Below are 72089 nucleotides of genomic sequence, written 5' to 3' on the forward strand. Positions count from 1 at the left end.
AAATATATCTCTCTCTCTATATAGATATATAGAGATATATATCTACATATAAGGAGGAGGAGGGGACCAGGAAGAAAGATATGAGGAGGTCAGGAGGAGGAGAAAGGCGAGAGGAAGGGAAAGGAAAGATTGGTGGGAGGAGAGCAGGAAACAGAGGAGGGGAAGTGTCCGGAGGACAGTTAGGAAACCAAGGGAACGAGTCGACGCTTCAGGAAGCCAGAGGGAGCTGACATCATGGAGGTGTAACGCGGGCTGTGTGGGACCCTTAGACATTTTACCGGACCGGGCATTGGACAGGACGTCTCAGGCGCAGCAGCTCCAGGTTACTGTCATGGTGGTAATACAGCTTGCCTGATTGCTTTAATCTTAATGCCCCACTGGTGCATTAACTATTACATCACTATATAGTACTGCGCTAACTAATCGCACAGCCACTAACTAGCTGCGGCCCCCTCTGTATTCTGTATTTATCTGCGTTACCGGTACACCTGTCATATGGTTCGGCGCCCGAAACTGCGTATTAACTATTTGCAGTGTTACTAACAGGCTGTAAAATGATCACTTATGCCATTGTTTTTGGAATAAAAGTTATATTTTTAGCATTTTTTAATATATATATATATATATATATATATATATATATATATATATATATATATATATATAATCTCATAGTGGAATCACCCTTAAATAAATGGCTATATTTGTGGTTTGGTTTTAGAGACGTCTGTACAAATATTCTCTGTTCGTAGTGAGTGTTTTATTATTTGCATACGGTTCTAACTGGCGCACTAAGTTACCCTGATGGCTTTCATGAACATAAAGTGCTACCAAATATTTTTGCTAGGGCACTGCTTTTTGTGTTGCTGGTTGCATAATATGCTAATCAAACATATAAATATCGATATAAGAGCAGGCTCCCACTTTAAACCCTAGTATCCCCATATCTACTGAGAATCGAGGGTGAGATTTACTGATTGCATCTTCCGCCCATTCACTTACTCTGATTTGATGGGTGCGCTTTGATTGTTTTGCATCATTTCTTTTACCGGGTCTTTTAACCCCTTAAGGACAATAGGGGTTTTTACTCGTAGTATATTGTGGGACAATGGCTCTTTTAACGTTTTTCAGTGTTATTGTTTAGCTGTGATTTTCTTCTCTCTCATTTCATGCTCCCACACATATTATATATTGTTTTTTTTCAGGACAAACAGGGCTTTCTTTAGATACCATTCATTTTATCATATCATCTAATTTACTATAAAAAAAATGATAAAATATGGGGATTTTTTGTTAAAAAATTACTTTTTCTCACTTTTTAAACAGAAAACTTTTACTCATCTGCAAAAACTAATGAAAAAACCTACTAAATAGATTCTACTATTTGTCCTGAGTTTAGAAATACCCAATGTTTTTATGTTTTTTTTGCTTTTTTCTGCACGTTATGGGGCAATAAGTACAGGTAGCGTTTTGCCATTTCAAAACCTTTTTTTCCAAATCTGGTAATTCTTCGCCCCATGTGCCATTTCGGGTATCTTTGAAGCCGGCCAATGCAATTTACCCCATCAAATCATATATTTTTAAAAACTAGACACCCCAAGGTATTTGAAATGCTGGTATTTTAACCCTTTTAATGCACTAATTTTACCACTAGCCTTTGTGAAACTTTATGGTAGTAATTCTTTTTGTATTTTTTTCACACATGTTGTACTTCAGGTATAAATTTATCGCTCCTGGTATATGTCCGTGTCACACAACACCCCAATATGTGTTCAGTAACATCTCCTGAGCGCAGCGATACCCCCCATGCATGGGTTTGTAGGGTTATTTGGGAGGTAAAAGGCCGCCTTTGTGAGGTGTGTATTTTTTTGCCATTTAGACATCTGCCCCATGTCCCATATTTGGGACATCTTTGAACCCGGCCAATTCAATTTACCCCATCAAATCATATATTTTTTAATACTAGACACCCTATGGGCATTTGTAATGCCAATATTTTAACTCTTTCCATAATGGAATTTTTGTAAAGATAAAAAATTTTAGGACTTGCTTATTAAAAACTTTTTTTTTTTTTTGGTGACAGTGGGGATTTTTACATGTTACCATATTTTTGACATTTTTTTAATTTTTTTTTTAATTTTTTTTTTACTAGTCACTCTCATTAGTGAGCTGGGCTCCATTGACCTTGCATGGTTGGATGCAGTACCTGCATTCAACCTGCAGGAGGAGCTCGAGAGTTCTCAAGAGGGTCTGGATTGACCCTCTGTGAACTCAAATCTCTTGTTAATGCCATCCTGTGAATGACGGCAACGTCATTCACAGGATGGCACTTGTGGTTGCTCCTCGGAGCAATCACAAGGCGATCGGGGTAGGGGGGTGGTGTTGCTGACATGCCTCGATACTGAGGCATGTCAGTAACACCGTTTATGCTTAGGAAGCGATTCCGATCGCTTCCTAAGCAGTTTTAGCCGGGCGCCGCCGCGATCTTTGATGATCGGTGCGGCGGCGGCCATTTTTCCTCCGGGGAGGGCTGCCGAGGGCTGCCCTCCCCGGATCCACGGTCAGCCTCACTTGTGAGGCTTCCGTGGATGCTGCAAAGCCGCCGATCGCGGCGATGCAGCTATTTAACGGCATTGTCGTTAACCCGTTGCACGGCAACCCCGTACATGTACGGGGATTGTCGTTAAGGGGTTAAGGAAGGAGATTATATGTGTTTAGCCAGGAAGAATACATTGAGATTACTCTATTTTCAAGTATGTCCTGGAACTATATATATATATATATATATATATATATATATATATATATATATATATATATATATATATATACAATCCAATGATAGTTACCTCCGATTTTCTGGTCAACGTTTCAGTCTATTTTATTGTAGACTTTCATCATATATATATATTATATTATATTATAGTCTTAGTATTAATATGTATTTTTTCCCAGTTAGGAGGAAGAAAAACAATGATCAACTCTGTTCGAGTACGTCACCAAGGGCCTATGGACTTCCAGTCTCACTATGAGTACCTGTGTGCTCTTCAAGACTCTGTCCCAGTGCCAGCCATAAGATCGAGCTTTGGACAGGACGTTCTTAGTTTTAATGCCGATCGAATCAAAGTCTCTGATTGGCCACCTATTCTAAATACACTAAAGGTTAATAAGAGTTTGACAAGTGTGTCAATAAAAAGTTGTCATCAGCCAGGATATGAAGATTCAGGTTTGTGGAAATTCAGAAATGTGATCAATCATTGTATATGGCATAAGCAGCCTTGATCTCCTTTAAAAAAAATAATAAATAGTTTATTTAGGAAAAGTAATGTCAAACGTTTTGAGCCATCTGTTCCTTTAAAACGGCAGTTCCACCTACTTTGTTCAGTTTAACACTTTTGGAACTAAATGCCATATTAGACACTTCAATCCCAATACCAGAAATAATTGTTTAATCACACAAAGCATTACCCCATTTATATTTTTTCTTGGAACACTTAATTGTCACATGGCCAAAAGCAGACACTGACTGTGAGGAATACATGCCATGCATAGAGTGCAGTTAATATTTTATGTGAGTGGAACAACATCTTTAATTGGTGTAATTAGCGTGCAGTATTCTTTTAGGTTATATATATTTTTTTAGTTGGCATGACTTCCCTAGCTTTAGAATGTTATTTTGTTTTTGTACATATTGAAAGGTGTATCATTTCGATGACAGGTGCCGAGAAACTTGGAATTCGTTTTAAAAGACGTCTTCCACCGATCCGATCGAAGGACATGACCTTTCAGTTATGCACGTGCCTCGCAAGCTGTTTAAGTGTGTCAAAGTCTTTGAAACACTTGGAGCTCCATGGATTGCCTTTACGTGAGAGAGATTTAAAAGCTTTATCAAAGGTAAATATTCTCCATAAAACATTTTGGTTTTTAGTCTTACATGACCCTTAGCCACATACAGTTATATAAATTTAAATTCTATTATGGCATAGATACCGCATTTTAAGCGTTGCCATACACTCACTTGTAGAGCAGTGGTTAGGGTACCACTGATGAGATTTAATGGGAATTTCCTATTTATGGGTAGCATACTTTCTTTGTAGTACCTTCTTTTTTAATCTTCTTCTCTTTTTTTTTAATCTCATTAACAGCATTTGGTAAATTCAAACCTATGTCTTAATCTGAATAAATATAAATACCATGAAGAGACTAGGTCCATAACAGCTAAGCAAATTATATGTTACTCTTAATGTGTAGGTCTTCAGTAGAGTCAAGGAATCCCACTTGATGAAGCAGTTTGTACTAAAAAGATATCAAATGGAGCATTGGTACCAAATGTGGAAACTGTTTGATGTATAGAGAATGATTTTAAGGATTTTCTGATAAGAAAGCACACATATTGCCTTATTGGTCCAAGAGAAACCCGAGTCTTTAGACAAAGCTGATACTTTCTATTGGGCCAACGTTAAAAAGCTATGTAATGTTATAATGTAACATAATGTTACTCGGAGGTCTTGTTAGCTGGAATGGTCAAATAAGGGTTTCAGCTTCTGAGTTGGGCAAGTGTACGGTTATGCCCTGGGATTATGTTATTGATCATCTTGGAGTGTCTACTTAAAGGTTGTTGATTTAACCCTTTAAAACTACTATCTTTAGTGTGCTGCATCTGCTTCATGTACATAGTTGTAACCATAGTCCTCATGGTCTCCGAAATCAGTTGTTTTCTGTACTCCTGCTAGGCTACATACAATGCTAGAACTGTGTGAGTTATATGATTAGCCAAGTTTGATGCCTCATCTCTATGATTTATGAAGTAGCCACATGTTGTGTTTCTTGTTACAGGGCTTGGCTGCCTCCTCCTCCTTGGAAAGCTTGTCCCTACCCTACTGTTCTTGTGGCGATGAAGGACTCGAAAGTAAGATCCTCACAAATTATCCAAATCTTTACTTATTTTCTTTATTTTCTTTCCTTACGTAAAAGATGGTCACAACAACATGTGACATATTTTGTTTATTTTGTAACGGAGTGTATTTTCTTACTTTTTTAGTAGTAATAATCCAATTTATGTACACGCTAGTGAATTTCAGACTCTAGGTATAGTGTAGATTTTGACTGAAGTGGCTGAGCTACAAGCATAACACAAACACACAATACTTTTCTAGCTGAAAGGTGATGGTTTGTAGGTTCTATTCACAAATGACTAGTTGGGCCCAAGAATCAAAGCTCCGCTTGGTGAAAACATACAATGCAACAGCCCTAAGGTCTGCCAAGGCAACATCTGCAAGCTGCCTTAAGTTCTCCAGTTTTTTTTGGTAAAATCCTTTTATTGTAGAAAGTAGACGACTGACAAGTCCCCTGGTATTCTGCAAGTATTAATTTTGTAAAGCTTAGTGCTGTGCAAATAAATACCAAAGTCGTTGTCTGAATGTTTTCATGTATTGCTATTTTTTGATGATCAATTGAAATGAGATTGTAAACCTGTGTCGATTATCCAAAGGCTGGAGATAGTGACTCATTTCCCAGCAGTATTTCCCCCAGTGACTTGCTGCATTTATTTTGAGTGTTTCTTTCTTCTGTTTCCCTGGTTTCCATGGCAATTAGAAGAGTATAAATTTAAAATTGTATTTTTGATTCTTAAATGCCTCCCACAGTCAGCTGTTCCATTTGTTCTCCTTTTTTCAAGCTTCAGCTTGTGAATTAACTTCTAAAGGAGACATCCGACTAAAAGAGAGCCATGCGTTCGTATCTGAGAATTTCATATAGCATTTGTCTTTATTTACTAAGCTGTGAAGAATATTTACAAGGCCTGTTGATTTGATCCTGGTTCAACTCAACATTGTTTGTTGCTATGTTATAATTATCATTTCTATTACAGTTTCATTGTTGTGGTTATTGTGTTATAATTTTATTATTATTAAGCCGGTCTATTCTGTGCTCATGTTTAGTCATTTCTAAAAGTGTGAGGAATTCACCAACGTTAAAGACACTCGACTTTACTGGATGCGGTTTGACTTGGCGTGGCGCGGAATGTATTGCTAATATTATCAAGGTATGTTTCCAGTTGCACGAGTAGTACACATCATTCTATTTACCTTGAGTAGCGTGTACAGATGCCTGAATTAGGTATTGTTGTCGCTTAAAATGTTTACCACTCTGGAGGAGTAACCCGAATGGCTGAGTGTAAGTTATGCCAAACGCAGACAGGTTTGGTCCATGTATATAACCATTGTCACGTATATCCATAGGGACTAAGTTACAAATGATTTACTCTATATACCATACCATTGTGGAGCAGTGTTAATCCTGAATGTAGTCCTTCTGTCACTTCTTTGCAGCTTTGCTAATATGCAGTAGCTTCAGAATCTGATCCCTCCTAGATGGCTTTTTCTACTTGTAGAGATCCTTTAGCTGGCCGCTTTGTATGGTTGCCTGGAAAGCTCTGTGTGCTTGTGTACTATGGTTTGAGTTCCCTCTTGTGGACACTTGTATACCGTTAAACGGAGAGCTCCCTCCACTGGACACATATATACTTTAACTCAAGTGCAAGTGCAGTGGATATCACTACAATGTTATATTGTGTGGATGAAAACAGCAACTGCGGAATTAGACATGTTAATTTGTCACATTTTGTCGTGGCTACATAGATGGCTGGCAATGCGTTCCCTCCGTGAAATAACATTTCGTGTTACTTGTTTTGAGTGGATCGATGATTTTTCTTATATCCCATCATATTAAGAAGAGGCAGCTCAATTGAAAACTCATTAAACTGCTTGTTTTCAGGCAATTATACACAGATACGGCCTATTTGTGTCCCTTAATGTTACCCCTGGAGCAGACCAATACAGAATAGATGCATCCTTGGCAAGTGTGTGGGGAAAACGACTTTTATTGTATAACCAAACCAATTACTTCTTGATAAATGAGTAAACAATAAAAAGTCTTTTTTTTTTTTTTTTTTTTTAATAGCTAGCCAAATAAACATTATAAATCTCGGTGGTAGTTTCTCACAGTCGTTTGGACATAGTCTGATGGTTTTAATGCATATCTTGGGATTTTTCCCCAGCATCAGGCCACCAGGAGGCACAGCGAGACGTGGGCTGAGAGCCTGAGATATAGAAGACCCGATCTTGACTGTATGGCTGGACTGAGACGTATCACTCTGAACTGCAACGCGCTCCTCGGTGACCGTGGGGCTATGGCTTTAGCAGAAGTGCTTGCTGAGGATCTCTGGCTGAAAGGTATGTTCCAACACCACCAGAACAATTAAAACAAACAAACAAAAAAAAGAATCTTTCTTTGTTTATGGATAACTACTGTACAATAATATTGCCTGGTTGACGGTATTTAAAAACCAAAACTGGTTTATTGCCCTGTATGTACATCATCATGTTGGTGTTGGAATAAATGCCATTAACGTAGTAATAGATTCCAATCTTGACCTTGAGCACTCCCCATCCTACCTCTGGATTCTGTAGACTAAGCAGCAAAGATGAATGGAGGTTTTGTGTACTTAATTGAATTGAATAGATCCTAGAAACAGGTTTAGAGCTCTAATTGTGACATGTAGACAATTTATGTTTAAAATATTTGGTTGATTTAGAGGAATGTAAAGATACGCTTCAATTGCTTCTTGCATTTAGCACTCCTGGATGCCCTGTGCAGTCAAGGATGTCCACCAAATGTATCAGGTTGTCTTAGTCTGTCAATTCTTGTCTTGTCATATCCCTTGAATTTATGTATTGTATTAAGCGCTGCGTAAACTGTTGGCGCTATATAAATAAAAGATGATGATAATAATAATAATAATAATAATGTCCATAATGGCTAATACATTTCTGAGAATTATTGTATCATGTGCTCATCGCATAAAACACAATTTTAATTTTTGCCCTGCTTCTTATATCTGGTTCGTGTTAATTACATTGGCGGTTTCCTCTTTTTCTAGGACATGGGAAAACAATAATCTATATTACCACGCTGGCTGTTTTGCAATAACATCACTGAAATAAATAGTCCCATGTATGGTTTATTTACAACATTGGTGTAATTGTACATTTTGTTTCCTCTATTACTCTATTTATAGCCCTAGATCTGCGCCAGTGTGGCATTTCCAGCGATGGTGCTCAATCTTTGCTTAATGCTTTCCGTACAAACACGACTCTAATGATACTGGATGTGAGAAGGAACCCTTTCATTGGTATGGAATGTTTTCTGTGTTAACAATGCTTTTACAAGGATTCTGTCTCTATACAGTTGTGTTATATAATATACATACATAGTCATACATACATACATGCATTTATTTTTAGGTTTCTTATAGAATAAAAATATCCTATTTGGTTCCTAAATGCTGCTCCTTTTGTCAGTTGCTCAGATATTTCTGATGGCCAAACTGGAATATTTTCCAGGTCCGACGATGCTTTGTAGCCTAGAGTGTAGAGTATAGCGTTAAGCAAAAAAGTTCTAATAATGTCTTTGGTGATCATATTTCATAGTCTGGGATCATGGACAGTGGAGCTGCGGCTGCAGCCTATGTATCTCCAAAAAATGTGGGGGCCCCATTATTACTGCATACACACACATAAAGCATGTTTTACAGTTTTTACTTTACTAGGTGGGTGGTAGATAAATGGAACAGCTTCCCAGCAGAAGTCCTCGAGGCTAATACAGTGCAGGAATTTAAACATGCATGGGCTAGGCATATGGCTATGCTGATTCTAAGAAAAGACCAACGAGTGATTATGGTCTGAGTCTCTACATCATGTTCTGAATCTTATCTGCTGTCAAATTGTATGATTTCAATTGGACAGCAGGATTCTTGTGCACCAGTTTGGGACATAAGAATCCTGTTGTCTTTATCAAATGTAAATAACTATATCATCCTAAAGCCCTTGGAAATGGCACAGACATCATCACACACAATATGCAGTGCAATCTGTGTTTCCTTGATTTAATTTTGCAACTCCCAGCCATCCTGTGTCAGTTGGTAAGGTTGCCCTGGACCTGGGATACATCCTGAGATTCACGAGGTGTCCTTGGGAATCTGTTAAAAAAATCTTACTTTATGGCCCTACATCTAATACTTATACACAGAGGTCATTTAGTTGGGTGGACCATTTTAAACACTTTATCTGGGAAGAGGGATAGATTGTGAGAAAGTACCTAATAATCCAAACCCAAACATTTTTTTTTTAAACAACATTTTTACTGCCATGTTTCTACTTAATGTTAAATTAAACAGACTTTCAAGACTGGCTACCTTTTCTTGCTCCATCGCAGACATGCTTGCATTGGGTGAAATATAGAACTGTTGAAGTTACAGTCTATTGCTGACCTTCGGTGGGGAGACTATATCATGTCTGCATTTTTACCAAATGCAGGTTAAAACCAATGTAGACTTGTCACTCTGGGCTTTGTGCTGCTTCCCCCCTCCGGTGTATGTTTTTGTTTTGATTAAAGAAAAACTAATTTTTGGTTCTTTGTTTTCCTCAGATCATTCACTCCTCAAGACTATTACTGAGAGAGTGCTCATGAATTCCCATGGTGTACATTCAGAGGTATGCTTTCCAGCTTCTTTGTTCTCCTAGTACCCATTAAATGATAGACATATAATAAAATGAATGGACCTTTGACAAACAAGTCCAGTTATTGACTGCATTAGAAAAGAAAAATAGAACATAATTGCTAATTTGAAACAATTATCTTGTTTATAACCAAGCTTTTAATACCTAAGGCAGGGGCGTCCAACCTGTGGCCCTCCAGCTAAATCTGGGGACTAAATCTACCATATTCCTTAGCCAGCCCCTTAGCTGAAAGAGCATTATGGGAGATTTTTTGGAATCTCTACCTTTTGTCTCTATCACATCAGCCGAAACATAACTTGAGGGCCCTGCTACTGGGTTTATTCACTAATTGACTATGTATGTTCAAGGCCGACCCTCAGATAACTTCTCCTGCAGTAAAGTCGGACTTGCATAACATTGTAGTAATATGTAATAATCTTCTTGCCTACGAACCACTGTTTAGAGCAGGGGTATCCAAGTTTTTTCTGCAGTGGGCCACTTCATCAGAATTGTATATGTGCTCGGGCCGCACTCATTTTTCACTGTGAGAAAATATGGCCTTTAATAAAATATGCAGATTAAAATAAAGTAAATGACACAAAACCTTTACTTTTCCTCTCACTGATTTCTGGGCCTAGAAAGTTTTGTGACTACAAATTCAGGATAATTAAAAATGAAATAGTTCTATTTATTCTAGGGATGCGCCAAAATGAAAATTCTGGACCAAAACATTCACTTAGCCAAAACCGAAAATGACCCCACCTTTAAAAATAATAATAAAAACTCACATTTTTAATAAAAGTAGGTAACACACCACAATTGGACAAAAAAAATTAGCAATATGACTTGGCATGATAGGAGTGTGATTGCTAACAGCAATCACAGTCCCATCATGCCTAGGTTCCAGCACTTCCATATCCAACCAGTAAATGCTAGAACCTTGGCATGATGGGACTGTGATTGCTGTTAGCAATCACACTCCTACTCCAAGTCAGCCAGTACATGATGTGCAGACCCCATATTGCTGGCAGCATCAATACACAAGGGGGACAGCTAGCTAGGTTTCAGCATGTACTGGCTGACTTGGCATGATAGGAGTGTGATTGCTAACAGCAATCACAGTCCCATGATACCTAGGTTCCAGCACTTACACATCCATGCTATCATACACACACTCATTCATTCATATACTCATTAATTCACAGATTCATTCCCTCAATCACGCATACTGATTCAAACACCCTCCCCACCCCCTTATCTGCACTGCAGCTCCTCGATGCCGCTCACAGACTTCAGCAGGGGGCACGGCCTCCCTCTGCGTTCTCTCGTACTGCACAGAGGAAGCAGGACTGAAGCAGAGTCATGTGATGTCACGTGAACTCTGCTGGGTTCTGCTTCCTCTTTGCAGTACGAAAGACCCTCCCACTGGTAAGTAGCAGGGCTCTTGTTGTAGCAGGGCTCGAGGTACGGCCCGCGTAGGATCGGTTGCCCTGGCTCGCGGGCCGCATTTGGCCTGCAGGCCGCATGTTGGACGCCCCTGGTTTAGAGAATAAATCCCAATATACCATGCTCTGAATTCAAATGAGCCTCTAAAACAATAATCAACTTTGTTAAAACTTTTAATCGAAGACTTACGAAGTGACTATGGATTTCAGATTTACGGTATTAACGTGTGTATGTTTAATTCTGCTTCATATGTAATAAAGAAAGAATAACGTAACCCTGCAGCCATTATCACATGGACCACTATTTCGTCGTAGCAATTGAACCACATAAACAACTTTATCACTATTGATGGCGCTATATAAATCAACAAATAATGATAATGTTCGTCTCTTTTTCTCACTTTCCATTTTGATAAATAAGAATAAACTATTAGCATTTCTATTTTTGAAAGCATTCTTGCTTTTCAGTGTTTTTTCACACCTGCCTAAAACTTTAGCATGATACTTTATATAGATCTTCATATGCAGAAACAAATGCACATGCTTATGAAGACATACATGTATTTAATATAAAATTAGATTTTTTTTTTATTATTTGTATATTATAACAAAAAATCGGTAAAGTAAAAGTAATTGGTGTTTAAAAACACAATGTTTCCTTAAAAGTATGTGTGCATGTATGTATCTTTTTTTTATTTATTTTTTTTTTATTTTATTAAAATAAAAAAAAATTATTATGATGTTCTAAGACAGTTTGGAACACGATATTACCAAAACTGAAAAAGTATGTTTTCTTTGGATTTCATCTTCCTCTTTGATTGCTAGCTTTTTGGATCTCGGCTTCAAAAGTCAGAGCTAAATATGTTTTTTGTACTTCTTTTGAGCGAAATGATTGTTTCAATTATTAGATGTTCTCATCTAACAAGGGGAAAGGGTGAACTGTGTTTTTACAGAGATTATATTCAGAAACCTGATCTGTGGGGATTAGTAAAGGTTTTGGCCAAGGTTTCGTGTTCTCGGGCATGTCGCTTTCATACTACTATAAAAGGAAGAATGTGTGTGAGCAGGAGATGGACAGGATGCTTCAGTGAACTGGTGCTTGTACGTTCCTGGCGATATACCTACAGTCATATGCAATATACAAACATAGAATTTGACGGCAGATAAGGACTGTTCGGCCCATCTAGTACACTGACTTGCTCCTGATATAAAGACTCAGATCTTAATCAGTCTGTGGTTTTGTCTTTGATTTAGTATAACTTTATACCTATCCCATTCATGTTTAAATTCCCTCACTGTATTAACCTCTACCACTTATGATGGGAGGCTGTTCCAGTGATCTACCAAGCTCTTGGTACACTTGCGTTGTGCCATTACAAGCCCTTCACACATTGGATTTTAATTTCCTCTATTTGCCATTTATATTTAGCTCCTCTACCAAGGCTGCGTTCAAAAAGGTCTCAATTTGAAATTCTATTTTTACCATAGTTTTCATACAACAATTTAATTATAACATGGGAGTTTAACCCCTTAATGACAATTGCCGGTTCTGGCACGGCACGGAAAAACAAGTCGTTTACGACAAATGACGTGCCAGAACCGGCACGTCTTTAAACGGGTGCAGAAAGCAATCTACATTCGCTTTCTGCACCCAAACGGCGTTGCTGTAATGCCTCGACCTCGCCACGATCGGCACCAGGGGCCATGTCTGGCCCCTCCCTGGGGCGTCAACAACCGCCATACATTGTATGGCGGCGGACGCCCGTTTTAAAAGCGTTTAGGAGGCGATCAACGATCACCTCCTAAACTTAAATGGTGTCGCTGGAATGCCTCGATCAGGAGGCATCCAGCGACACCAAACACTTACCTTTGGATGTCACAGCCGTAGCTGCCGGTGATCTTCGCCATCAGCAAGATGGCGGTGGCCTGGGAAAAAAAATAATAAAGATGAAAAAGTTCTCTAGACGGTCTCCAGACCCTCTAGAGAACTCTGGCTCCACTTGCAGGTTGAATACAAGTACTGCATTCAATCATGCAAGTCAATGGAGCCCAGCTTTCTAATCACAGTGTGATTAGTAAAAATAAATTAAAAAATAAAATTAATAATAATTAGAAAAAAAAAACAGTAAAATGTAAAAATAATTTCCCACTGATGTCACTATCAGGGGAACCTTCAAGTTGAAGAAAATTTTTTAAACATTTTTTTTAAAAAGGCAAAAAAAATAAAATATATATTTAAAAAATATATTTTAGTGAGCAAGTCCTAAAATTAGCACATTAGCTTAAAACGGTTCTCGCATGGAAAGAGTTAAAATACTGGCATATTAAATGCCCATGGGGTGTCTACTTTAAAAAAATGTATGATTTGATGGGGTAAATTGAATTGGCCGGGTTCAACAATGTCCCAATTAACACGGGGGAAGGATGGCCACACATCTAATTTCCAATTAGAAAAATGCACACGTACCAAATGTGGCCTTTTAGTTCCCCCCAAAAATGACAAACCCATGCATGTGGGGTATCACTGTACTCAGGAGATGTTGCTGAACACATATTGGGGTGTCGTGTGACAGCGGCATATACCAGGAGCTGTAAATTCATACATAACATAGGTGTGTGGGGGGAAAAATACACACAAAAGAATACTATTGCAAACTTTGAAAAAATGCTGGTGGTAAAATGTGTGCATGCAAAGAGTTAAAATACCCCAATGGCTTTATTGGGCATACTGAAATGGCCCGGCTCAAAGATGTACCAAATAGGGCATGGGCAGTGGATCCCCAAATGCCAAAATTCAACATTGAAAAATGCGCATGTCCCAAATGTGGCCCTTTTGCCCCCAAACAGCCAGTCAAAATCATTCATGTGAGGTATCGCTGTACTCAGGAGATGTTGCCGAACACATATTGGGGTGTTTTGTGATAGTGACATATACGAGAACCTTTTTATTCATACCTGAAGTAAAATGTGTGTGACAAAACAAATGCAAAAAAATTACTACCACAAAGTTTGACAAAGACTGGTGGTCGATATGGTGCATGGAAAGAGTTTAAATACTAGCATTTGAAATACCCTGGGCTGTCTAGTTTTCAAAAATATATGACTTTTTGGGGTAAATTGCATTGGCCGGCTTCAAAGATACCCGAAATGGTACATGGGGGGGAAGAATTACCAGATTTGGAAAAAATGGCTTTGAAATAGCAAAACGCTACCTGTACTTATTGCCCCATAATGTGTAGAAAAAAGCAAAAACATAAAAACATTGGGTATTTCTAAACTCAGGACAAATAGTAGAATCTATTTAGCAGGTTTTTTCATTACCTTTTATAGATGAGTAAAAGATTTTTCAACTAAAAGTTAGAAAGTCATTTTTTTCTAAATTTTTCACCATATTTTATACTTTTTTTTTTTAATAGTAAATAATATGATACAATCAAAACAATGTCATCTAAAGAAAGCCCTTCTTGTCCTGAAAAAAACCAATATATAATGTGTGTGTGTTCAGTAAACGGGAAAGAAGAACATTACAGCTAAACACGAGCAGCGCAGAAATGTTAAAACGGCCATTGTCATGAAGTGTACAAAAAGTAAAATCAGCCTTTGTCACGAAGGGGTTAAGATAGATCTGTCATATTCTCATATCATACATTTAACAGCTCTATACACTGTACGAACACATGGTTTAAACCAAACAGTATGTGGGTATTATAAACCCAATTTAGGTATTACACACATTTTAACTTCCTGATCTCATAATCTGTGGGATTATTTTTCCCCTAATATATTATCTCTGCCTTATTAAGTTGTTTTATCGCTGTTGATTGGTTCATGCAGCCTTTGTAAGGGTGAAGCGAGGAGAAGATGACAACTTCAGGGCAGATCCACCGATCCCAGCTTTTGTGACGTCGACTTTTAGTCTATACTAAACTAATCGCCAAAACCATTACAGTGATTTACAAAAATCTATAGCTACTGGAAGTTTTAATAAAAAAAAAACAAAAAAAAAACAGGGCTACTTTGTTTAGCAAACATTTTAATAATTTGTTTAAAGGAGCAACTATTGCCAGTTCAAGTTTTTTGAAATGTGGAATAATTAATGCACTTTTATTTTTCACCAATTGGTTAGTTTTGATAATTCCTCACCAGTATCTTAAAAAAAGATATGCCTTTATGGTATACGAAGTTACATGAGCACAAACATGCCCAACTAAATGCAGTGGAAACCCAAAAATTATTTGTTTCAAATTAGGAATTTGGTGAATGGGGGGGGTTTAACCATGATCCAGACACCATCAATAACATTTAGTAAGCAGTAAAAGATGGCAATGTTGCCACAATAAGTGTAAATATGTGATGCTCTCCCATCACTCTACCAAATTGGACATAGATCTTTACGTTATGCAGCTATTTGATTCCTTCTCTTGAATTGTGATTGTTGTGACACGTTTTATTTTTTTGTTTTATTCATTAGGATTTTTTTTAATTTGATTTTGTTTTTTTGTTTACCAGTACAAATGGTTTTCATCCCCATCTCCAAAGGATGGATCTAACGTGAGACGTAAATGTAGGTCGGTCAGTCTGCGGCATGGACGCAAAGGAAGAAACACGCTCCGCATTGGTACGGCAGTATTTTAACTATTTAGCATATTATTCATTCTTATTGCCAATGGGCTTTATACAATGTATCGTATATTTATGCTCTGTAATCACTATGTATGTATTAAAATAACATGCAAACCCTCTGGAAATGCCACATTGTTCCCAGAGTAGGAACCATAAACCCAACAGTTGTCATTCGTTTAGTAAGTAGCCCTTGCTGACGGGGGTATTTGAAGAGCTGCTGGTTTGGGGTGACCACTGTAAATTTTTCTTTCTGCTTCTGTGTCTGTTTCCAGGGGGTAACAGACATGAATTACAAAATACTGTCCCTCTAATCCGTGGAGGCACATTCTCAACCATCTTTTTACTCTCCAAGCTGTGTCCCACAGCCCCAGTATTAACGTGTCTCCTTTCTTAAATATAAATACAACTAAACCCCTGGTTTGGCATTTTTTATTTTGTCTTTTTGTTAAAATATGAAATCAAAATTCACGAGTTTCTCACGAGATCTCCTACTTTTCCTGACAATGCAGTATTCTGTATTATATGGAATATGTATGTATGTATATATGTGTTACCTGACTTTGTTTCCATTGAAGTGCAGTTCTGTAAATGTTTTATTTTTTTTTATTTGCAATGTTGCTACAGTAATTTGGCGATACTCAGGTAAGTGGAGTATGTTGCTTAATCCTGTTAAAACTGAATTCTAAAATGCTCCTGATTGTTTAAGGGTTTATGCATTACAATTTTATTTAGGGTATTTTGAACTTTTGATCTTAAGGTTGGGTTAGTGGTGTATAGCGTAGTGCAATTTAAGTACACAGCTAGTTGCAGCCCTCAGTGCTACTGGCCTTGACCACTCGATTCTGAGACCACCTCTCCCATCTTCTCTAGAGAGGTGCCGAGAGACCTCCTGCATACCTGGGATGTCTCACTCAACTAGGTTTTGGGAAAGTGACAGATTACCTCCTTGAGCACCTCTGCATCGTCTCCAGGACAAATATAAGATGGACATGTTTTCCATTTACTTGATGTGGACATGAAATCCCACATAAGAAAAAAAAACAAGCCGAAGTGTTTGTGTAATTTACTGAGATTTTGATGTGGGATCTTCAGACTTTCTGTCTGTTCTCAATGTACTTTCATCCCTCGGTTTATGCTGTGTTTTGATCTTTTTAACCCCTTAATGACAAAGCCCGTACATGTACGGGCTCAAAATGCATTGTTTTCAATGGGTTTAAGGGCCGCCCCTTGTCCTTAAGGGGTTAAGACAGCTGTGTAATCCCAAAATGACAAATAAGTATCAGGGGATTTTATGTTTTTTTTTTTTCCTGTAAAATATACAAAAAACACTATTATTGTTATGTTGTAGAAACCAGGATAGAACTAGTTGTAAGGGTTTTGAGGTTGAATGATTTTATCATGCATTTGTAATCATCTTCCTTTTAAGTAATAGTCACTAAATATAACCCGTTCATTGGAATTTTATTCTTTGTAGCCGTGTGATGTTATTTGTTTTAAAATTTTAACAAACCTCATTGCAGGGCTTCCAAATAAAAGACACTTGGTGTCTGCAGGACAAGGAACATCCAAGGAGCTGTATGCCCCAGAACCAAAGCCTCCTGGAAGTAAAGGTTTCCTCCCGTGGAGAACGGCAGAAAGGGCAAGCAGACACAGGTAGAGCATGTGGCCTCCTTACGTCAGCCACAAGAGGGTCTCTAGCCCTATATAATGTTTTGCGTTGTCCAATGATTCATTGCACTTAAATGTCAAAATTAGTAAAATAATTTTTGTTTTTCTTACTAGGGAAAATTCTCCAGACAAGAATCTATATTCTCCATCACAGGTAAAAATTGACACGCAGTACTGATAATATTACTTAAATCAAATGAAAAATAAGTTTTCAAGAATATTATGCTGTTTTCATTTTGCATAATATCACGTTTTCAGACTGCTGCATGTTGGCCATTTGTATGTGTTCTAACATGATTGTCTATGCAAAATCTACTACACAAGCACATTGGGTCTTTATCATACTGCCTGTGCTAAACAATAGAATGACACTGTCCTAATCACTCAGACAGACACTCTGACTAATGAAAGTTTGTTGAGGAGAAGTCTTAATTAGCATTGACAAAATGAAATATAGATTTACAGTACAGTCAAAGTGGAAAATGTTTGGCCTCCCTATAAAACATCAATAAAGATACAATTTAACTTTTAATTGTCTCGCTAAAAAGAAAGCTTACAAAAATTCATCAATGTGGAAATTACCAAATGTAAAGACCACTGTAATACATTGATGTCCAAAAAGATAAATTAAAACCACACTTATACAAACTGGATAAACATCTAAGAATAAGGTTACCATCATCATCTAGTGATTTACACTTGTTTACATAATAATGGGATTTCTACACTATTGCTATATATTACCATAGATAAGGTGGTAACCAGATCTTAAATTAATTTATATGACTAATCCAGTGAACCTAAAATGTCAAAATCCATGGGCACGTTGGAGACGGATCTTTATATTGTCATAGAGTGTTGCTTTTCTTTTTTGGGAACTATGGCAGGCACATCATCTAATAGTAGGGGATCAGAACAAGTGGTAGATAAGTAGAACAGACTTCCAGCACAAGTGGTAGAGTTTTGCACAGTAAGGGCAATAGGGCTGTACTGAATCTGATGAAACAAAAAATGGGCAGACTAGATGGGCTGATTAGCTCTTGTCTGTTGTCAAATTCTATTTCAAAGATGCCCTAGAACAGGGGTGTCCAACCTGTGGCCCTCCAGCTGTTGCAGGACTATATCTCCCATAGAACTCAGCCAGCCCCGTAGCTGAAAGAGCATTATGGCAGATGTAGTCATGCCGCAGCTGGAGGGCCACAGGTTGGACACCCCTGCCCTAGAACAAAAATGTGCTGCAGTTGAACCGTTTATGTCAAGGCAAAGGTGTCTGCCATGTTTTATTTTGATATATAACTTCTTGCATATAGAACTCTGATCGGGGTGTAATATATTAAGGCACCATCACATTTTAAATGAATAGCAGAGGCTAAATAGCTTTAAACATACATTGGACTTGTAGTTAATATGTGGTTTGTTGACATGCACATTAGTTAATGTAATAACTTTAAAACGCTAAGGTCTAATGTATTCTTAGAAGAGAGGGCTGTGGGCCCCAGTAGGTGTCCACTTTATCATTTTATCTTTAAATCACCGGTGTTGTAGGAAAGAAAAATGATTAATGAATTAAAATAGATTTGTAGCAGGAAAGGAAATATAATTTTGGCAAGGCTGAAACACCCAAGCAAAAGTAATTGGCAGAAAAGCTAATGTAGGTCTGAGCGTTTCTAGTCTTTGGATTTCAGCGTCCAAGTTAAAGACTCTTTAAGAATGTATTATGAAGGGCCAACGTCTTACAGGTAAAACTCTTGGGTCTATGAAGTTTAGTTGTCAATCTAATTAAGGGTTAACACGACTTACTAAACCTGACTGAGATTGCATGTCTTTACATGCTAAGCCTTGCAAAGCGACTTGTATAGTCACTAATATGCAGGTTGTTTGTGAGGGCACGAGGCTTGATATTTGCGAGTTTCAGGCAAGGGCATGTGAGTGAAATGAAAACTTGCATGCTTTCTCCTGAAACTTTAGTTAATGTATTTTATCTCCAACTCGCATCAAGTTGACTTTCTTGTAGTCAGGTGTAAATGCATTGTGTGTGATTTATTTGCTACTTCAAATGTGTGTTGGCTTTAATGAATTTTCTAGCTGGCCTTTGGAAAACTTGTGTGAATTTGCTGCTGCAAGCTCACTGATTTAGCGAATCGATCCCTGGGTTGGATAGTCCCTCATAATACATTGTGAACTCGGTATGTCGACATGGCCCTTTTCGCAGATAAAAGTGAATGATTGGCTCTCCTAATGTATAGCTAATGCATTGATATGATTCTTACTTCATCCACAATAAACCCTATAAAAGAGGTAGTTGATGAAGGTCCTCTGTAAATGTCATAATGACAGACCAGCTGCTTTGAATTACATGATAAACGTGTCCATATACTGAATCAGGTTTTGAAAACCAGGAGTAGAGAGGCAAATGATAAACTATTGTGAACTGTTTTTTTTAGTTTAAAAAAGATACAATTTAATACTCCAGCATTAAAGCTTATCAAAACTAATGTCCGTGTTATATTTAGAAACCGTTCTAGGGAAGGGGTGTTAATTTGATTCACTGTCCTCAGAACAAATCTAAACTATATTGATTATGATATGTTTGGGGTGATATGGTAACCATGCTTAATGACTATTAATGTAGTCTGCACAGTATGGACCTAGCCCTTATTGTAAAGAATTTCCAAATGATATTTCCACTGGAGGGCAGTACTGCTTGTCGAGACACACATCGGGGTGAAGGAACATTTGTTTTCATGTAGCATGCGACTTCTTTAACACCAGTAGATAATAGTTCCTTATCGAAGCTTTTATTTCCTATCGGTGTCTGCATCTCGTGTCGTTTCCTCTCTTTTTCTTACGTTGTAGCTCTTTTTAGTCTATTCTATAGAATAAATAATCCGTTACTTCTTAGTATTTAGCTTAAATCTTTTTTAAATATATATTTTTATAACCGTTTCCTTCTTTTACACACCATTATATTGTAGCTATCTCCAATCCTTTAGAATAAATCCATGCCCTTGTATTCTTATATTAATGTATTAACAGATAACATCTTTAATTGTTTTCATGTAATCAGACTTCCAATGGAGTCTAGTGCAGGTACCATGAAAGGGTTAAACAAATTCCCTTTTTACACCTATGTACCTTGCTTTACCTAGGCATGTTTTGTCATCTAGTGTTATCTGTAGTAAATATGCTTGGGTTGTGCTTTTTAAAAGATCGTCTGCAGGATAATTCCAGATTAACGCGAGTTCTGTCACCCAGTGACACATTTCGCAGCCGGCGCACGCTTACCTTTACCCCTTACACATCAGCAGCCTTTGACTTTATTACAGTTACAGTACAAGTTCACAGGAGGCAAAGGTTTTCTTTACTTTCCCAAAACGGACCCGGACCCATCGTGTGCAGTTCAGAGGGTTCGTTAGCATTCTTGGAAAATCCGAAAATAAATAATAAATGGAAATGATTAGAGATGTGTGTAGAGATAAGCGTGTAACTGTTTGATGTTTGCACCTAGACAGGCACCTCTGTAAAGATTGCGATGGACAGTGAAACCTCGGAAAGTGAAGAAACTGATAGCTCTTTGGGTGGCTTAAATAAAGAGCTTGGTGAATCCCTTCATAAAAGCTTTCCCCAAAACTTCAGGCTTTTACAGGTATATAATACAGATCTAATGAAACATGATTTACAGGGAATGTGACATTTGAGTGAATATATAATGTATTATTCACACTGCTAATGTGATCCCATTTTGAAATCCAGCAAATATATTGAATTTTTGTTGCTGTGAACTAAACAAAATATACACTATATCTGCAGTTCTTGGCACCGCATAATAGTGTTTTCCATGCATATTTGTTAACATAGTTACTAACATTTTACCTGTCAATATAAATTTGAATAATATTCTAAAAGATTGGGAGCAGGGCTCTCTTCAATGTAACGGTTTGTCTTAGTCTGTCATTTCTCGTCTTGTCGTACCCCTTGAATATATGTATTGGATTAAGCATTGCGTAAATTGTTGGCGCTATATAATTAAAAGATAATAGTAATAATAATGAAAGGCTTGAGGGCTTTAAAGCATTCTGAATACTGAGGTGTAGTTTGAGAATGTAAAATGCTTTATTGGAGATGCAAAATTATTGGAGATGCCTTCCTATTCTATGTTCAGTCGCCCTTTGGGTGCTTTATGTGTCTGTAGCACACAGACATTATCAAGAACACACAAATTCCACTAATTCTGAGAAAAAGGAGATACTTTATTATCCACTAGGTTAGACAAGAGTTAGTCATTAAAAGGTGGTAACGTTAACAGTTCCATAATGACATCTGACAATGTAACCATAGCCATAGAATGATATTCTCTCCTCATATTATTATTAACCTTAACTCCGTTTAAGGGGTGTTCTATATCTTAAACTGTGTGCCCTTTAGAGGTACTGTTGGACCTACTCCGAATGTACCAGTTTTGTAAGTAAATGCGCCACTAGAAACCAAGTACTGCTGAGTGCCCAAACCCTTCCACAAATTATTCTTTAAATGGTATCTTATTTAAAATACTTAATTGCGATAGGACACAGAGGCAGGCACTAATAAACCATTGGCATAGAACCTGAAAAAGACTCCTCGAAGGTCCGGTGTTTTTATGTGGTGATGTTTTCAGAGGAAATAATAAAATGACAGATGGTACAGCACTTTAAAAAGTTGTGACGCAAAGTTATAGTTATTGGTCTGGTTTCTGGCAGGTGGAATTGAAAGAATGCCAACTAAGGTTGAATGAGGAGATAAAAACAAGACTGAAAGCTGATGAGAGAATAATGGAGGTAATCTATTTTTTATTATTACTATTATTATTTTTCTTTTTATGCTTTTGGAGATAAGTGATATTAGCATAATGATGTTTGTGTAGAGCAGTTGATTATTTCCTGTCTGTGTCAGACACAGAATTACTGCCAGAAGTCTTAAAATTCGATTACCAGGCAATAGAGTGCAAAAATTGATTATTACGGGAGATTTTATATGTAGTTACAAAACTACTAAAACAATATAGCTTTACATTGGAGACTATTTCATGTATGTTTTGGGTCTATAATATGAGATACAGCTTTCTTCTGCTCTAAAGTTGTCCAGAACACTATATTTACCAAATTGTAAATCTTCAAAGTGACATTTTTTTAAAATTTTTATTTATTAATATGTTGTTTTAGTTGGAATTAGAAAACACTCGATTAAGGCAGATTAATCAGACTCTTTCTGATGCCCTTCGAACACGGCCGCCAACGCCTACGCTCTTGGAAGATGAAGGCGTCCTGGACAGCATTGAGAAGTCCTTCAATAAGTTCCATGCATTCCTTGACCTTTTGAGAGATGCAGGGTAAGTTTTGTTATATTAATATTAGTAAGGTTACAGCTTAGAATATTTTTTACGTAAATTAATAATCGTAACAAGAATGTAATGATAAACATACAAGCCAATGTCTAAACAAGAAAGATAATTAGAATAATAGATTGGGGTGGTATATAGTTTTATTATTATTTAATATTTGGCACCTCTTTAAAAAAAAGATTACGTACACTGTTAAAAATGCAATGCAGTGGTATTATTTTTATGGTAATTTTTTAAAAATGTTATTTTTTCTTTATTGGAGAGTCCTATGAGAAATTTTTGTAATTGTGTTCAGTCCATCTCCTTGAATAACCAAAGCAAAAATTCACTAAAGAACTAGTGGGGCAAGAGAGCTGTAGTTTTATTGCACTTCACTTTAGGGACACCCTCAGTAAACATTTTCCCCTATACACAAAAAAATATGTTTTACGCATAATGAAATCAGGTAGATGAAACCACAACTGAAAGATGACGCCCTGATAACAACAGAGAATTCACATTACGTTGTGAAGTAGGAAACGGCGCATCATTCTAAAGGGTCATTGTCCTGTGAATTATTCTTTTATTATTATTAATTTTGAAGAAATGCCAACAGTCAATTGTTTTTCCACCTGCTAAAAGAATAGAAAGCATGTTAGTGAATTGTTGAACTTTCAGTTAATAAAGGGCCCTGTTCCAGATAACTCTTGGCTGCACTACCCACATGAGCTAGAACTGTTTGATGCAGGTAACCTTCTGCTGCTTTATTGTTTTTCTCCCAGCCTAATTAAGGTATTCATTAACTCTGATAGATAACAATCCTTTCGGCCATCTTAGAGTGCAAATCAGGTCTTCTGTGTAATCCGTTTAGACTGATATTTGATCTGTGCCGTGGAAAGTGCTGTGACTACAAACTGTAATTCATTAGGTGACAGGTGGACCTGGAAAATCTCACTCATCAGTGCGCCAGTTTTAAAATGTATTACTTCTTTAAAACCTGAAACTTATTTATTTGTGTTTTTGTTGTGTATGGTTTTCTAAGCCAGTGTAAAGTATTTTTATTTTCATGTGCAGCGCATGTACCAAAACAATACAGTCTAATGCAGATGTATAAACCTGGTACGACACCCCCCCCCAATAGCGGATGACTTATTTGTTACATGGTTTACTTCATGGCAAAGTGTTTTTGAGCCATCTTAGGTGTTAAACCAGTGCTTGTTTATGGGGCCTGATCTAGCAGGGCAAGCATTGACCCTCTCTGCCTGCTAGCCAGGACTAGGTCCTCATGGCTGGCTACCCATGTATGGGCCCTTTCTGGGCACTGGAGAGCATGTTGTGCATGGGGTGGGGTGGTGGGTGGAGCATGTTGTGGGAGAGGGCAAGGTAGCCCTGTCTTTAGGTTTGTACTGGGTCTAGGGTTGCCACGTTTTCCTCCAAAAAGTACCGGCCATCATTCGGATCGGTGAGGGCTGAAACACTCAATGTAGAAGAAGACAGAAGGCCAAAAAGAGTGGAGCTACATGAATGGAGACAGGTCAGCAGAATCAGTTGGCGGAGAAGTTAGGAAGACACAGACGTTGCAAAAGACTTCACCCCTCATGCTCACCTCCTGATGCGTGCCTGCTATTCAGCCAAGGCTCAGCATACACAAATACATTCAGATATTCAGCCTGATCCCTGCTCCCTCCACAGCAAAAGAAGATACTGACTTTGAATTGCTGGTGTTTTATTTATGTCGCCACTGGCTCAAGTGTTTATTTCCGACTGTAACAGTAAAATACCGGACGGGTGACAACACTAACTGGGTCTCAAGATGTGTGAAGGCGGCCATGGTTCAGTCCACCACAGGGGGGGGGGCTGCACAGCCGCCCAATGAGCAGCTGCAGCCTGCAGGACTACTTACTGCTCCCTAATCACTACGCACCGACACTTGATGCTGAGCACGGGGAATGATGTCGTACCCCCGCGTTCTGCATCCATTGCAGGTGCATAGTGATGAGGGAGCAGTAAAGCGAGGTCTGAAGTGACAGACCTCACACTCCCACCACAGGATGGAGGAAGAGGTAAGAGATGGGGAGAAAGGGGTGTATGGGCAGTGCATGCGTGTGTTTGTAAGCTTGTGTGTGTAAGAGCGGTATAGGGATTTGTAAGCTGGTGTGTAAGGGCAGTGAATGTGTATATGTGTGTGTAAAGGCAGCAAAAAGTGGAATACATGGCTACTGAAATAGAAGACTGAAAAATTGAAGACTTGAACCTATATGTTGAAACAAGCGATAGAGATGCACATTATTCTTTCTCTTGTAAATTGGACTATTGTCCCCTGTTAGACATGGAAGATGACCAGTTTTCATTAAGGCATTTAACTAATCGAGATCTAGATCCCTGAAACTGAATGCTTTCTTTCCCTTATTGTTGTTTAGCAAGTAGTTGTACAAATAACTTGTGCCTTTTCATATGCTATGTTTTGTGCAAGCCATGCAGTTTTGCTAATTTTGTGAGAAGCACAATTCTTTTGATCTAAGTTGTCATCTTCCTATATGCATTCCAAATGTTTGTGCATGATGTCCAGAGGCAATCATGGTGATTAGGAACTGACCAAATGTTTACAGTAATTGATTCCAAATAAGAAAATGGTGCAGTTTTCTTCTTATTCTTTTAAAGGTAGGAATACATTTTTAAAGCAGTGCATCTGGTGGAGCCTCCGGCATACTCTAAGGTGGCCATCAACTCAGCCATTCTCATTCGGGGACTATGTAGAGTTCTAGAATGAAACAAGAGATATAAGCTGGTGTGTGTGTATTAAGACACACAATGTGGCTGTGGCTATTTTCATGAACTATAACAATGAAAAATGTCTCCTTATTTAGTACTTGTCTAGTTTTGTCCTTTTCTTTATATTTGATGGTATCATGTACACATTTATTGCAGCTTGGGGCAACTTGCCACCCTTGCTGGCATAGATCAGTCGGATTTTGCATTGCCAGGGGATCCTCAGATGACTTCCACTAGTAGATCTCACCAACCATATACCGAGACACGCCAAAACCTGCATGGAACCTACATGATTCCTCAGGTAGGAGACAGCATTTCAGGATTAGGACCTGAGAAATATTTAACTTTTTGAAGACAGATCTTTTTTTGGACAGTGCAAACCAGTTAACCATGCTTAATGTTTTATTCAATGACCAGGTGCAGATTATACTGCCTGCGTGGAAAAAAATTAAAAGGTTATTATATTAACAATACAAAAAACTTCCATAGCTTTTATTTACGCATTCTAACTTCAGACACGTCTATATGAAATTGTGAAACATTTTAATTTGAACATATTAAACTCATATGCTTTGCTTTAATGCTTAATATAAAGTTGTTTTGCTTCATTTCTTTTTAAGGTGAATAAGTTAATGTTATAATGTGTGTTTTGCTGTTTTCTGAACTGTAATACATGAATCTCTGCTTAGGACCTGATTTGCTTCAACCTTGGCAATGTAATCAGTGCCCTCTTTAGTTTGAAGAAGCTTCTGTTACACTTGCTTTTTTCATAATTTAAATATATTATAGAGTACTATAAACAAACAGCAATTATTATTATTATTATTTTTTTTTATGAAACCTGAACCTCATAGCCTGTATATGTATTTAGGTCTTGATAGGTACAGCTCTGTTATACTCACTAGCTTTTTTGATCAATATTAAAATATAACGGATCAAGAGATGTGAATATCCCACTTTCACTGTTTCATCTTATATTTAGATTTGATCTTTTTTATTTTATATTTTTTCTAGCAACCTGTCAGAACTCTGGAAGGTGACCCTAGAGGTCTGTCTGAATCATGTGCTTCCTCTATTCCTCTGGAGTTAGATGAATCCCATACTACCTACCAGAAGAGCAAAGAAGAAATGGGTTTTGATCTTGATATAAAGGATGGTGAGGGATACAAGAGCAGCAGGGTATCATCTGTGCCGGAAAATACCAAAGATGCAGACCGTTTTAAAAAACGTAACCTGCCCAACAAAAAAGAAACCGATAATGAATGTTCATCTTCAGATTCCAGCAGGAGTAAAAAAAGCAGCACAAGTAAAAAGTCCACAGCATCCTCCAGTGAGACGGACAGAAAATATTCATCAAAAAGAAGCCTGTCTGCAGGGACGAATAGCGCTGATCCTCAAGTCTCTGTAGCTAGAAATCAAAATGATGTGAGAACTCCCCTCGTTTCTGATGCCAACGTATCTGAATCAGAAATCCAAGAGAATATTAATTCTTTTGGAAGCCGGAGCAGAGGCTCACAAGAGAGTATGTAGCGTGCGCCAAGTGTTTACATTTTGTTTGGTGACCAATGTAATTAGTAACTTTCTAATACAATGGTTTTAAAAGTTACAGGAGTTGTAGTTAATGAAAACCTGACTTACTCATTTGTATGGTTATTTGTATGGAGCTGTTAATTTATTTTTATGTATAGATTTTTTGCCCACTTTCTTTTCAGTAGCTATTTAGTTCATGTCTAATGGTTTGTCTTTTTTTGTACACAATATAAGCTTTTCATATATTTTTTATAGAACCATTTTGTACATTATAAGTTTAAAATAAAAAATAAAAAAATTGTGTTGTGATGCAGAGCTTGCTTAAAGGGAACCCATAAGATTGCAAGATAACTTAACCATTATCACTCTCCTCATCTGCACGTATTTTTCTAAAAACGAGAAACGCATGAGAATGAGACGGCCGCTGAAGTAATCAGGAAGCTGCTACAACCACCAGCAGCATTCAGGAGACCTTTTTTTACGGTGAACTTGGCAGGTAGCTCCTGATGCGCACAGACGCCAAGTGTATTTGTTCCATTAGCCAATAACCATGATGATGATTGAAGGCACAATACAAATAACGCTTTTCACGTGTTTACTATTGGTAGACTTGATGGGCCGAATGGTTATCTGCCATCAAATTCTACGTTTATATTTAACACTGAGACAAATCAATTATCTCTAAGTGAAATTTCTGTTTATATGAATATCCTAGTTACACACCATTTGCTTATAAAATTTCAAGACAGACATGTGAGTTGTATTTAAAATTGATTTCCTTGATTCTAACAGGTCTTTTGTGAAAACCTCCACTGGTATACCCCTTATACGAATATTATTGCAGCCCTTCTAAATCCGTCAGTTTTAGCCGTAAATGTATTATTTATTGTTTTATATAGTGCCGTTATATCCCACTGCGCTGTACAATGAGTAAACGGTACATAACACAATTGCGTAACAATTCAAAACAGAGTAAGTAGGGCACTTCTCAAACAAGCCTACAAACTAAAAGGCGGTAGAGTGTATTACCCAAGAAGTGCCACTGTTAGGGATGGACCAACCTAATTAGAATAAGTATTGTCTGACGGTAGGAGAGAGACTAGGAAAAGTGGGCTAGGGAAGATGGGAAGGGCATCAACATGTAAGTTTGTAGGTGAAGGTAAAGAAGCAGGCCTTGAGGGACTTTTTGAAAGATCAAATGTTTCCGTCCTGTCCTCTGATTTCTAGTTCTCATGCACGCTTGCAAGGTTTCTCAAAGGCTGTCCCTATTCTCTGGAATGCCCTCCCCAGCTTATCCATCTTTCCCCCTGAAAGTAAGCAAAGGCATAGTGGAATGAAGACTGGCAGGCCTTGATAGGAGTGTAGCAGTCATCTAGCATGGGACAGACAAAACAAAAATTTCACAGTGGAGCATTGGAAAAACATCTTGTTTACTGACTGTTCCAAATGTGAAATTTTTGTTTGCAATTGGTGAGTTCATACAGATGCATGCCATATGTTCTGGCCTAAAGCTGTGTGGAATATAATTCTTTTTTCAGCAGGATAACATTCCTAAAGACACAATGAACCTGTGCCAAGCATGTCTGAAGTCCAAGGCAGGACCTACAATCACAAGACCTCAACCCCATTGAACATCTTTGGGAAAAAAAACAAAAAAACAATACACTGTAAAATCCCTAGAGACTAGCGTCTACAATAAAGGAGTGCTAGAATAATGTTGTTAATTTCCACTATGCTCTAACAAAATTTTTTCTTTTATTCGTAGAAATTCTGTATTTTTGTTTGACAAATGCCGTGTATTTTGCCAAACAAATTAGTTTTTAATAAATCCTGAAATAAAAGCAAGACGTGGTAGTGGATGCAGACATTTGGATCACATTGTGCGCAATGTTTTATTATCCCAACTTTTATAACATAGTCAAGTCTTAATTTATTTCCTCAAAAAATTACAGAAAATACAGTGTCAGTTTCCTCAGGCAGTAATGTTCAACCTTTGATTGATAAACTTTATGACGTTTAGTCATAAAGAAGTAAACTTAACTCATATGCCAACATATCCACTGTCCCTTGAAGACTTATTACTGTACTAGAAAGAAAATGTAAGCATTATCTGTGAGTCACATGCTGACATAAGTAACAACAATTTAAATATGACATATATTTATCTGGGATAAGCTAGTAATATTATAGACACAATTGCCTGGGAAGGGCAAATTATATGTAAGAGTTGTGCAACATCTAAAATCTCATTAGCTTGGCTTAAGGAAAGCTCTTTCTGAAATGTAAGATACGTGGATATAACTGTATTAGCCCGAAAGAAGGAGTATTTTTTTGGCCTGGTATAGAAAATGATGTAAAGTTACACCCAGAGGTGTCTTCTCCAGAAGGAAACAATGTAAGCTGGAATGCAGACCATATTAATGATAGAACAAATTCATACTACGGGTTTCCCATACAGGCTTAACAAACACTGTAAGCACTAGACTTGAGTTTTAATTTTAACAAGATTTGCCAATTTCGTGCGAATGTATATATGCAGATAGATTCATGGAGATAGGTGCAGAAATGCTTCTCTTTTGCCACATATCTGTCTATATCCTGATTCAGGGCCTGACTGGCCTACCGGGGTATAGAGAGATTTCACTCTAGGCCGCCAGTCCTGGGGCCATTCTTGAGGCCGGCCACCTAATTATACGTGTGGGAGGGTGTGCCTGAAGGCTCTCCCCTTTTGCAGAAGTCCACCAGGAAGCCAGGCTTACAGAAACATGGATGAAGAAAGGAGAAGAGTTCAGAGAAGAAGCGGGGCAAGGAGACGGGGACACGGAAACGGTCGGTGAAAACAAATGGACCAAAAACAGAAAAAAAGAATTCGTCTGAATTTAATCTAGTTCTATTTTGAGGCCAATACCCTGTCTGCTTCACTTCAAATATGGAAGTATATATAAAACAGGAACTTTTACCTATGAGAATTTCACATTAGTCTGAAGCACAACCATCATTGTTTCATATTCAATAACTAGTTCAACAGTCACATATTAGCATGATAATAGCATAAGAGGCATGCACTGTATGAAAATGCCTTGCCCCTTCCATGCAACTCCTGAGAACACCCTAAACGCAGCTCCTCTTTGCCAGCATGCACTGTCTGATGTGCTGCCACCTAGTGGTGGAGAAAATGGATCCTTAGCCTATAATATGTACGGAATGTTTTTTTAGCTCAATTTTATTTCCTAGCCTGTCAGACTGGTGCTTTACATAAGAGTTATTAGACCAGAAGTAAAATAAAATTTTTCAAATTATTTCTGCCCTAATAAAATTGTTAACATCCTAGTGAATTGGCCAGGCATGCTAATCCGTATAGTTTTCAACCAAACGTCTGCTTCTGTTTTTTCACAACATGCCCACAGGCCCAGATTAAGGCACATGGAACGCAGATGCTTGCCCGGGCTGCAAATTCTGCAAAGATTTTATGCAAAGCATGCTTTTTTTCAGCAATAGAAAGATATTACAGCCAGCACTGAATTTTGTTGGATGAGATGATAAATGTGCAGTCTGGTTACTTGTGTAAGGAATCCATATCATCTATATTTACCAAGTTCCACCCAATGTTACATGATGCTAGCCAACAAGTCTAAAGTATTTCTCTGCATTATACAGGATGAATAATCAACAATTTCCTTCTGGAAGTTAGAAATACATTTGAGCATTTTGGTAAAATATGGTCCTTGTGTGATGGACTAGCCATACCAGACCCAAGGTAATTCTTGGAAGATACTTCTAGGCAATTGTTACTTGATTATGTATGATAGTTCTGAAACTAAGTTTCTACAGATGCTTTAGACCTCATCCTAGGTAAGTGACCTCAGCAATGTATAAGTGAAATGGGTTTGTAATGTTTTATGCTAAAAGACGGATCCCTTGCTTTCTTAGCAACACTAATTATAATCTCCAGATGATACATAGCTTTCAGAAAAGCCAGATGCTTCTCACTTAAGAGCCATCATAAGCTATAAAGGGGAGATAGACAAGACAATGTACCGCCCTTGAAGTGGTATACTTTAGCACTGATGGAACATACAGATCAGTGCTATACGTGTGATCAAAAAGGTAGCCTCACAACTCATAGTCCGATGCCGCATAATCCACAAACTGCTTTACACTCAGTGATGAAATCAACTTTTCCACCCATGGCGGATGTCCTTGAGTTCAACTTGAGTGCCTAACTGTCTGAAATTCACTGTACTATATGTACTATATTAACAAAACTAATAATAATGATATGAAACAGGCTGAATTGTATACTACAATATTGTAGGCCTGCTTGTTTTGCCTTTTGTATTTTTCTTTTCACAGTTTTCACTGAAGACTGCTTTCCCATTTCGTGAATGGTACCCAGGAGATGATGTCTGATGCTGAAAGTCCCATTCTTTACTGAAATTTTTAATGCTTCTGAAGAACGACATGCTCCATGGAGCATCTGGAGTACTACGTCTTGCAATGTGGGTTTTAAATGTTTTGATGACTGTTTTGGATATAGTAATTCACTTCCCAAAAACTGGAAAAGTTTTTTAAAAACTTCAGCACTTTTTAAAAACTCTTTACCATCCCAAGCGAACGTCCAGGCTGCGGCTCCCTGGAGTACTGCCTCTTTGGTTAGACTGATAATATCGCCGGGCACGTATGATCAGTAGGTGGGGCTAACAGCATTATTGGGTGGGGTTGACATGACAGTGGTCGGGGGGGCGGATACATTGCAGATGGGGCTAGCCCCAACTGCTTTATTTGTATAGGGGAGGGGGAATGGCCATTGTGCTGCCTCTAGGAGAAACCTGGCGAGACTTCAGAATACCAATGTGTCTCTCTGCACACCAAGCTCTGAAGGACTCCCATACCAATGGCATAGGTGGTTTCCAAGTCAGTATACTGCATGCATGCTGTGGCAAGCAGATGTGCAGGGGACTGGCTGAGCAGCGCCAGGGTCGCACTGATGTCTATGTGGCCCGACGGCCACCTAACACGGGCCCTCAGCTTAGTGCTGTGGAACTTGCAGACTGTAAAAGGAAACTTTCCCACCCAGATTCCTACTGCCTCAGTTACCTTGCATTGTGTGCGAATGCCACAGTGGTATTCAGTGATCATCAGGCCACATAGACATCAATGTGCTGCTCACCCGGACCAGGGAAAACTGCAGGTGAGGTAAGGGATGTCCAGGAAGGTGAATGCGTAAATGAGTGAATTACTGTATAAGTGTTTGGGGGAAAGAAATGGCACAGGCAGGCTGTTAAGGGGAAGAGGTGGCACAGGAAGGCTGTTTCGGGGGCACTGACAAGCTGTTTGGAGGCAAATATGGCACAGACAAGCTGTTTGGGGGCAAAAGGTGGCACTATGGGACATGTTGCTTGTGAAGTTGGGGTGCACAAATTGACTTGTGCCCTGTGGTTTCTACTTACACCCCTGGTGTGGCATGTGGGCACATGAGCACAACCATACAATAAAATATACGGGGGCTGCTGTCCAACTATTTCCAGGGCTGCTTTTCATTCCCATTCCGAGGCTGGACATGTGTTCTGTCAAAAACATCTTCTGCAAGCAAAGGAGTTGGGGCAAGGAAATGGTGCAAAGGAACAGGAGAGACTTTTACTGCATAAAACTGTTGGATTGTTGCTTCGATATTAAAATATATATATATGTCTGATGTGATGAGAGATCCCAGCATAGCACAGCCCCATAGCAACACGCCCCTTCCACATGTTGGTTTGTTGCTGGATGGTGCAATCTCAAATCACCCTTGCATCGCTTTTCAGTGATCACGGACCCAGCTCGTGCTCACAAGACCAATGAAATTGCCATAAATCTGAGCTCGGCCAATCAGAACACCGCAATGGAAAGCACCATGTGAAACGGGCCAATAGCGTGCGGACCGGTTGCTGTTTATTATGGAGAGCATGAGATGGAGGGGCTGGGAAGCTGCGGCAGTCAGAATCTTGCTTTCTTCCAGAATCGTGACTCCTCGCGGCGTTAGGGTTACCCAGTATATTCCAAATACCGCTTGTTATTGCAGCCATGGACATCTACAGGCAAGTTCTGAATTTCGGTGCTGGTCCAGCCAAGCTCCCACCCTCGGTAAGTGCGTTTAGACGGCTCGCCCCGTATGTTGTAATCAGCCACATAACAGAGTAATACTCTGTCGCAGTATGAATACGGTGCGGCGGCGAAGTCTGCGAGCGATGTACTGATCGGGATGCAGACATAGACTTCCTATGTAATCCAGCGGTTCTGCGCTTTAATCCGCATCGTAGGTAGCTCGCTCTTGGCTGAAAGCCATCAGTGCATAAGGCGATCTTCAGACAGGACCTCGCTTTTGTGCTGCTGATGGTGTCAGTAGGTGGGTGGCCACTGCTGTTTGTCCTCCATCCCTGGCATGTGGCTATCTATATGCGCTCTGATGACCAGTTCGGTGTAGAATGATCAGATGATCACTGAACATGCATGATAGTGAGGAATTGCGTTAACGGAATTTGCTTTATGTGCTCCTTAATTTTTTTTAGCAACCCATGTCTATCATGGGCCCTTTTCCATGTCGCACAGGTTAACAGAGTTACATGACACTGAACATGATGTGTTTTGCAGCATGTTCTATAGTTGCCATAAGGTATTTATTGCTTAGATGACTGAGATTTCCCAGGCAGACTTGGTATCCATATAACATATTATTATTTATTGTTTTTATATAGCGCCATCATATTCCGTAGCGCTGTACAATGAGCAGAGCGGACATAACAAGTAGTATATAACATAACAATTTGACTTACAGAAACAACAGCTGAGGAGGGCCCTGCTCATAGGAGCTTACATTCTAGATCGGCCCCATTGCAGCATGTCTCAGTATATCTCATGACTTGTACGGCACCATTGGGCAGGCGTGCCACGGCAGGTGGCATCAGCCTAGTTGTGCAATGAGCGTGCGTTGTAATCTACCGCATGCCTTAGCGGGCTGCACACAATCACTGCGCAGCACACAGTAGGTGTGTCATTGGTATTGGAATGCACTTGGCAGTAACTATATTCAGATGTGCAGCCCGTAAAGCAGATTGCCGGGGGGCGTACAATGGTGTCTTGTTCTCCTACATAAGAGAGAATGCCGGGAGGGATTGCATCAGCTTTATACCAATGCTATGAGAGGTGGGGGCGTGGCTTCCCTGGCAGCATCTCTCCCAGCTTCCAGTGTTTCTGCTCCGTCAGCTAGATTTCCAGGCTTCAGCAGTTGAGCTTGTTTTGGGTTCACTGGTTTCCCTGTTCAGCAAAGTGGAAAAAGAAAAAAAAACAGTTGTGTGTGTTCGGATGGTAGAAGCTAAAATGGCAAATGGAAAAATTCTTTTCTTCACCTGATTGCAGGAACGGCATATACCTTTCATCTTAGTGCAAATTAGAACAGAGCGCAATATAAGATATTGGCTTTCACGCTGAAGCACACAAGAATAATCAACCAAAGGTGCATTTTGCAAATTTGAATAAAAGGAAGAAGCTGCATCTGCAAGGCTTTAGATTTCCATTGCGTGGCATTTTGCACCACTGGTTTGCTGATTGAAACCATTGAAGTGCATGTGATGGATGTAGTGTCCCTCTAACTGGTTTAGCCAGTGTGATGTTACTCTGATGTTTCTACCTACGTACCTAATATTGGGTTATGTAACTTTCCACCCATGTTAATGGGGAAGTAAACTCTCATACCATACATGTAACACCAGGTACCGCCACTTTGTATATGTGTGGCGTATCCAAATGCAAATGCAGGCCTTTCAAAGTGCAGGGTCCGTTCAAACATTTGTTTCCCTCAAGTGCTCAAACGCTCGCCAGTATAGCTCAAGTACAGTAGGTATAGATGGTTACTTCTCCGGAGATACGTTTATGGTTGTTGCTCTTTTCCTTTCCACCATCTTGTTGACTGGCAGGGAATGTGTTTGGCTGAACAGATCTGCGCCCAAGTGGTGTACTCACTGACGGTCATCTCCAGTCCTGCCCTGGCAAGATCCCTGATGGCTTCCTGCCACTGATTGGCTGCTTTAAAGGGACACTTTAATGTAATAGGCAGCCCCTGCCAAAGTGGTCTGCAGAATCCCCCCATGCAAGGGGGTCACCAAGAACATTTAAAGGGGGCTACAAAAATATGTATATTAAGAGTTCATATGATGGCTGCAGTGTACTTTGAATGGGCCAGCTGTGCTGATTCATCCTCACTCATACATCAAAGTGTCATATTATGCCAGACATATAAAGAAAACAGAATTGTGCATTTTGTGGATATTTAAAATGGGTCTTCAAATCTGACATGTTTTATCTTTAAATCTTCAAGTAAGTAATGTTTGTAATTGAATTATATTACAGGTGTTGCTGGAAGCACAGAAAGAGCTGGTTGACTATAAAGGACTTGGGATTAGTGTCCTAGGTATGTATGGTGCTAATGGGATAAATCAAACAAGGCCAAGTTCCAGCCTCTCCCATGTGACCTATTACTGTGTTTAGCATAGACCTAATTTTATGCATTTTTTTTTACAGAAATGAGCCACAGATCATCTGATTTCACAAAGATTTTGAACTCTACTGAGATCTTCCTCCGAGAGTTGCTGTAAGTATATTTTTGGGTTTAGTTGTGTTGGCATTAAAGTGCTAAAAGATGATGGGCTTGTATTTAACAAGAAACAATAAAGACCAGTTCCTGCAAAATATGTGTAGCCAAATGCACGGAACAGATAAACATATACCCCAAAGCCACTTAATAGTACACACAAGTGTCAACCTTTGAATACTTTAATTATCATTATACACAAAAACAGACTATGTTGAGAGCCTTTACTGTGTCAGTTTGCATTTTTGTGTAGCCTGTTAAATTTAGATTTAACATGTGCAATAGGTTTTACAAGTAGTTTATGGAGGTATTATATATAGCTTTATAATACCAAAGAAATATTATTTTGTGCATATAACCATACCTGGGAACTCCTGGGCTCCGGCTAGCCGGAGCCTTCCCTTGCGGGATGCGGCCAGGACTGCCCACTGATGTCAGTGGGCTGTCCTGCTGCCGTCGGTGGGAGGTCCCGCTGACGTCGTGGGTGTTTTCGCTAATGCCGTGGGCGTTTCCACTGATGTCAGTTGGAAACACCCCCCATTTAAATGGAAAATGGGCGGGGAGCAGGGAGGGTCAAGACCCTGCTCCCGCAACCCGGAGGATTCGGGTCTTGAACCAGAGAAGCGGTGCTTCACTCGGCAAACCCAGAGAGTTCCCAGGTATGCATATAATTTAGTCTAAATTCTACCATAGTTTATTGTGATAACTTGGAATATTGTAATAGAAAATATGTCCTTGTCCTGTGTGTCTATCTATCTATTGTCAGTGTGTGGTGTTAGCTTGTTGGAATGTATGTTGTGTTACTTTAGTGTGGGTGTTTCAGCATATAGTGCATGTGTGTATTAGTGTTTGTGAGCATATGATGTTAGCTTGTGTGTGTCTGAACCTGTATGGTGTTAGAATGTGTATTTGTGTATGAGTGTCAGGGGTGTGCTTAAGGTTAGTTGTACCTGGGAGAGAGAGATAGGATGAGCCTAATTATAAATAATATGTTCATCTCCTTTCTGCAGTGATATCCCAGAGAACTACAAAGTTCTTTTCCTCCAAGGAGGTGGAAGTGGGCAGTTTAGTGCTGTTCCTCTTAACCTGATTGGTTTGAAAGAAGCTAAATGTGCAGACTATGTGGTTACTGGAGCGTGGTCAGCGAAGGCAGCCAAAGAGGCAGAGAAATATGGAAAAGTGAACATTGTTCACCCCAAGCTTGGAAGTTACACAGGTACGGCATCCGTTTGTATAGAAGAAGTGACAAGAACTGTGTCTTGTATGTATTTATATATATATATACAGTATATATGCTCAAAGAGTAGTACAACACTTTGTGTGCTTGGTGAAACAGTGCACATTTTATAAACACTACTATCTAGAAAAACCGTATAACAAACAAAAAATAAGATAAAACATTAAGGCAACAAGACTGCATTTTTTAATCTGTAAATCCTGTTAATCTTCTTTGTGTTAACTTTTTAATCACATGTACCCATTGATCAGTTGATATTTCTAATACGCATTTGTTTAATGCAATTAATATGTCTGTTTTTAGAGATTCCTGATCCAAGCAGCTGGAACCTTAATCCTGAAGCCTCCTATGTATATTACTGTGCTAACGAGACTGTCCATGGTGTGGAATTTCAGTTTGTTCCTGATGTTAAAGGAGCAGTGCTTGTTTGTGATATGTCCTCGAATTTCCTGTCTAAACCAATTGATATTTCCAAGGTACAGTACATTATCACCGCCATGTGTTGCTGTTTGTTTGGTATGCTTATATACACTACATAGACAAAAGTATTGGGACACCTGCCCATTACATCAACAGAGTCTTTCATGACATCACATTCTAAATACATAGAGATGACTATATAGTTGGACCTCCATTTCCAGCTATAACAGCTTCAACTCTTCTGGGAAGGCTTTCAGCAAGATTTTGGAGTATTTCTGGGGATTTTTTTTGCCCATCCATCCAGTAGAGCATCTGTGAGGTCAGGCAATGATGTTGGATGGGAAGGTCTGGCTCGCAGTCTCTGTTCCAGTTCTTCCCAAAGGGGGTTCAATGGGGTTGGGGTCAGGGCTCTGTGTGGGCCAGTCAAGTTCTTCCCCACCAAACTCCTCCAACCATGTCTTTATGGACCTTGCTTTGCCCACCGGGGACAGTTGTGCTGGAATAGAAAAGGGCCTTCACCAAACTGTTCCCACAAAGTTGGAAGCACAACATTGTCCAAAATGTCATGGTATGTCCCCTTCAGCATACCAATACATTTTAGGCAATGCAATGCGATAGGAGAGCAATTACATATTAATGTCTGTATATAGAATGCAACACCACAACAATATGTTTTGTCCATATAGTGTGTATTTATGCAAAGCGAGACAGGAATCATGGAAGCAAACATATTAGAGGTGGCGAGATGTGGGCATTATCTTAATTTTCTTAAAAGTAAATTTTTAATGCATGTTTGGTCCAATTTGCATGCAGTAAAATACATTGGCATCCACGATGAGTGGACTCCAACATGTATTAAAAACTATTCTTCAAAGCCCAATTTTCCCACTTACTAGTGGTTAATATATCAAGATATTACTTGTATCTGCAATCATTTTTTTTCTTTTAGTTTGGCTTGATTTTTGCTGGTGCTCAGAAAAATGTTGGTTGTGCTGGTGTAACTGTTGCCATTGTACGGGAAGACTTATTAGGGTTTGCATTGAAGGAATGCCCTACAATTCTGGATTACAAAATCCAGGCAGGAAACAGTTCTCTCTACAATACTCCTCCATGCTTCAGGTAGGTGAACTCTTGTGTGACATGTTGGAGAACCCAGTTCTACTGAGGACATTAGACCATTCATATTTTCTGCCACACCAATTGTATGCTTTAATATGCCTTTCATTATGTCTTTCAGTATTTATATCATGGGACTGGTCTTAGAATGGATTAAAAATAATGGTGGTGCTGCTGCCATGGAGAAACTGAGCATCATTAAATCGGAACTTATTTATAATGTTATTGATGAATCCAATGGATTATTTGTGTAAGTTATTTTTTGTCTTCTTGTTCTTAATTTGTTTGGTGATAAGTGTGGAGATGTTATAACTCAAAATTACAGTCCTACATGCAAACAGGTTCCTGCTGCATGAGAGTAAGGTTGGACCAAGCCAGACATCTAGTACATCTAGCTATTACAACTTTGCTGTGTTGGATGAAGTCTGTTGTAACCGATAGTGGTGCATTGTTGGCAATGTTATTGCAATTTTTATATCTAATGCTAGAATATATATAAATAATATAGGGCTGCAACTAACGATTATTTTAATAATCGATTAGTTGGCCGATTATTTTTTCGATTAATCGATTAATCGGATAAAAAAAAACAATATGCAAATTTTTCGTTTATTTAAAATAATTTAATGAACTGGATGTTAAAAAACAACTTAAAATTTACATTAACATTCTTATTTTGTTATGATGTAATAAAAAACAATATTTTCAAAGTACAAGAACCCAAACACAATATTTATGAAACAAAATAACCCCAAACATTCTGAAAAGAGGTGGACTATTACTGTTCAAGAAACTTTGCCCCAGCCCTGGCACTTTGCACCCAGCACTTTGCCCCAGAACTTTGCACCCAGCACTTTGCACCCAGCACTTTGCCCCAGCCCTGGCACTTTGCACCCAGCAAGCACTTTGCACTCAGCACTTTGCACCCAGCCCTGGCACTTTGCACCCAGCACTTTGTACCCAGCACTCAGCACTTTGCACCCAGCACTTTGCCCCAGCCCTGGCACTTTGCACCCAGCAAGCACTTTGCACCCAGCACTCAGCACTTTGCACCCAGCCCTGGCACTTTGCACCCAGCACTTTGTACCCAGCACTCAGCACTTTGCACCCAGCACTTTGCCCCAGCCCTGGCACTTTGCACCCAGCAAGCACTTTGCACCCAGCACTTTGCACCTTGCACCCAGCCCTGGCACTTTGTACCCAGCACTGGCACTTTGCACCCAGCACTTTGCACTGTGCCCCTGCACCCAGTCTCCAACTCTGCCCTGCACCCAGCCCTGCCCCCACATTCTGCCCTGCCCCCACACTCACACTCTGCCCTGCACCCACTCTGCCCTGCACCCACTCTGCCCTGCACCCACACTCACACCCTGCCCTGCATCCCCACCCCCACTCTGCCCTGCACCCAGTCTCCCACTCTGCCCTGCACCCACACTCACACCCTGCATCCCCACCCCCACTCTGCCCTGCACCCAGTCTCCTGCCCTGCACCCCCCACCCCCACTCTGCCCTGCACCCCCCACCCCCACTCTGCCCTGCACCCACACTCACACCCTGCATCCCCTGAAACCCCACCCCCACCCCCGCGAATCGCTCTGTGCGAATGGAGCCACTCGCACAGAGCGAACCGCTCTGTGCGAATGGAGCCACTCGCACAGAGCGAACCGCTCTGTGCGAATGGAGCCACTCGCACAGAGCGAACCGCTCTGTGCGAATGGAGCCACTCGCACAGAGCGAACCGCTCTGTGCGAATGGAGCCACTCGCACAGAGCGAACCGCTCTGTGCGAATGGAGCCACTCCAACGCTCTGTGCGAATGGAGCCACTCCAATGGAACCGCTCTGTGCGAGTGGCTCCATTCGCACAGAGCGATTCGCTCTGTGCGAGTGGCTCTGTGCGATCCGTGCACATAGACATGAAGAATACTTACCTCCGGAACGCGTCACATCCGTCACGTAGCTAAAAGAAGGCGGAGACTGCAGAGCGTGTAGCAGAAGCGGGGAACGCTCGCGGAGGTAAGTAAAAGGAGCCGAGTGCTCCAACAACGAATCGATCACTCGATTAATCGATAACGGAAATCGTCGACAACGATTTCCGTTATCGATTATTATCGATTTTATCGATTCGTTGTTTCAGCCCTAAAATAATATATTGTTTGTTTTTTTCTGCTGGTGAAATACCTCTAATCACAGAATCATTTTTCCTGCAGGTGTCCAGTGGAGAAAAAGAGTAGGAGCAGAATGAATATTCCTTTCCGTATCGGAAATATTAAAGGTGACAGTGCCTTGGAAAAACAATTTCTTGACAAAGCTGCAGAGCTTGGAATGATGTCGCTGAAAGGACACAGGTAAGAGAAATGCTAGTGTACCAAGGTGGTGGACCTTGTAAGGCTTGACACTAAGTAATACCATATGCAGTTTATTTTGTAAGGCATAGGCTGCGTCTTGTTTGCAATTTGATGCATTTGAAAACAAAAAAAAAATGGATTAGATATTGGGTCTCAGATTAATGTTCTGAGGAAATGAGGCTTTAGTACGGACAATATTTGCCATCCTATGCATTTTCATGTCCCTTTTGAAATGATATGTATTCATGCCAATTCTCTCATTATATTTCTGTTCTGTGTTTAGGTCTGTGGGCGGAATCCGAGCCTCTTTGTACAATGCCATTACTACAGAAGAGGTTCAGAAATTGGCCAATTTCATGATAGACTTTAAGGAGACGCATCAGTGAGGCAGAGGTTTTGCCCGGCTTTTTTGTTCCAGCTTTTTCTTCATGTCATTACCTTTATACAAATGGCACTTACAAATAAGCTATTTTCCTATTCCATAAATCGTTGTTGAGAAAACTTGTCACTACATGTACATAGATGGAAAAGCAAAAAATTCTATGAATCTTTCCTTAAGCTGCAGTCAAAATGAAAATTTCCATTTGCTAAAGACTTTTGCACCGCACGAATTTGTGTACATCATGTTGGCTAAGAACCATACCCACATTGTGGAAACTTCATGTTTAGTTTTGTAAGGACCAATCCATGTGAATGCAAATACTCCTTCTCTTTGTCATTTTAAAGCAAAGACAAACGTGTTTGAGTCAGATTGATATTAGCAGTTTCAAAATGGTGTGAGTGCATGTGTGTTGTTTTGTTTTTTGTGTCTGTAAATAGAGGTCAAAATGTATTTTCCAGAGGCAATAGCAAATTGTTCTATTCCTGTATATTTTTGTTTTTCAAACTGAACAAATAAACAGCCTTGTGCTACATAAGATGGTTTCATTTGTTTTCTACTTTTTTGTCTTATCTTGCCTGAGCAATAAACATTTTTTTGCCACCAATATGTAGTTTAAACTTGGCATATATACCAAGAATGATGGAGTGTGTGTTAACATGAGTGGTGTGAGAGGAGGCGGTGTGTGTTAGAATTAGTGTGTAAGTGAGTATGAGTAAGTATGTGTTAGCATGTGTAAATTTGTGTAAGTGTGTTTACATATGTGTGCCATAGTGTATGTTGGAGGGGGAGGCAAGGGGCAAAGATGGCACAGATACACTGGGGGCACCGAAAAGCTGTAGCAAAGTTGGCAAAGGCAGGCTGTTTGGGGGCACCGATAATCTGCCTGGGGCAAAGGTGGCACTCACAAGCTGTGGGACTTTTTGTTTGGTGAAGTTGGCGAGCCCTGGAGCAATTTTCTAGTTACACCCCTGACTCCAAGGTAGGCTTCCAAATTAATTAGAGGGATTATTTTAGCCTTTGCTGTATCTGTTCCTAAATCTACAAAGTATTCGGTTGTAAATTCGGTATTCACTGAAGAACGGGCCTGGGTAACTACAGGCAGGGAAAGACTGGTGAGGGGGCAACTGCCCTTGGCTGCTCCCATTTAGCATAGGTCACTACTTGAAGTTTTGTTTTGTGTGTTCTACCTGCAATTCTACATGTATTCACAGTATTCTCAGACTTACAATAATGACGCCTGAAAGCAGTACTGTTTATTTTTTTTGAACACATGTAGATTATACTTGTATTTTTATTAATTTGCCTTGTCTGATAAAGGGAAAATACAGTATATGAATACAAAGATTGGAAAGCTGAGTTGTAATTTGTGCCCGTTATAAATATATACTATGTATTTGCATATGTTACTATCACCTGTTTACGTGTAATTGTGTACCAAGGCATATCATAAATAAAGCTAGATAGTTGATCAAACTACAGGGAGTCCCCTTTGTTGATAATAAGAAGCGACCAGAAAGTGAGAAAAGCCAACATAACATAATACACTATATTATCCTAATTAGTATAATGTATAAAATCATGTTAAAAATTAATAAAAGCATAATGAGTAACTGGAACTTAAGTACTGTAAGCTATTACACGGGGCAATTAAACAGAAAAATATTTAAAGAAGAAAGACTGGATATTTTAACATATGTGAAAAACTTATCAAGGTTTAAGGAAATTATTAACTGGGTAAAGTTTTATATACATATGGACAGATGTCACACTGCACACTAAAAACATAGGCAAAATTTTGTGTACCAACAGGTTTTAATAAAACAATAATCTTCTGTATATAATACAACTCAATGTTTCCCTTTTTAACCCCTACAGCTCTTAATATGAGATGTAGTTCCTCCCTCAGGTAGGACAGAAAACCAATAAAAACTTGACCTGTTCATTATGCAGGGAAGGTCTACGGGCAGGCTTTTCCTCCGGAGCCTGCTTCTTTTTATTTAATCTCTTTCACAGGGCCAGCCCGACAATGGAGCCGAGTGGGGCAACCGCTCCAGGCGGCACTTTTGAAGGGGCGGCACTTCGCCGCCCCAAGCCCTTTTTTTTTTTTTTAAGCGAAAGAGAGAGAAAGGGGCGCCGAGTGGTCAGTACCCGCTCGGCGCCCATCTCTCTCTCCTCTGCGGCAAGTCTCCCTGTTCGGTCTCGGTGCTGCCTTGTAATGCTGAGCATTACAAGCCGGCAACGAGACCGAACAGGGAGACTCGCCGCAGGACTGCTGAAAGGTAAGTACAGGGGGGGGGCGGCAGGGACAGAGAGGAAGGGTAGATAAGGGGGGGGGGCGGCATTTTAAAATTCGCCCCAGGCGGCATTTTGCCTTGGGCCGGCCCTGCTCTCTCATATAAGAGGTAGGCTCTTCTGGGCAGGCACATAGTGAATTTTGATGCACCTGCTCATTGTTTTGTTTTTAGCTGACTTCTTAGACGTGTACAAGACAGAGGTACCATATTAAAATGGAACGATGCTGTTTGCTGGTGGTTGTATTTATCTCTACCATGATGGAAACAGGCTGAGGGACACCGGGTGGAGACCCCTAGAAAGATCTCTAAATCCAAACATATAGAATGCTCTTCATGCAATAAGCACCTGAATGATTCTGCATCCGTAGTCTGTGCCTCCTGTTGCAGATCGCTAGAGGATGGGGGCAGTAAATTCCTGAAATGGTTCCGCACTGAACTTCAGGGCTTGTTTCAGCTCTTCAGGACCCAGCCTCCTCAGTCTACTCTAGCAGTGACATCCTTCTTTGGCCCTTTCTAAGTTGGAAAAGAATAGACCCTGGCTCATCCTCTGAAACTGAAGGTCTGTCCTTTTAAGAATTATCTTTGAGGAAGAAGGGGAATTGAGAGAAGATGCCTTCTTTTTTCCAATTATTCCAGAAGCATTTAAACATAATTGTAGTGGAATCACTCTGAGAAAAGACTTACCACTTCTAAAAGAGTGAAATGGCCTTTTCCATTCAGAGAGGATATAAAGGCCCTCTGGCAAGTCCCAAGAGCAGATGCGGCGGTAGAAAAGGCCATAAGAAAATCTAACATTCCCCTGGAAGATGCAGCTGATTTCCACCCTAGTATTGTGGCAGCCTCTGTGGCCTGTTTGATCAAGTTATGGCTGCAACAGGCTAAGAAGGATCTGGCCCTTAGACTGGGCAAAGAGGATATGGGTCGGTCATTGTCAAACATCTCGGCTGCTGAGGACCTTTTGTGTGTCTCACCTATTGAGTATTTGTATGATGGCCAGAACCTCCAGAGCCCTCAGGCAGAACTCTTAGGCAGTTGACTCTACATCCAAGAAAAAGGTATGGAGTATTCTGTTCCTGGGAAAGGCATTATTCGTCATATAAGACACAAAAGACCTATAGGAGTGGGTTTCGGAGAGAAAGAATTCCCCCAGATTCAAGTCTTGCTCTTTTGGGTCCTTCCAAAGACCAGGAAATGCTCAGATCTTGCAGGGACAAGCCTTATGCACACAGAAGCCTCTTACCCAGGAATAAAGCAAGAGTGGATCAACCAACCCCCTCTTTGACACCAGGCCTTCTGTAGGGGGGAGGCTTCTTCTATTTAATCCAGAATTTTATCCAACATTGTTTAACAGGACTATAAAGTTCTATTGGCATCCTCCCCAGAGATCTGTGACTTCCTCCCCTCCTCTAGACCCTCTAAGATTGCAGGTGCTCTGGGACATGATTCAGGACTTCTAAACAAAGGACATTCTTGTTCCTGAGAAGTATTAGGTTTAGGAGTTTATTCTCCAGTTTTTCTAGTTCCACAAGCATCTGGGGCCTTCCATCTCATTATAGACCTCTTTTTAATGTTCAAGATGGAAACTCAAGAGACTACATTGGAGGTTCTCAATCCAGGGGCCTGTTTATTTCTACATCACTATTGCTCCCAACCATCAGAAGCTTTTACGTCTGGCTTTAGCAAGTTCTCAGAGGCATGTCCATCAGCAGTTTTTGCAAAAGTGTGGTTGTAGCCTACCTTTGGTGGCTGGGAGTAAAGGTTGGCCCCTATTTGGATGACTGGCAACCCCATGCTCCCACTGCTACACAGTATCTTGCCCGAAGTTCGATTTAGGTTCTTCAAGTTGGGGAACTTTCAGAATTGCACCTACTCCCCTTGTAAAGACTGTGTGGTTTTCATTCCATACCTTTGTCAAGCAGTATATACTTAATTTATCATCTACAAAATAATTTATGTTTGTCAGATGTGTTTTGCAGTCTGTGGTACTGTTCCCACCCTTATAGCTTTTGTATGTCACATATTAAGTACTGCAGATCACAAGGGAAAACAAAAAACATTTACCCGAAAATGTATTTTTCTGTAATACCAGCAGCACTATTTTGTCCCGTCCAACAAAGTTTGTTTATTTTTCTTTTGCATTTTTCTTTCATTGGCTTTGTTATTTCACTGAATAGGGTAATTGTTATCGACATGGTATTCACTGAATGATAGCAAATGATTATCTAATGCAATATAGAGGAGTAGGATTTTCTCACACAAAACATGAAAATGCTCACTATGTTTTTTTTTTTTTATTGATGTGTTCATTTTTTTGGGACCTATTCCAAGTCTGAAGAGTAAAAAAAACCACAATGAGATTGGCTGACAACAATGAACATTAAAGAAATGTTAAAAAAATGTTTGATCAGCAGTTGCCATAGGGATGGACGACATATTTCTATATCCAACACTGTGGCATTCAAATGTTTATGGATTTAGTTCCACTGAAGAAGGAGCATCACTTTCTTCAATCGCTTCAGATTATAGTGATTAGTGATCCCGAATTAGCTCAATGGTGTGAGCTGTGTGCAAGCCAATATATTCTGCAGGCCCCACCATCTTGGTTTATTAAGTTGTCCTTTTACTACTGTATACGTTATGAGGGAAGGAATGTTGGAAACCTGAGGCATTTACCAATCACCTCCTCTTCAGTGGTCTGTGTCCAAGGTACAATAAAAGCAGATGCCCTGACTTAAAGTCGCACAGCACACTTTAATGAAGTCTATGGATCCTGATTGGTCAGAAGAAGACACAGAAACAATAAAGTGTGTAGGGGATGCGTCCCAAAGAGGAAAGTGACCTGTGTTGTATTTTACTGCTGCGGTAAATTAATACTGACAAAAAGGAATTTTGACACCTACACTATTTATATTAAACCAGAATCCCTCACTACCCCAATTAAAAAAATGTTTTACACAATGGCTGTAACTTTTTACATTTTTATATGCTTTTCATAGAAGAACAGTATATAGAAGCTTTTTAAGTTAATTGAGAAGCGAGACAGCTCCATTTTGCTTCAAGGTAAAAGTGCTTGCACAATCAGATTCCACTTACTATCTCTATTATAAGACAAGCCCTCAGATAAGAAGAGCAGGAACAGTAATTGACAAAAATGTTCCTCTTGCTTATCAAAACATAAATTTACACATAAACTTGGTGAACCTGACTTCTAGATTAGCAAATGTTTTATGGACACTGTTTGACGTTGGAGCTCAAGCAAAAAGCCTTAGAGGCCGTGTAAGTAAATAATAAATAAAATCAGCCAGTCTGAAGCCTGGGGCAGTACTTAGTGCCACTATCTAGACATTAATAGTTGAGGGTTAAAGGCCAGAATCAAATCCCCTCTGAAGGAAAGCCAAGATTTGAGAAATAGTTGGTTTAGAAATGTGGTAGGACATTGGGAAGAAAACGGTCCAAATCTTGTTACATTTGAGTGAGGTCACTGTGGCTGTAGATGTAATTTATCTGGACTTTGCTTAGGCACTTGATATGGTTCCACATAAAAGGTTACAAATTAACAGAAATGGTCATAGGGGAAAATGTCTGTATTTGGATCGGAAATTGGCTAAAAGATTGAATGCAGAGAGTTGTTGTGAATGGATGTTTCTCAGATGCCTCAGTGGTCTGTCCTGGGTCCTCTTCTTTTTAATTTATTTATAAATGATGTCCCAAGCTGCATTGAGAGCCATGCTACAGTTTTTGCTGATGACACAAAATTATAGGCAGGGTAATTCAGACCAATCTTGATGTTTCTTCTTTGCAGGAGGATTTAGGCAGAGTTGGGGACTGGGCGTGGTTATGTATTATGGTAAAAACAATAAAAATACTGGGTGACTGGGCAAAGTTATGCATTATGGTAAAAACAATAAAAATACAACCTATACTATGAATGGAATATCCTTGGGGAAAACTACCAATCAGAAGGATTTAGGCATAATGGTATACAACAGACTTGACAACAGTGCACAATGCCAGCAAGCAGCTGCAAGGGCCAATAAGGTCTTGGCATGGTAGAAGGGTTGAACTTGATGGACTTATGTCTTTTTTCAACTATGTAACTATATTTTGATGGAAAAGATACATTCTGTTGTTCAGTATCTCTGGTAACCTTCACAAATGTCAGCCATGTAGCATGGTGCAAATATCTGCTCTGAAAACCTTTTGTTTTCCTGGGGGCAGAAAGAAGTGGGTGTTATTAGCTTCTGCAATAACATAATACAACCTTTCATGTTATGGACTAATTATTTGAATTACCATAGCATTTTGCTTGTGACATTTGTGTCTTTTCTAGAACAAATTCATTCAATATAAATTAAACAACTACTGTAAAATGTGCAGCCAATGGACCAAAGCAAAGGCATTTGTTAATTGAATTGTTTAAACAACTAGCTGCTGTTTTGGTCTTAATAAGGCCAAAAAACAAAAGTAAGACCAGTCTGTAAAGCTATTTGGAAAGACAGTTGGTTCACATTCTGTGAAGTTTATAAGTGGTTAAGTCATTAGCCCAAGCTGGCAAAGACTTGCAAAAGTTATGTGTACTGTACGTATTATACATAAAATAGCAATCTGATTGAATGACTATTCTTTTATTATTATGCAAAACACAACAGAGTTATAGTATATGAATACATAAAATTTAGGCTGCAGTTTATAACATTTTCTACAAAAACTTTGATTACATCATATAGCACTACTGCATGTGTCTTAAATGGGTAAAAGCTATGGCTATGACTCCTATAACCTATGTATACATGTTTTGCTACCTTAACTTTGTATTAGTTCTAAGGGAATCAAGGGTGTGCCATTCGTCCATCATTAAAGGAACAGAGTCTGTGGAACCTGGTCCCACTTTAAGAGATTCCATAGAGCTACTGTAGCTGTATACACTCACCATATCATCAGAACTTTACATTAAGTCAGGCATATTAAACAGGCTGCTTTTATATAGGGACGATAACAATTCTAGTAAATAAGTGGACTTACATTTTGAAATAGTGATTTATGATCAAAATATATTACTCTGCACTGTTATTATGAAATATGATGTATATTAAGATGCACAAGGCATATAATTAGCTATTTCAAACTAACCATGAATAATTGCTTTTTTGCAGCAGAAATTAAATCTGTGTCTAATAAGTCACTCATTATTACAAAATAATATTTCATAAACAGCTACATAAACAATTATTCACTGTACTTTAACACTAATGGTCACTTCCACACTCCTTAACACAAAGGAAATTTAGAAATACCATCTCTCTTCCCTCTCACTGAGAAGGTTTTTGTCCTGCCCTGGCTGATATTACATCTATTTATATAAGGAAACACAATTCCATGGCTATATTAAATAGAAAGAGAGTAGATGAATGTTAACAATAAGGCTAGCTATATATTTGGGGTCTGCAGTGCCCTGACGTGTGGGACCAGTCTGATATGCCAATGGAGAGGTCTCCTCTGTAATGGTGCAAGTGACCAAATAAATGGTGATCCCGAGTAGAGCAGGCTATAACATTAAAGTTAAAATACAGAAAATTGACAAGCCATAAGTCACATTAAGGCATACTGATACTGAAGGAAAAAAAAAGAATCTGCCCTTGAGAGCTTACAATCTTTTGGGGGGTTGTGGGGATATGCAAGAGAAGTTGAGGGCATGCTTGGATGAGTATAAATTGATAATATCAGTTGTTGGGAAGAACTGCTGATTTCTTTCAGCATGTAAGTTGTGAGTAGTAGGAGGACATATATATATCAGCTGTGCTACAGATCCATATTTCCTAAAGTGCCAAATCCTGGATATGTGAGTGGGAAGAAGAAATAACTACTGGAGGGGGGTCAAAAGCTGTGGGATGACTAAAGTGGTTGGAAGAGTATTTGGGGAGTATAGGAAGCTACAGTGTTGTTAAGAGCCCTTCAGGTAAGGGCAGTAATGCATTTACCTTCTGCACAGCCCTAGGTTCGACCTAGAGCAGCACCCCCATCAGCCCCTGCTGGTTGGATTCTGTACTGCCTTGAAAGGCTCGCCGGCCTTTAAGACATGGAGCGCCTCCATGTCCCTGTGCTCCTTTTCTTAAAGGAGAGCGGTGCATTTTAATTCAGACGAATGGGGTAAATGGGCCAGCTAAGGCGATCTATAAACTCCCCTGTAACCGGCCCACTGAGAGCAGTGCGATACTGGGGGGCCTGATACTAGAAGAGGGTGATCCCCCCTGGCTTGACAGCTGGAGGACTGCCACATCCTGGGCCTTTTGCCCTAGGCCTAGTTTACAAACATTTTTGATTGATGGAGATATCAGGAATTACAGAGAAAGCAGATGAATATGTAGAAGCTTAGTCTTAGAGATGTTGAGCTTCATGTAGTGAATGCAATGTGGATGCAATTTCAGAGAGATAGTAAATGAAGTGAGTTAGAAGATAGGGGTGAGAAGTCAGGAGAGGAAAACTAAATTAACATGTCATCTGCATATAGATGGTACTGGAATCCAAAAGAAGAGATTTGTTTTTCAAGAGATGAAGTAGAGATAGAAAAGTAGAGGCCCCAGAGCTGAGCCCTGAGGCACACCAACAGGAAGTTACAGGGGAATGAAGTGCCTGCTCCTAGACTCCATCTGCAGAGGTAAGAGACCTCGTTTTGACACACTAGGAGTATGATCAGGGAAGCAGAATTTGAGCCAAAGGTATCAAAGGCTGCAGATTAGTCTAAGTGTAGTGAGGAAGAGTAAAGGTTTGTTTGGTGTGGGTTGTTGTACATTGAAAAGGAGTTGTAAAGGGTCAAGGAAAGAAAATTAGATGAGAATGAAGGAAACATTAGACAATAAGGTCAAGTGGTTATTTGGTGAGATCCGAGGACCAGAAGACATAGGAAACCTTGTTAGGGGGTGAAAGGACTAAAGCAGGCAAGTCATCTCTCCCTCTCACACATTTTCAGGGATGGTTGACAGTAATTACAAGATGTTATATGTTCTGAGGCAGGAACAAACTATAATTAGCATTTTTTGGCAGCATTCCAAGAGAATATGGTCAAGGTTCAAAGTAGGTACAAGTGTTAAGCATTCAGAGTCCAATATATCACCACCCTCTCAGTAAAGTAAATCTTCCTTACATTAAGTAAGACTTTATTACATTAAATAAAAGCACAAATATCAGGGGTTCTGTGGTCTTCTGCTAAAAGGCTGATCCACATATCCACCATCCCCTTAGTGAAGTACATCTTCCTTACATTAAGTAAGACTTTAATAGATTAAAAATGTACACATTTTAACGGTTCTGTAGACTTCATGCTTCTTATGCTGGAGGATATTCCACCTTTGCACCCCATATTAGTAAAGTAAATCTTCCTAACATTAAGTAAGGCTTTATTACATAAAATAAAAGTACAAATCTCAGAGGTCCTGGGAACCCTAAGTTCCTTCTGCTGAAAGCCTGTTCCACATATCCAGCACCCCCTGAGTAAAGTAAATCATCCTTACATTACGTAAGACTTTATTACATTAAACAAAAGTACAAATCAAAGCGGTACTGTGGACCTCAAATTGCTTCGGCTAGAGGCTGTTTCCCTTCTGTAATGTAAATGTTCCTTTCATAAATTAAGACTGTATTATGTTAAATAAAAGTACAAATCTTAGCAGGAGCATTATTAATATGCAAATTTCTACTAACCATTTTAGTGCCTCCCAGGAAAGCTATATATTAATTTACCCCTACAAACAAGTAAGGATTTAGAGCAGCTTCTATTGCAGGCACTATGTGTGCACTACACGCCTCCCGTTTCTCCTGTCATTTTTTTCTTAGTAGCAGGGCACTGTCTAACATACTGACCCGCTCCTCCTCCCCCTTGCACCCCCTCCTTCCAAGCATCTGCAGAGCAAAGTCAGAGGAGACCAGAAAACAGCTGGAGAAGGTAAGTGAGTAGGTAAGCGGGGCACATACAAGGAAGGGGGAGGGGGCAGGGGGCACAGACAGGACTGGAGGACACTGAGAGATGTATTAGGGGCAGCAAATGCCCCAGAATTGCGTCCAAATCAAAAGGGCAGGAAACAGAATTCATTGGGCCTCGTACACATGCCTAACTTCAACCCCTCCCTGCCAGCCACCCTCACTTGATTTATTCCTGTGGCAACATCAGGGGAGGAGGTGGTACAAATTTTGTAAAGGAGGTAGACGTATGTTAGTAGTAGCAGGTCAAGGTAACAGATGTTTGGAACATATCTGATTACATCTCTAGTTTTATTGGATATAACATTTGTAATTGTGAGCTTTGAAAAAAAAAAAGAAGGCGGGGTAGATTATTATATAACAGCTTTTTCATAAATATAAACCAGTAATTTACAAACAAGGGGTCCGTGTATAATGAGGCAAACTGGTGACATTTTCAAGTGAATTTGCACACACCTACCCAGAATCCCGTATAGTGGTGGCAGCACTACAAGATTACTGTGGAAACAGCAAGTCTCTTGGTTTGTCTGATAGTTGCAGATAGTTGTTTAATAATGCTTCTGCTACCCCTGAAATTTTCTGTTGTAAAAGTAAATGAATTCTCTAAAATTCTACATATGATTCATTCTTGTATGAGTAAAGCTTGATAAGAAAGAGAATTTCTGTATATGCTAGGGGTGTAGACCTCAGGCTTCTTAGGGTGATGTATTAGTATTTTATTACTTGCATTTTGATGTGCTATATCACTGTCACAAGTGTTTAACAAAAGTTTGAAACACAATAAAAGCAAAAAAAGAAAATCTTCACATGTGAAGTGCCGTAATTGTTCCACTATTTCTCCACTAGAGGGTATCAGATATCTATGTAATAAAGGAACATCTAGCACAAAATAAAACTAGTATACTTGGTGTCACCAAAGTTATGTTATACGTAATGAGAATTGGCCCATTTTCTGTATCTTATCAGAATTTAAATAATCGGCATTTTAACTTAGAGCGGACATGTCCCAAAGTCTAAATTGTATTTCTCATACTAAACCCCTCCTCCTTTGTTTGGCATATAAACCAACGTAAATCATTTTATTAATTGATATATATTTTCAGTGCTAATGATAAGGCTGTAGATCCTGATTTTTTATATCTCTGTTGTATACAAGAAGTAGAATGTAAAGTGTAATACAGCTGATGACATTCTTGTTGTAATATAATTTAATGCTACTTAAACTCTTAGCATACACTAGGAAGATGTATTCCATAGTGCTTCTGAACTATACACTGAGTTTATTCTTTTTCTGGTAATGTTAATGAAGTCCTGTGTGTCCAATGAAATTCTTTCCTCCATAGAATTTCATTAGTCAGAACGCAATGGTCTGGATGATTGAGACTGGGGCCATTCTATTGTTTACTACAAGGCATTATGGTAAGGAGTTGGGTTGTTTGTCTAGTAGAATGGCCCAATATAACAGCTAGACTGCATATAAATCGGCAATATGCAGCTGATTAAAAACATTATATTATGCAAAAACTATAATAGTTTAAAAAAAAAAACAAAAGAGCACAATAGTTTTTGAAAACTATAGACTATAAACTATAAAGACTACCGGAATAAAGTATAGAAAGACTGTGCACTGCCTGCATCTGATGTTTCCACTGTGCTTTCATCATCTAAAATATTCCATAACATGTTTGTCTTTACAGGATGCAGAGAATCAGTTACAAAAACAAATGAAGTATTCCCCGAAGAGCTTTAATGGAGACAAACAGCCACGCTGCCTTTTAAACAGCAGGTCGCAGATTCTGAAAAGTCTAGCCTGATGATGACAATTGCAGGTAATTTTTCATTCTTACGGGAACGGCAGTTAAACCGGAAAATAAATAAGGTTTGTGTATACAGTACACAGATGTAAATTTATGTGTGTATGTGTCTGTTCTATTGAGTGCTTGCTGTTTGTGTAAGTGAAGAGTTCTCCCCTGTGTCTTATTTAATCCTGGGTCTACAAGGTAACATAAGTGGAGAGAGCGAGGTAGTTCCTCCTCATTCCTCTAAGTGAGATCTAATTGTGGCTGTTCTGTCTGCTGGCAGATGTGGTTTCTACATAACAACAGCCCAGAGACAGGGCTGCTTGATTAATGCCTCCAGCTGTCATATGCCCCATTATCTGTGCATTTGCATAACTTAATGGCTTAGGACAGAGGAGAGAGGATGCTTAATTTAATGTTTAGCAGGCCCTTGATAGCTGAATAATTTAAGAACTGTCAGGGGAGGTCAGTCCTATAGCGAATTTGTTAGACAGCTATGATTTCTGCATATTGTTAAAGTTCTTACTTAGGAGAATATGAAAAAAAAGATAAGAACAACAGTGCCTGAAAGGAGAAACATTATTGGTTTTCTGTTAACCATTGCTTGCATTCTGCAGGGAACTGAAGTATGTCTCACCCCAATAATAATAACATTTTATTTAAGATAGGAGGGAACTGGAGATGGAAGATATTTTTGTATTGTCATTTCTGTGTTGCAATGAAACGAATTAGGCTAATTTAATGCTAGGTTCTAATTATTTATTCCCTCATGAAGTTTTAACATGGAAAGCAAATTACGGAATCATAATGGTGCAGGGTTGAGTCTATATCTTTATTACGGAGTGACTATTAGAACACATAAAGCAAAATGATACATGAGCTAGCATGGAGTTCTCAGAGCAGCTTTTCTTATTTCCCTGGAAGCTGTTGTGTTGGACCTGTATTTGAATGTGGATCACAGACCCGAAGTTGGGGAGGGAGTATGGTATAAGCATAAAGGAGTAGCGGAATGGTCAGTACAGGTTACCAAGAATAGTCAGATCTTTCACTTTTATGACCAGATAAAAAAGCCATCATGCAGGAGGCCAGGACTATGTAATATTTATACATTGCCATGTCTACCTACAGCCACTAGTGGCCACCCTTCCCTCTTAGGAGCACCCGTTTAATTACTTGGGACAGCTGAGCCACGTTATCCTTATATTAGCCCTGCCTTTATACCTGCTCTACCCTCCAGTCTGGGCCTTTGCATTGTAGTGTATTCAGCTTTGCTGTTTCTCTGCTTCCTGGCCTTGTGCTGTTCCCTGTTGAATTCTACCCGTTTGATCTGGCTTATCCTGACCTTGCTCTTGGCTCCTAATCGTGATCTCCTGGTATTGACCTGGCTTTTTGTGACTCTGCTCCTAGATTCCGATTCGGCACTGATTTGTTTTCCGGTTCTGACTCGGGTTGCTTGACTACGTGTGCCCTGCCTGAGGGCTCTCTGCTGTGAGTCCAGTGCCCTGCTTGTGGGCTACTAGCCATGTTCCAGCCTTGTGCTCTGCCAGAGGTTGACGTCCGCTCCGCGGTCCCCCCTCTGACGTCCGCTCCGCGGTCCCCCCTCTGACGTCCGCTCCGCGGTCCCCCATCTGACGTCCGCTCCGCGGTCCCCCATCTGACGTCCGCTCCGCGGTCCCCCATCTGACGTCCGCTCCACGGTCCCCCATCTGACGTCCGCTCCGCAGTCCTCCATCTGACGTCCGCTCCGCGGCCCCCTATCCGATGTCCACGTCTGCCTTATCACGCTTATTGACCAGTGCTGTTTCTTCTGTTATGCCAGCACACTCCAGTATAGACTGTTAACTGCATACATTCAGCCTCTTGTGTATTTATTTGCCTGTGTTTACCTACCTACCAGTTATGATACATCGTGGGGTACAAACAGAGCCCCTTGTATCCCCTGCAACTGGGCTCCTACCCGACCTGCTTGCCCGGACCCCTAAGTGCAATTAGGCAGAAGAAAGTTGTGGTTTTTAATAATGGATACCACAATATTTTAGGATGGTACAAAAGAAGTCATCTTCTGCTTCAAGAAAACCCTGGTTGTCTTCTTAAAGGTATAGCTTAAAATGTCTTTAAATAATTTCACTGATTGAATTGTGTATTAGGCAGGGACAGCTCACCCTTCCTAGGGAAACTAGTAAGTTGAAACCACAAATCACCTGAAAAATCCACTGTTAACATATCCTTTAGTGAATAAACCCTTTAAGTCTTGTGAAAATGAACCACCATTTGGCAGTAACATATATATTACATAGGAAACAATACACAGGATCTATGCTCGTGTAGATAGAGATCTATAGACTGAACTGCTTTGCTTACAAATGAAATAACTGAAATTATTATTATTATTGTTTTATGTAGTGCCATCAAATTCCGTAGCGCTGTACAATGAGTAGACAGGACATAACAAGTAGTATGTAACATAATAAAACTGAAATGTTGCCATCCAGTAATGATGTCTCTAGGCATCAGATAAGTACCAGAGAAGAATCTCCTGGATAGTTATGTGATCATACATGTGTAGTTAGAGTAACCCCTTAATGACCTTAGGTTACATATTATCACAGTGTCATTGCAGACGATGTTGGAAGCAGCAGGCTCTATACGGACCCTGCTGGGATCTCTGATCACCCTGCTGGTTTATCTTACATACGACAGAGTTTGTCTTTCTGATCACTGTGTAATCGGCTACAGTGGAGGTCTGAGTAAAAAATAATATTAATTAAAATTCAAATAAAGAATTAAAATAAAATAAGTAATTATATCATGGCCCCAATAATGTCACATCTGGTCACAAGATCCCTGATTTCTACAAAAACCAGATTATAAACAAAATTATAAAATTGTAAAAAATTAAAAGAAAATAGCCTATCCCACTAGAAATACAAACTATAAAAAAACTTTGGTGCCCTCTCCAACCCAAATGTTTTAAAAATAATAATAAAAAACAGTATAGCATGGGGTTTAACTAGAAACCTGGGGACCCTGGTGCAAAACTTGCCGCCACACAACTTGTCTGTGCCTTCTTTGCCCCTTGCCCCCCCATCCATCATATGTAAACACACTTACACAAATTACACACACTTACTCATACTCACTAACACACACCTTCTCACCCCACTTACACACCCATGGTCATGATCACCTACACATCCATGCTCATACACATACACACACAAGTACACATCCATGCTCCTGCTGCAGTCCTGGTCGGAAGGGCCCTTCCTGAACTATTTTTAACCAGCATGGGGAGACAGGAACAAGAAGTCGTAGGGGTCACAATGGGCCCCCTGTAGTTATGCCAGGGTAGAGAGCATAATGGTGTACTTGTATGAATGCAGTTCAAAGCAAAAGCTCTGCTATGTGTATTTTGTGTGGGTAAATTAAACAAAACAAGGGAAATTACAGCTAAATAAACATGTGGTTTCAAAAAACTGTCCTATTTAGAGTGTCAAATACCTTTGCCATGAAGGGATTAATTAGCTGCAAATTCTCCTGATGGTGCCATACATTTCACCCCTACTCTGCTGATCACATGCCCCCAGCTAAAGATTGTCTCCAGGGTATCTCTACTGTTGGAATTTAGAAGAGTTTTAGGTAGACAATGTTTAATCCAGTAAATAATAGGAAAAGAACATGTAAGAAATCCTTTATTACAATGGGAAATATGCAAATGGTTAGAAGGGGTTGATGCTTCCATTTAGACTTAAGTGTTTACTATCCCATTCCTGGGTTGCAGTATCTAAGGCACAACTAAAGACTCAAGCACGAAGACATAATTCTTAAGGCAAATAAAGTAAAGCTGATGTTTTCAAGATATGAAAACAATTAAAAAAGAAAAGGGCTCATTCGTTTGTTTCTGACGCATGCAAGTATATCCCTGATGCGCGCTCTCTCTCAATGCCTTCCAGTCCTCTCCGTCGACTGCTTCCATGTCCCTGTTTCCTTTCCTGCAGCTCTGCTTCTTGTTCTTCTGCTTTCTTTGTCTGCTTCTCCCAGGTATCAGCTCCATTAACAAGGCCTCCTGGAGTGCTTCTTTAAAAGGGCGAAGCCTCCACCAACCCCTGATTGGAGGAACAAAGAAAGGCTGTCCACATGGGACACGTCATGGCTCCGCCCCTTTGCAGAAGTACTCCAAGAGGCCAAAATATTCCAGACGTAAGGTAAAAATATTCCAGACGTAAGGTAATATATATGCATTGAAGGGAATCAATTAATACTGGTATACTTGGGTTCCTTTTCTGCACATTTGCAGGGTGCTTATTTTATCCTTCTATGGGCATTACACTTCTCTAGACATGTCTTGTGGATAATTTTTTATGGCCTCAGATGTGCGTGTTTTAATGTATTTATTTGTGCAGAACAGTTTTTACATTTGATGGAAGTTGTTTTCTATTTGATTAAAATGACGCTTTCTTACTAGTTGGAGTCTAGAACCCACTATCGCTATTTTGGGTTTGTTCAGAGAGTTGAATAACAAACCATGCATTTTTACCAAATGTTAACACCAAAGGGTCAATGAATCAAGCTCAATAGATATAGCACAATAGTGCAGTGATTGGCGGAAGGTAATGGGAGATGTAATAGACCAATAGATGGAGTGCTAGCTCTGCATTACTTTTTGTATACATAAAAGCGGTTTTACTATCCGCCACCTGCAATCACAATCAAGGTTAAGTGTAGTGCTGGCTGATTCATCACAGTTGTATTGGGTGTGGAATTCATGAGCATTTCAAGACCTGCTTTATACTGAAAAAGACACAAAAATCAAAGATAAAAACCTATTCAGCTTTTCCACATCTGATGTATTGGCACATAAATACACAGGGCATGAGGGCATGGTATATCTACAAAAAACAAAAACTTTATTTTTAATACTCAGTGGACTGAATCTTACAATAGCTGAGTCTAGAACGCATGTGTAACGAGTTAATGAAGTTAGAGTTAAACGAAAAAGGTGTAGAAGACATTTCCTGGCTACCTATGGCAGAATTACTCATGGGTAGCTTCTCTCTTCAGCCAATAGGACAGGATAGAAGCTGTATTTTCCCTGCCCTTCAGCCAGTGCAGATTTTGTTTTATTTTTGGCTCATCTGGCTTCTTTATTTCTAGTGCCTGCCAAAGGGGTAGTTCAGTCTTTCTCCCCTCTGGAGAATCCAGTCGGTAGCCATAGTTAATATTGGTCTCCCTGGGTTATGAAGGTATTTGTTTCTCTGTGCATGTACCTTTAAAATGTCCCTGCAGTGCTTTTCACATCTAGAAAGGATTCATTTCTTCTGGCTGTTCTTTTTCTGGTTCCCAATAGTAGCTGCCTTATAATCTGCGTTGAGAAACATTGCAGATTGAATATTCACCTTTCAGTCGTTTTGATCTGCCTTTGGCGGCTCTCCTGTTGCTGGCTCTCGCGTGAAGAGTTAGTGTGCTTCCTACCCCATGTATCTGCATGTTTTTCCACCCTGCATTATGAATGCTTGCTCACTAAGAAGTCTGTGCTATCTTATTACAATATTATGGATCGTTCTACAGAATCACACAAATCTTATTCAAGATCAAGGTGAGCCATTTTTGGAGTATTTTTTTCTACCTAAAAGCATTCTAATTATGGGTTATCCTTTCCAGTCACGGACAACATGCATTTCCCCGTAAGAGATGGGAAAAGTCAGCTTCTTGAGCTGGTTGTTACAAAAAAAAGGGTTGGAAGGAAGAACTCTATGCATTGAACGTCTTAAAGTGGCAGCACGATTATCCTTAAAGTCCATGTTTTAGCGATTACCAACACATGATTGTCCTTTCTGCATTTTTCCTCAGCTCTTACGTCTCTGTAGGAAGAAGTCTGGCTTAATTTGGATAACATTTAAGGAAATCATCATGTTAATGTATGATCTCGGTGGGTTCCAGAAGAGGAGCAGGACCAATGGTGGGTTGGGTTGGAGGCAGCGCCTGGACAAGAACACTGCCTCAAGAACATTTTTGCAGTGTTTAGGTAAATAGTGTTGCAAGGAGACCACATGCAGTTGCAGTGGAGGTCTGTGCTGCAATAGTATAGACCTCCATTAATTGTAAAGCTCCTTGGGCAATTCAGGGGAGATCAGATGATCCCTCCAACTTGCCCATAATCTCCCCTTGGGGCATACAGAGGACAAAAAAAACCAACAAGAGGTCAGGAAGTAGACAAGACTGGGAAGGGATGGTAGTTGACATCATGCCACCATAGAGATAAAAGCCCTGCTACAAAGACCCAATAATCAAATGCTATTGCTGGGGCAGAATGTTCCCAGGAATGCCTAAAGTGAATTCTCATATGAAGAAACCCCTCTAGAGGCAAACAGAGTGGCAAAGAATATCCCAAATCCAAAATAGTAAAAGAAAATGATGATTAGGTCACTTGTTTACGCTGTATGCTTTGGGTATCACATAAATTTAAGCCCTACAGGACAGCCTATTGTCTTTGGACTGGGTGGGAAGCTTCCTCTCCAAGCCCCATTTCAGCCTTCTTACTGACTCCCTAGTCACATCTCTTCATACTGCTTGCAACAGAGAGCTGGGGTCTCCTAATGTTATGCAAAATATAACCTCTAGAGGGCATAAGAGATGATCCGTGTTTGAAAAAGTACATAAATCTAGCACTGAATGGGTCAAAACCCTGATCTTGTTGACAGATGCTTTGATGTATGTGACAATGTACAGCTCCCTTCTAGAGTTTTATCACACAGTGATGCTTTATGCATATTATTTAACCTCTTAACAAATAACTCTTAATTTACCTTCTTCCTATTTCGCATATTGTTAACCCTTCTTTTGCTATATAGCCCAGTCAGCATTGTCATTCAAGTTTAGTTTTCTTTTTATTCAGTTAAAGAAACGGAAAGCCGCAGTTGCAATATATAACACACACTGTCATGCATCTTGTTGTCAGCTTGGCTGCTAATAAGCCTTAAGCTTTCTCCTGGCCTCAGCTGGTTGCCTTGGTAAACACAGTCCATGTAATTTATAACAGGCCTTCTGTGTCTCTTGGGTTATTAACTAGTTCAGAGCGGTGTAGTTGGAAATCCTTTGAAAGAACTAAATTCTATTGTCCTTTAGTGATCATATTTCCTATTGTTGTTTTTAGCAGCCCCAGTTCTACTTATAAACGCACATAAAAATAAATAAAAAATAAGCAAATTCATAAAGTATGCTTACTCAACCAAGTTATAAACCAACCATTAATGAGACAGACTACGCAATGCCAGTTAGGTATAGATCATTTCTGGTGCAAAGTGTTGCAATCACTATAACAACCAATTCAATGTTCCTGATGATTAATTTTGGGACTTTGCACGCACTATAGTTTCAGTTTTAGTGACCAAACATTACCTAGAAGTCCTGGACACAATTTATTTGCATTAGACCTTTACATAGAAACTAGATAACAAAAATAAATGATTCCATTGTTTCCCTCCAAACTTTCAGGATGGTTGGCGTATGACACTAGAATATGGTGACCATATCAGCCATTTTTTTTAATATATTTTGCATAAGATACAGTTAATCAGCACATAGTATGTTATCAGGATATATAACCAAGTTACTGATTAGCATTGTGAGCTTGTATACCCCATATACTGCAGGGCAGCACTTTACTTAGGTTCCCATGCAATTTTTGAACGGACAGTAAATCCTTGAAAAATGTTTGATGCAGTCTCCCTATACTTGGGATATTGCCTTTTCTGCATCATATGCACATGTCATGTTAAGTAAACCTTAAAATAGATTAACCAACTGCGAATAGCAGACCTGGACTGGCCATCTGGCACACTGGGCATAAAATTGTAGAGTGCCAGGGCCGCCTCCTGATCGCGAGTCTGGCCTTGGCTAATAGCTTAATATAGGTTAATTAGATTGAGATACACAGTAATTGCCAAAACAAGTTGTTAAATGTAATCTCAGTTTCAGTAAAAATGTAATTTTGATTGCAGTAACGTATTTTGAAAAATCAGAAGGAGGGTACTGGAAAGGAAAATGGTGGAGCTACATCAAATCGGTGCCTATGAGTAAGCTGCTATACCCACAGAATGCACAGCAAATTCAAAGTGTAATAATGTATTGGCAACACCAAAAGTACCCTTAAATTGACACTAAATTTAGCAGGAGAAAATGAAGTACTTGTATATAAAACAGACCTACCAGATTAGATCACTGGTTGATGACCTCTGCTGCTGATCAATGATCAGTGCCTTAAAGAGTAATTAATCAGATAACAATTGACTAGGTTACTAGGAACACAGCATTAATTGTGACTTGGACACAAATGTTAACCCTTCGATGCTGCAATTGCTAACCACACACCATTGATTAGATAATGCTGGTCCTGCCACAGGCTGCCACTCTCCCTAGCTTCTACGAGAAGAAAATTTAAACTAAATATCTAAAAAAAACAATTACATTGATTGCCAAATGAAAGGTCATTTTAATTCATAATTTTAGTTACTCTTAAAGTAGTGATGATGCCAGTAAAGCAAAAACAGCCTGTTCTGCATGTGGATACCTTTTTGTTTATTCCAGCCTGAAGCCATCAAATACTTTTTATCCATTGCCTGCATAATTTATGTTGCATGTTGTTAGCCAATTGTGGATTTCAGCAAATTATTTGTTCATCACAGTAGGACTATTTTTGCTATCTGCTTTTCTGATCATGTAAGTAAACAAGAGCAAAATTTCAATTATTATTTTCTCTAGTATGCTTACTGGGTAAGCAACTAAAATGTGTGCTGTAGGAAAGTAGTTCCTGTTTATATTGATTATGAGGACCCCTTTATAACCCATTGGGACCCACTTGGGCATTAGCTGCAAATATAGTTAAAAAGCAAATTGAATAAGTAATATTAAGTATCCCGATCAATGGCCAGGCCCAGACATCTGGCACACCGTCCACATGTTATGTGGCGTGCGGCTGCACAGATTTTGGTTGCACTTATACCATCATATGGCCACTGGTACAGGAAAGTGACTGGATGGTTATTTGCCTGTCAGCCCCTGTCTAAACAGTCCCGGTCAATGCCCCCCAAGCTACAAAAGATATCAGTAACATCATAATACACATGTTTTTAGTGCCACTTATGTTGGACCTCTGATACCATTCCTGCTGACTATGACTTTTCAAGCAACTGCATTCCACCTGCCAGTATATGTCAATAGTTTTATCGCTGTGTAATACTTTGCATGACAATTAGTGTTTTGAGTGTAGGTATAGTGGCAACGGAATTTGATATTGATATCTGCCTTTACGTTTAACGGTCTTATATGGGGAGAGAAAACGTGATGCACTTCGCTCATACAATGCTTGGCACACAACACTAGAATTCAACCATCATGGTGTGGTGAGAAAAGTTGGTGGTACTTTGTCATTATCAGAAAGACCGAGCTACCTTTTTACCCTGGAATTTCAGCTTTCACTTTAATCCCACCTGATTCTAGCCACCTAGCGGCTAGATTATTTTCCCTTCTATTGAAGAGAGTTGACCATTTCAGTATTCATTAAGGATAAACATGTTTTACTTATTAAGCTTAAATTTATTAAGTGAACCGGTCCCAGCTTTTTAACATAAATCCCAAGAAGCAGAGGTTCCCACTTTAAATTAGACAAATCATGGCGTCAATGACACATTGTGTTAATAATAGACAATCAAATTTCAGGGCTTTGTGTGAACACAATGAGAAATTAAATAATTTTTTCTACTCAGTTCTTCCAATATCCTCTGTATTAACATTTTAACGAATCACCAGTTCACTTAATAAATTTAAGTTTAATGATTAAAACTGTTTATTCTTAATGAATACTAAAACAGACAACTTTAACTAGCAGGGAAAATCTACAATAACCTAGCTGCTGGGTGCGCCATGGCTATTCTTCAGCAAAAAAAAGCAAAACACACCCTCCAAGGGAAATATCTGACCGCACACATTGTGTGACTAATTGGTAACTCATTTTCCAAAGCATAGAGCTTAGACAGTGGTATTCTTCTGCTTTTACATGAACTTGAATGCTTGTCACAGCCACTATTTTTTAAAGAAGTTACCATTGGGTAATAAATAAATCCATTTTTTACAAAGAAAGAATCATAGAATACAATGAAAAGCTAAAAGTCATTCATAAATCCATAGATTCTCAGAAAGCGTGCGGGATTAAGCCGACATTTTGGGGCGATGTGTGTATGTGCGTGTCAGTGCTTATGGTAAAGCCTTTAGAAGTACTCAATCTGGATGTGGTCACCATGGATACAAATGATTTGTTCCGGCCTATTCCTTAAAGCTCTTTCTCTCCCTTTGCACTGACATCGACTGCTCGTAAGGTTTTCACTCTGAACAGCCACACATGGTTACTCTTCCTTAATAGCTTTAACCTCTATGTAGGAGTCCTGCTATACTAGAAATCAGTGTTTATTCTACAGAGAGAGAAACCCCCCCAAACAATTCATCTGCTGAATGATGACCCTGCATAATGTGATAAATGTCGAAGAGTGCTGGAAAATTATCCTCTCCATATAATAACCAACAATACACGTTATAGAAGAGCTACGCAAAGGGCCCATTAAACACTCAATTTATTTGTTGAAAGTCCATTTCCAGCCCACGGTTTTGCCTAGTACCACTTTACTACAGGCATGTGTTTTCTTTGTATCAGTGGTATATGGCGTCTCTTCTGGTCCCAAAGACACTGTGGAAACTGATAAGGAGATGCACTATGATGTCATATTTTGAAGTAGTTAATTAATGTTTTACTTTGTTCACCCGAATAAAACATGCAAGTAATAAGGAAGTACCGTAAGTTATATATAAGAAATAATGTTTTGCTTAATTCTAAAGTATACAAATATTTATTTGTGTGTGTGTATATTTTCTTTTACATATACAGTCCCAACACAGTAGACGGATGGTAAAACATTTAAATACATGCTTCAAGAATTCCCAGCCTGACCTGAACATTGCTACTTCTTCATTCCAGAAATCCCAATATAATGTAATGTATAATAGTGAATGTTAATGGAATCTCACTATTTACTAACCACGATTCATTAAACAGGTTCTCCATACCAGACCCTTACCTGCGAATGCACGGATCGGGTACAAATAGGAATACAACTGGTTTTCAATAACGCCAGAGCATTTTTGTATGAAAGAACAATTAGCTTGGAAAAGAAACACAGAATTTCAGCTGAAGTACAAGCGTGATGTTATGATATGCAATATGATTGCTTTTTCATTTTGTGGCCTCATTTGAACTTCTTTAATGAACATCATAAACCGTACACCTCAAATGCTTCAATGCTAATCTGATTTCATTTAGCTCTCATTCTTTATCGTGTATATTTGTTAGACATGCTATTTTCAGGAAAAAAAAAGCCTCCCAGACTAGGAAATGCTATTATACAGAAACGTTAAGCAGAAGGAAATAAATCAAGGCTTTCTAGAACCGGCTAATAGAGACAATTAAATCCCGATATGCACTAAGATCAGATATACAATGGATTATGGATTTCTGCTAAACCAGTCATATAGATCTCTCTTCTTGTGAAAAAAAAATCTGTTACTGTCCTCTTATCTGAAGCATTTATTTCCCAGGACACTAATTGCTTAACATCTGACAGTAGGCATGCCTTAATCCCTCTAGATTTGTTCAGTGTGAAAGCAAATCTGTCAAATCAGATGCTTTATTTTACTGGGATATCCTCTGTTTATTACGGATGGAAGGTAATGTTAGTAGCTTCCTCAGGAACTGGAATGATTATTTTGGAAAGCAAAATATATATTCAACAGAAGGATATGTCATCAAAAAGGTCTCTCTTAATGAGGGTTAGCAGAGTGTATTTATAATTTACATAAGGACCTAAAAGTGTGCATGTGCAGAAATACATATGTAGTTTCACGTGCTCTTTATGTTACTTTAGATGCTCTTTTTAAACATATATGAAGACAAATGTGTTTCTTAAAAACAGTATGAAAAAGATGGCTATTAAAAAGTGTATATTAATTTGGCGCCATTAAGGTTATTGTGCTTGCCGTAGTACAGCATGAAAAAATACACGAATAAAATAAAATGTGTGCTACTTAAAATGTGTGGTTATTATTTACACCAGATAAGCGTGCCTTTATAACTCACACATCAAGTAGCGAGTGCGACAACCTTTTCAGCAATCAGTTACCCGGAGCAACAAACTTCCATTTTTTTTAACTTCCATTTTAATACCTAACCTGTGAAACCACTGAGTGGAAAGATGTGTCAGCCAAAGTTCACTGTGGTTACATAGTTAATTGCTAAGTTAGTGAAGTGAATCGCCTGTAACAGTGAGGAAACCCTTTGTTTGCGCTATCACTAAACGCAATGTCTATCATAGCTACTAATGATCATTGATTTGGGTTGTGCAAGCAAAATCTGGCTAATAGTATCGGGAGTCATAATTAGGTAATACATGGTTACAAAGCAAACACAAGAAGCAAAGTTGATTATTTTAATGACTGCCTTAACCAAACATGTATAGAAACAAAGGTGCGATATCACCTATTACTCAGTTATACATCCTGCATACCGCATGGTGGCACCTTCTTTTAGGTGGATCAGTAACATGGGCAATTTTATAGGTATCCTGGAAGAGAAATGCTGATATGGTAATGCTAACATGTGCGACCTATATGGTGCCACATTGGTTTGTATGTATGTATGGGTCTGTGTATGTATGTGTATAATGATATAATGAAAAGATTTTAAGTGTATGTATGCATTCATGAGAATGTCACTATGTGTATGGTTATATAAGTGAGTTAGTGTTTGTCCACATGTGTTTATCATGCACACAACATATTTATGAGTGGGTCATGTTTGTGAGTGTTTGTCGTTGTGTCTCTGTATTGTTTTGGGTGGTGGAAATCGTGGTGGAATTTACCTTTGTCGTTAACTGTGACCCTGCACAGAAACAGATGTATCCATACTCAAACACTAGTATCCTTGACAAGGAGTGTGGCCACCTATCGTGTATTTAGTCAAACATTTGGCAAAAAATCAATTTCCTAATACACCTAATAAAAATTACTTTTGGCCATAAACTGTCAAAAAATGAAGCCTTCTTTCTGTATTTCATTCTCTGGTGAGGTCAACTGAGTGCCTGACATCCTTGAATGCTCTGCTCAAAATGCATCCACCGCTCTTTCTGTGAAATAATAATCTTATTTTCTAATAGATCTAAGTAAAAGTGAGTATTTAAATGTTGTATTGAAAGCTCAAGGTTATATATATATATATATATATATATATATATATATATATATATATATACAATATATACATATATATATAAAATTACATTATAGTTTTTCAGTTCTCCATACTAAAGGTGGAAGATGAATGACTATCATTCAAAATGATGAAAAGAAAGACCAGAGAAAGAGAGAAAATGATGAAACCCCACTGGAAGTATTTTAATTTTTTTTATTTTTTACTATTTCTATGGAATCCTTGCAATAATTAGCTGAAATAAAATGAATATTAGCCTATGCTTAAATGCCTTTCCAGCGTGTTACCTTGCATTGACCCAGCAGAGCTAAACCAATTATTTTTTGAACTTCATGGCTTTAAATAATCCTCTGCTCTGAAAACTCCCTCTACCCCTTAGCTACTTAACCGTAGGCCCGGCTGCCCTAAATCCCTTTCTTATACTTTGTAGCTTTTTAAGCAAGGCCGCTCTTTAAGAAGACATAATCCTTTCTCTGTAGAAAACATGAAAGACCTTGAACAAATCAAGATTTCTCCATAGAGAATTCAGCTAATCCTGTGCTTAGTTCGTAACAAGAAAATCCATCTCTCTACCAAGTACCCCATTACTAGGGCTAATGCCTGACTAGAATAATAAGCAAATTATTGTGCTTTAATTGTAGCATTTCTCTGTCACATGGAAAAACTTCACAGAAAAATGTGACTGTAGACTTCTTAAGGAAAAGACAGGTCACGCCTTTTGTTTTCCGTAAGAGATTATTATGATTTAAAATTAGACAAATTTGACTGACTTTAAAAACATACTGCCTATGCGACAGTTGATAAGAACATAGCAGCTAGTTATTTCTGCCGTGGGATGATTATAATTCATTTCATGTACTGTGGCATATATTTTATTCATGTCACCCTGGTTACATTCAAGTTCAGGGAGAGCACACAATGAAGCCCTTAGATGTCTAAGGCTACAGAGATCTGGGAGCAAGTGAAAGAGCAGGGTGCATTGTGGGAAGGAGCCCTGCTGAGTTCAGTTCACAATGTGAATGTTCTTTTTATATACAGGATCTGTACTTGTAATTGACTGTGATGTGATGTTCAAAGAGGTCTTTATTGATTCAAAACTATTAAGCCTATTAAACCTTCATTGACATTTTTCAGAATCAGGTTACAATATTAGATATCCATTTTATTATTTTTTTCCAAAGCATTTTGAAATATCTGCTACCAAGCTATAAAAAAGTAATAAATAAATAATAAATAAATAATAATAATAAATAAATGGAAGAACATTTGTTACATTTGTTCTATTTTGAACTCTTTCTTCCCTTTTTTTATTTTTGTTCCGAAAAACTTAATAGGCATTATGAAAAATAGGTAGGCATATAATAGCCCTGGTGAAATATGGGATTCACAAATAGTAGCGTCACATGCTACATCTATTAAGAACCGCACAGCTTTGTTGTCAAGCACTGATTTATTTGGGGCCCATTCTATATATTCTAAATATTATGTTGGATGATGAACTAATCATCCAACATAATATTTCCCCAAGTAATGTGACTTGTTATTGCTCAGTTCTACTTACTCCCTAGGTCAAGCAATTCATTCTTACACAGTGTCAGAGTTCCTTTGACCAGGAAGTAGTTTATTCTCATTCCTCTGTAGTTTATACAGTATAATACTTATGCTTATGTTCTGCAGCATTTTTACCTAGAATGCTTGCCACACACCAGCTTTTCTTGATTTCTGTATACCCAATACCATCTATGTATTTTTGATTGCATTTTTTCAAGATTTAAGTGTAGTATACATTGCATGAGCTATATAAAGGGTCAGGCCATTACACATTATATCCACTAGGTGGTGCCCTGAGTCTTCTGAGTGAAATCAAGTGCTGAATGCTGGAGGGCCCTTTTAAAGACACTGTACAAGAGAACAAAGCATTAAGAGGGCAATATTCTGCATAACCTTGAACACTCACGGAATCCTTCCTAGGATGTGATGAGAGGCAATCAGACAATCCCTCCTAACTAAAATGTATGCAGACATACAAGATACAGTACATTGCATGCCACTACTCCTATTGCTTTCAGCTTGACAATGACTTCTGAAAGCATTAATTTCCCTAATTTGATTTCAAGTCGGTGCTTAATTTTAAAAAATTGCTACTGGATAACATCCCTTACTGTGTGTCGGCATGTGTCATCAAGGGCAACTATTTGCTAGGATACCATGTGGCTATAACAGAAAAAAAACATCTTGTGATTTGTAATTTATGCATGTAATTTGTATATGCAATGGCAATTTAAATAAAGCAGCTTTACCAAAAGAAATCCCTCGGTGCCCCTTCCCTTTTTTATACCTGCTCCTTCACTGAAAAAGACAGTGTGTAAAAACTGCTAATTTGTTAGAAGAAACATGCATCCTGTGGCTAATTACAGCTCTGTTTAAATCTGGGAATAAGCTGTCAAAAATGTATTCTTTGTGGTGTTGGCTTTGCGTTCATTTACCCATAGCCCCATCACGTACGGAGTTAATTATGGTAAAATGGATGTTTCTATAATACTTTCAACCTGGTTTCCCTGGTTTTATATATAAAAACAAATAGCGGAATATACACGTATTTTCTTTATTTTATTTATTACACATACCTGTATTTTACAATCTATCAGTATATACAAATGTTTCTATGTTATTATATCTTTTGTAAATAGAATTGGAAAACAACACTTGCAGAGGATATCTTTTTTTCTAAATACCCTAATACACAACGAGGTGGTCATACATTTTAAATACATACATTTTAAAGTGCATTTCATTTAAAGTGTTAACTAATAAGTCAAACATAATTGTGACAATAATTAATTTCATTAACAATAAATAGATTCAAAGATGTCTCATTTTATTTAAAAAAACAAACAGATAAAATAGAACTGCTTAACAATATAATGGCGGAACAAACTGATAACAGTGGAATTAACCATTTGTTGTTTGTAGCCTGTATTTATCAACCTGAGAATGCAATATAAGTAAGAGTTTACAATTTCCCTTATGAATTATAGGGTTAACTGAATTATTGAGCAATAATGTGAGGCTGCACCTCCACATACTGCTTGTAATTAATTGCACCATTGTCTGTGAACAGATTGTTTAAATCTACTTTATTTATTGGTTAGGCGCTTTTCATGGTACAAGAATCCAGACAGTGCACTGGGCCATGTAATCTGCAGTACAGGAGGCCCAAAGCAATAAAGTCTCTTGCCTAAACCCACATAAAGAAGTCAATAATCCAGTACTTTAGCCCCAGGAGCTGCTTCTCTATTGCTTTTTTTCATTTGTTTTGTTAAATCAGCAGAGGCAACCTGTAGATCTGTGTTTCATTTCAATGCCGCGGGGTCAATCCTTATAATTTGTTATTGCATTGCTTCTGGAGTAGTATGACGTGTGCGTATCTATAGTTTGTTAAACCTTCCATTACCGCATGTCTATTCAGTGTCTGAGGAAGTTGCATATATTTAATGATCCTTCTGTTCTTTTCAATAATGCATTAAGAAAGAAGAAAAAAATCAATTGACAATTAAAATAAAGTAAAATATTGATACTAATTGATATTTTGACAAGGATGTATTCTGGTTTAGGCCGACTAGACCTAGGACGGCAGGTCCAGGGGGCCAGCAGTCCAGCTCAACATAGCCTCCATAGCCTTTGTTAAAACATGGCACACCGGGATATGACTTTATATCCCGACACTCCGTTTCTTAAAGACATGTAGCGCATTTTCTTGTATTTGGAATGCCGACCACAGAGGGGGACAGCTGGGGGGGACCTAGGGAAGCGCCCAAAGTAAATATGTCACTGTATTTGGACACTCTTTTAGTATGCTTGTATGCCTTGTTTTAAATATATACCTTGGGCAGGTCTTTAGAACACTTTAGAGACTACTTCAAAGGACCGTGGAAAGTATAGGTAGCTGGCAACAAATGGAATGTTCCTGCTGATTGCTGACCTTGGTACCTGAAATGCTTTTTACATATAATGTGGTAATGGAGCTGTTTTATTTGGGGTTTGTTTTATGAGTCTGAAATAGAGCTTAAGTATTTGATGTATGTATGATTTCTGGTTAATTAAAATGTAAGAATTAGTTGACTCTCAGGAGCACATTGTTTAATCTATAAATGTATTCATTTTCTGAACAATACATGAATCACAACATCGCCTATAGAAAATTAGACATTAATTACATAGTAAATGCAGAGACACATGCATGTATACAATGTAAACCTAGGTGAAAAAAACAATACACAAATACTAAGTTAACATTTTGTTCAGATTAAAAAAGAAATAAGAAAACCCAAAATTATACTTAGTACCCCTTTGGCATATGGGAATACATATAAAAATGTTTAATATCTCTAATGTCAGCTTAAAAAGGTAGTACCCAACCTTAAGTTTATCAAAATCTGTTCACAAAATAGTCACACTCCATATTTTATTCCTGTAATGTCTGGGTGTTTTGATTGGCGTAGTATTACAAACTTCATAAGACATGCATTCCATTGTGTGGATATATTCCAAAATACTTAGACGTCTTTAAGAGAGGATGGTTGCTCATTTTTCCACCTTTGAGTGGTAGCTTTTTTATCAGTCAATAAAGTATAGTTCTTCGCGAACACTTGTTTTTGTTTCAAAAGTTTACTTGATTTGTGTTGTCTGCTTAATCATAATTCAGGGCAAGACCACTGTATGTATAAGTGTGCCCCTCCTTTCATAGTTTCTCCAGCATTTGTCAGGGGCATTTTTGCCAGTCTTTGTGATGTATAGTGTCATCTATATATCAGTTGAAAATATAATTGCTGGATGGGAAATGCACCTTGCACGTTTGCACATATGCAGAAATATCATGTACAAATCTTCTCTTAAAAAGGGAGATTTGCTAGTCAGTTTCCCATTTGCTTACATAAGGAAAGATTGAGTCACCTAAAGGTGTCAACATAGTTGCATAATATTGCATAATAGCCCCTTTTATAGTGGGGTATAGGGGTGGATCCTGAGCCTCTGGAGGGACACTCACACTAACTCGGGAGGGACAACACAACTAGACACTAATGTGCAAACACTAACAGTCACACTCACACTAATACACATCCAGAAACACATACTAACATACTTAGACACTAAGACACACATCCAGACACTCATAATAACACAAGAAATTCAACACTAACAGACACAACCAGACACTAAAACAATCAGACATTTACACTAAAACAACCAGACGCTCAGACCAACACACATGCACTCACACAAAAAACACATCAGCATACCCAGAAAAACACTAGCACACCCACAATAACATACATAGACACACACACTAACATGGAAAAGAAAAAATGTTGGTGCGCTAAGCTAGTCACAGGCTCAAATAATACAAATGTATAATACAAGGCCTACCAAACAGGTGTAAGCATGCTGCAAAAACAGTGTATTGGCTGTACAATGTATACAAAAAACAAAAACTGTCTGCGCTTCTTACCCTAATAAAGTTGGCAACAAATATATAAACATAATATAAATTAGAGGTTTTGGTTATATGAATTGGCCAAAGCATAATTAAGCTCACCCGCCACGTCAAGGCACACTCTCAATAGGGTGAGAACCT

General features: G+C 38.9%; 2 protein-coding genes and 1 long non-coding RNA gene across 4 annotated transcripts; all 3 read left to right on the forward strand.

Annotated features, from left to right (window-relative positions):
• The first annotated feature begins 205 nt into the window (after window positions 1-205).
• On the forward strand, window positions 206-26953 carry CEP78 (centrosomal protein 78). Of its 2 annotated transcripts, none has more exons than XM_053466917.1 (16): window positions 206-322; window positions 2956-3226; window positions 3719-3894; window positions 4837-4909; window positions 5940-6043; window positions 7058-7232; window positions 8078-8191; window positions 9487-9551; window positions 15512-15620; window positions 17146-17278; window positions 17408-17447; window positions 20802-20939; window positions 22030-22107; window positions 22492-22658; window positions 25578-25722; window positions 26436-26953. In XM_053466917.1, exons 2-16 carry the CDS (start codon window positions 2974-2976, stop codon window positions 26949-26951), a joined length of 2286 nt encoding a protein of 761 aa, XP_053322892.1. In that variant the 5' UTR covers window positions 206-322; window positions 2956-2973; the 3' UTR covers window positions 26952-26953. The 2 variants fall into 2 exon arrangements, with proteins under 2 accessions (XP_053322892.1, XP_053322899.1); XM_053466924.1 differs by having other exon boundaries at window positions 26508-26953.
• Window positions 26954-32896: 5943 nt separating this feature from the next.
• PSAT1 (phosphoserine aminotransferase 1) lies at window positions 32897-41618 on the forward strand. The gene is made up of 9 exons (XM_053466935.1): window positions 32897-33074; window positions 35337-35397; window positions 35508-35577; window positions 36588-36793; window positions 37118-37290; window positions 38184-38353; window positions 38472-38600; window positions 40559-40696; window positions 40980-41618. Exons 1-9 carry the CDS (start codon window positions 33015-33017, stop codon window positions 41080-41082), a joined length of 1110 nt encoding a protein of 369 aa, XP_053322910.1. The 5' UTR covers window positions 32897-33014; the 3' UTR covers window positions 41083-41618.
• A 521-nt stretch (window positions 41619-42139) lies between these two features.
• LOC128474396 (uncharacterized) lies at window positions 42140-42738 on the forward strand. The gene is made up of 2 exons (XR_008346347.1): window positions 42140-42350; window positions 42431-42738. It is a non-coding gene; the product is annotated as an uncharacterized LOC128474396 (long non-coding RNA).
• The last annotated feature ends 29351 nt before the right edge of the window (window positions 42739-72089 follow it).

This window comes from Spea bombifrons, chromosome 1, assembly GCF_027358695.1.
Source record: "Spea bombifrons isolate aSpeBom1 chromosome 1, aSpeBom1.2.pri, whole genome shotgun sequence".
Taxonomy (NCBI): Eukaryota; Metazoa; Chordata; class Amphibia; order Anura; family Pelobatidae; genus Spea; species Spea bombifrons.

What these genes read in the sequence shown, in the direction of transcription:
- CEP78 (XM_053466917.1), top strand. Translation starts at nt 2,974, where the DNA reads ATGATCAACTCTGTTCGAGTACGTCACCAAGGGCCTATGGACTTCCAG. An exon ending in GTATTGCTAATATTATCAAG is followed by an intron (nt 6,044 to 7,057) that starts GTATGTTTCCAG and finishes ATTTTTCCCCAG; the next exon opens with CATCAGGCCACCAGGAGGCA. An exon ending in CTGATGAGAGAATAATGGAG is followed by an intron (nt 22,108 to 22,491) that starts GTAATCTATTTT and finishes ATGTTGTTTTAG; the next exon opens with TTGGAATTAGAAAACACTCG.
- PSAT1 (XM_053466935.1), top strand. Translation starts at nt 33,015, where the DNA reads ATGGACATCTACAGGCAAGTTCTGAATTTCGGTGCTGGTCCAGCCAAG. An exon ending in CAGCCAAGCTCCCACCCTCG is followed by an intron (nt 33,075 to 35,336) that starts GTAAGTGCGTTT and finishes ATTATATTACAG; the next exon opens with GTGTTGCTGGAAGCACAGAA. An exon ending in AACCAATTGATATTTCCAAG is followed by an intron (nt 37,291 to 38,183) that starts GTACAGTACATT and finishes TTTTTCTTTTAG; the next exon opens with TTTGGCTTGATTTTTGCTGG.